A 72,089-nucleotide genomic window follows, 5' to 3' on the forward strand; every position below is an offset into this window, starting at 1 on the left:
AGACTGCGCTCAGTCGGTGCAATTCAGACCCTATTGTTTGAAGAACATAAAGGTCATAACATAGGTGGAGCTAGGCGCAATAAGGGCTTAACACAACAGTCGGATGCCAGTGATACAGCACCTATGAGGATGATACAGCGAGCGTATCCAGTTGTAGCTCTGAGCCCCACCCTTGCCATCTCCAATTTATATAGATGAATCATTTTCTGCATTTAGTGATGATGCATCTGATACAAGTAGCATAGATGAACAGTGTTAGTGACTTCCATGGTGGTATTGTCCATAGATATTTTCAAGAATACCTGAATCTCTTCCTGACTGAACACTCTTTGAGGCTCGCTGAATCTCTTCCTGTGTGGGACCTTACAAAGCGATCTTTTCAAGACTACCTTACAAATTGAGCTTTTCCTATAATCGTTTCAATACTACCTTATGCTTTACAAGCTTGGCTACATACCACCTACAAGTACTAAAGCCAAGGGTGAACGCGAGTGCGTTATTTGCAAGCACACAGAACGATGAAACAGGAAACGAAAATGTATCTGTAGCTGGTGCAAGGAGAGCAAAGTCGCGCTGTGTACCATGGACTACTTCGTTGACTATTATGCACCTCCAAAGTACTGAGTGTGTAATACAGTGTGTTACTGTGTAAATAGTATGTGAAACTGTACATATTGTAATTTTAGTGAATTTTTACCACACAATATTGTGACAATAAACATTTATTGTGGACACCTTACTGACACATGTATCACAGTTCCATGGAAAATTATGAACATTCTACTATATACATATTGTAAAGGTCACAAATATGCATCATATACGTTAAAAGAAGCAAATAAAACCGCATTGGAAATACATAGAAAAAATATTTGAAAATATATTTGTGGCAACACGCGGTGCTTGAATGGCCTGCGCGACCGTGTCTGGGAGCTTCACACACGGGCGACCAGGCCCTGATGACGTCACAGCGCACCTTGTCCACGCCCTCACAGCCAAAGTGGAATTTGATAATTATTTTTACATAGACATGTTCAGGGAAGGAAATTTATCTTTTTACAAAGAAAAATTATATTTTGAGGAACATTTGATGTCATGCACACTGGGGGAATTTCACAATAAACACAGTGCATCACACTGGTTACATGGGGGACACTCGTTTTGTATGACGTCCGTTTCACATGACGAACATGGAACGGATTAAATTCGTTACTCGAGGTACCACTGTATTTCACAAAACTTGACATACATCTCATTCACTTCCTTGCCTAGCAACAAGTCTGTCCAATTATACTCACTTAAATTTTTTCTAAGGTTGCCATAATGTCCTCTCCTGAAGTCAGGTTTTTCAATTGCATTGACCATCATATTTTCTTCCAGATTATAACGCATTGCATACTTTATTCCCAAAAAGACATGGTCACTTTTACATACTGTGCTGTATGTTGAGTACTATAAAACAGGTTATGAAACTTTTGTACACTAAAATTACTGCAACCTTAATCATAACACATTAACACTATGTACTTAAATTTAACCCTTGTTCTAACTGTACACTCCACACAGGATGTTCTTAGATGTTTGCATCAGGTTTGCTGGCGCTTGCTGCTGCTGTGTTTGCCTCAGCTGCTTCTGAGCTGGTGCTGGCTGCTGTTGTACAGGTGCTAGCTACTGTTGTAATCGTGCTGGGTATAGCTTTGCTCGTGCTGGGTACAGCTGTGCTCGTGCTGGATACAGCTGTGCTCGTGCTGGGTACGGCTGTGCTCGTGCTGGGTACAGCTGTGCTCGTGCTGGATACAGCTGTGCTCGTGCTGGGTACGGCTGTGCTCGTGCTGGGTACTGCTGTGCTCGTGCTGGGTACGGCTGTGCTCGTGCTGGGTACAGCTATGCTTGTGTTGGGTACGGCTGTGCTTGTGTTGGGTACGGCTGTGCTTGTACTGGGTACAGCTATGCTCGAGCTGGGTACAGCTATGCTCGTGATGGGTACAGCTGTGCTTGTACTAGGTATGGCTGTGCTTGTGCTGGGTACAGCTATGCTCGTGATGGGTACAGCTGTGCTTGTACTAGGTATGGCTGTGCTCGTGCTGGGTACAGCTATGCTCGTGATGGGTACAGCTGTGCTTGTACTAGGTATGGCTGTGCTCGTGCTGGGTACAGCTATGCTCGTGATGGGTACAGCTGTGCTTGTACTAGGTATGGCTGTGCTCATGCTGGGTACAGCTGTGCTCGTACTAGGTATGGCTGTGCTTGTGCTGGGTACAGCTATGCTCGTGCTGGGTACAGGGGTACAGCTGTGCTCGTAATAGGTATGGCTGTGCTCATGCTGGGTATGGCTGTGCTGGTTGATTTTCTGCCTCTAGTTCTTGCAAAATATTGATTCATTTTCAGCACTAATAAGGCACTATTAGCAAGCCACTGAGACATCTTGTTGTATAACAATACAGCTGTAGTACAAAAATGGTAAATTCCACAATTATTCTTCCACCGGGGGACAAACACATCCCTCGCAGACCAAGCTAATGGCACTGGGTGCCTACTGAATGAACGCAGACTAGGTCTATACACCCTACAGTAGGCTGGTGTTCAAGCCAGATCCAGTAACATAAATTTCTCTCAAATATTGTATTTACATCAAATTATATGCTTTTGGGTTACATATTTAGTTTAGTGATTATTACAATAATAAGCGCTAAAAAAAATACTTATTTCAGAACTGATTTTTTAATTTTATTATTTCGAAGCCATGAGTCACTGAAATGTGGCGACGAAATCGAACAAAATACGCATGGTGGTGTGCACACGGATTAGACCCGTCCACTCGCGCTAGAGTTGTTATGCCAATAACATGAATAATTTCTCAAATAGCAGATATCTATTACAGCACAGATATCACTGTAATAGCAGATATCAGATACAGTACATTTTTTTGTTTTATTTAGTTTAGTTTAGTTAGGATAATAAAGAGCTATTAGAGCACCAGTTTTAGAAATGATTTATTAATCTGAAACTTTCAAAGTCATGGGGCACTGAACTATGACGACACAGATGAAAGCGAGTGAAACTTCACTGTAAAGTGAATAACAATAACTGCCAATAACATGAATAATTTCTCAAATAGCAGATATCTATTACACTACAGATATCACTGTAATAGCAGATATCAGATACAGTACATTTTTTTGTTTTATTTAGTTTAGTTTAATTAGGATAATAAAGAGCTATTAGAGCACCAGTTTTAGAAATGATTTATTAATCTGAAACTTTCAAAGTCATGGGGCACTGAACTATGACGACACAGATGAAAGCGAGTGAAACTTCACTGTAAAGTGAGGTTTACAGTACAGTATTCCCTTATCTGTCCACCCTCACTCATATTGTTTCATCACAGAAAATGTATATATGAAGATTTCAACATATTAGCTAGCTATTCACGCTTCAGCCTTTAAAGTATGTACTGTAATCTACAAAGATACGTGCGCCACAAATCAGTGAATGAAAATCATGGAAACACAGACGTTCACTTGTGTGGACCACTCTGGCTGGTGTTTGGTTAATATGCTTCACTTGTTGTGTGGACCATTCTGGCTGGTGTTTGGTTCATATGGTTCCCTTGTTGTGTGGTCCACTTGTGTGATCCAACTTGTAATATGAAGGAATTATTAACTATAACCTGTGATAGAATGGGAAAGTTTTTCACCAGTCTGTAAACTCTGTCCCAACATCGTAAGCTTGTAGACCACTTGTCCACGTGTGTGATCAACTTGTCATATGAAGGAATTATTAATTGTAATCTGAGAAATAATGGTAAAGTTTTCCACCAATCAGTGAACTCTGACCCAACATCTTAAGCAAATCCACACATCCTGCCGCTTCGGTGAACCAGAGTAAACCGAACAGGGTGAATAAATCCAGCCTGAGAAGTGTGCGACTTAGCTAGAAATACGGCAAATTCGGGTACATTGAATTGAGGTTGTACTGTACTTGTCTTCTTTGTGCATCGGACAGGTGTTTGCATCTTTATTCCTGATTGCCAGTAAATAGGAGGTGTTATCATTATTATCAGTATCAGTTGCCGCCCATCAAGAACACATTTACTTTTTAAAAATTCGTCAAAAAACTATTTCTTGACATATTCGGATGAAATTTTCACGACGCTGATGCCAAATAACGGGAGATTTGTTTAAAAAATTTCACTATACAGTATTTCATATACGGAGAAATCTCTACCGTCACCGGGCCCCTTAAGTTTGTTGGCTAGTATTACATTTCTAAGATTAGAGTTGAATTCAGCAACATCAGTGTTAGGCATTCTGTAACTGCTCCCATAGTCAAGTCAGCCTCAGTACCCTTGACTCTGAAATGGGCAAAGATATACTCGCCACAGGTGTCTATAGTTTGAATTACTTTTAAGGAAGTAAATTTTTGGTGGTAGTACTGTAGTACCACCTCTCTGGATTGGCCAACAGTTATGAATTGCCAAGTAGTTTGGTATGTTAAAGAGTATGTTGTATCCTCTTTCAACTACGTTTCATTAACCCTTAAACAGCTAAGGGCTATTGGCCTGCAACACCACCAGGCACCACAAAAAAAAATCCAAATTGTTTTTCGTTTTATAAAGGTGTTCATTTATGTTCCCTGATCACTGCCTGATCACTGCAAAAATAATAATAAAATTATAGGTGACATACAGTGCATCCTCACTCTAAAGAACCCCGCTCTAGCAAATTCCCGGAAGATCCAAACAAATTGAATTCGTTACTAAATGTTCAGTAGAACATATAAAATGTTTGATTAAGTGAGGAATATTAGTCCAAGTGGTTACCGAGACCAAGCGTCGGAGGAGGTCTTCATCAACTATGATTCAAAGTGTAAACAGTTATACAGTGTTTTATTATGCTTACCCATTGTTTCCAGGGAGAAATGGTTGAAAGATGATAAAATTGTCAGGAGTCATTGGTAAGAGTTGTTGTCAGGGGGCAAGTGGTATGAGTAGTTAGGGTTTATTGTTAGGGGGCAGGTGGTGTAAGTTATTCTCATGGAAGGGAGGTTGTCAGTGGGGGAAGTTGTCAGGGAAGGAGGAGTAATAGTGGTGTCAGGGGAGGCAGGTTGTGTCAGTGGTGGAAGTTGTCAGGGAAGACGGAGTAATAGTGGTATCAGGGGAGGCAGGTTGTGTCAGTGGAGAGCTCTGGCCAGAGTTATCATGTAAATGGCAACACATGGCTGGCGCCTTCATGCTCCACCTAGATAGTTCACTCACTGTCTGCTTTTCATCAAATTAGCTGAGAAAATGTTACCATTTCAGTTGTTTGTAACACACAGTTCTATCATATTCCAGAGTCAAAATGAAGAATTCATAATAGCTAGCCTCTACGCAGTCAACATTATTTGAGACGGGTCAAGGTCTGGGTCTGAGGCCTGGTCTGAGGTCTGGCCTGAGGCCTGGTCTGAGGTCTATCCTGAGGCCTGGTCTGAGGTCTATCCTGAGGCCTTGTCTGAGGTAAGATAAGTTCCAGCTCATGCGCTACGGAAAAAATGAAAATATAAAAACGGAAACCACGCACAAAACTCAGGCAAATCATAACATAGAACGAAAAGGCAATGTAAAGGATCTGGGTGTACTCATGTCAGAAGACCTTACCTTTAAAGAACACAATAACACAATAAAGTAGCCGTCACAACTGCAAGAAAAAAACAGCGTTGAATGTAATGAAACGCCATTTTCTGGATGAGACCTGGAGGCTCCCCGGAGCTTTACCAGGCTCATATGCTAATGTCAGACTTTGGCATCAGTCATGTGTATGGAGTTCTAAGGCCTACCGGGGACCACGGCCAGAACCTAGCCCCCTCAGAGAGGCAAGGGGAGCAATGGCCTATAGAAACCCCCGTGTGGTTGGAAGCATTCTATATCTGCCATCGACCGGGTCAAGCATCCAGAAAGGTAAGCATTCCAAAACAAACTCCTATTCTGGTGAAAATTGCTACCTAAAGCCGAACTAGTGGATAGAACTCCTCAACAGAAAACAAGCAAACTAGTATGACATCACACATCACCGCGCCGCTGTCTGCGCAGCTCCCCCCTCCCCGGGAGGGGGAAGGGGGAGCCCCAGACCTCCCACGCCGGCTATCCACCCATCAGTTCTGAGGTTGGATGTCAAAACACACGAAAAAACGCCGACCGGAGGGAGGGAGGGTTGCCGGGGAGCCTCCGGGTCTCACCCAGAAAATGGCGTTTCATTACATTCAACGCTGGTTTTCTGGGGGGAGCCCTGTCGGCTCCCTGGAGCTAACTACCCACAGAGGAAGGTCAAAGGGACGGAACCGGGAGGCGGATACCACGCACCCCCCACGGAAGCGAGACAACCGGCAGCAAATGCCAACCCAAGGCGCCACAGTCCCGAAAAGTCCCGGGAACAACACGAGAACAACGAGCGGCAAGGACCTCGTATGAGCACCAAAGATCCATGCCCGAAAGACCTCAAGGACACGTCGCCCAGACAGCACCGAGAGCGTTGAAGCCATAAACGCCACGGGCATGAGGGAAGAACACAGGCAGCTTAGCTGCAAGAACACGGCTGACAACCCGGGACACCGTCACCCGCGAACCGGGAAGAACAGAACCGGATCAACACAAAACGCGCTCCGGACACAGACACCGTGGCACTCAAACAACAGCGGAGGGCCGCCACTGAACACAAAACACGACACACCCCCGGCCCGGCTAACGAAGCACCAACAAACCCTGGACCCCTCCAGAACGCAGCAGCCCCACCCCGCACCAGAAAAGATGGAGACTGCTGCCACCGAACAACCAAAACGCTAAAACCGAAGGAGCAAGAAAACTCAGCGACCCGACCCCCAAAGGCAAATGCCATAGGGAAAAAGAGCTGACGAAAAAACAAACCGGAACCGAAGGGGCACTACCAACTGAGGAGAAGACAGAGCACGCTGACCAGAGACCAGGGTGGTGCAAGCGGTGCACGAACAGGCCGGAGGTGAAACGACGCACGAGACAGCTTACTAACGGTGCAGAAGCAACACCAAGACCGAAAGCAAGCCGAAGCGGCTCCGCTAGCGCTGCATGAAAAGAGGCGACAGTATGTGGCAAGATGATGGCCCCAACCCCCCACCAGAAAACCAAGCCGACGCTAACAAGAGTAACCACCTAAGAAGGGACAGGAAAAGGAAGGACCACCAAAATACCCCATACTGCCGCCAAGAGAAGTACGCAGGTGGGACACCTACCACGAAGCCACCCGACCACCAACCGAAGGCTAGACCGTGAGGCAGAATGTAAGCAGCCCCGACAAGGCCCCTCCGAGCCCAGGAAAAGGCGGAGTCACGGGAAGATCTCGGGCGCGACCACCGAAACCCAGGCGGCACAAGGAGATGGAACGTCTGCCGAACAGAAAACTCCCCAAAGCAAGCAAGCCCGCCAGGAGTTCAGAAACGATGGGTCCGACGTGAGACATCGCAAGACCCCGAAAAACCAACCGACAGGGCAAGCTAGGAAACCAAGGAAGGCGGAAGGGTTGCCGCCAGAAACAGTACCCGAACCAAAGGGTACGAGCAACTGCAACAGACCGAGACAAAAAAGCACACCACAGGACACAGGCTGAAAAACGCCCAAGAAGCCAAGGAACACACGCAGAACACCCCTGCGGCAGAGGAGGAAACAAGGGAACGCACAAGGAAATGAAGCGGTGGAAACCGACCACGCCCCCTAACATAGCAGCAAGTGCAGGCAAAACCGACCAAAGGAGATGCCAGGAAAACGACTGGGGAGAGGCAGGATGAAAGAGCAGAAGCACCAAAACCCCAGGAAAACAACCAGGGGTGGACAAACAGGCAGGGACAGAAAAACCCCACGCACATGAGAGGGCCAAACCAGGGACCCAAAGACCACGAAAAACCACAAGCAAACCCCCATGCGCAAACCCTAGGCACAAAACAACAGCAAAGTGCCACACCACAACCGGACACAGGAACAAGGACACACCACCACGAAACACGGTACCAATGCACACGTGCAATAGTAGCAACAGGAACCACCGCAACACGCAACCTGAAAATAGCAGCTCGCTTCTGCAAAGGCAGAGAACGGAGCAGGCAGACCCCAGACAGGGCCAACGGAGACACGACAGAACCCAGCAGGCTCAGAAACCCGCACACCAGGCGACCGACGATGGAGAAACCCCACTCGATACCTGCTGGATGGGGAACTGGGAGCTCATTTACACCCCAAGCCCGGCCTGAGGCCAGGCCAGACCAGCCATAGGGTGGCCCACCAGGTAGCTGCTTGGAGCGACCCGCACGCCCACATACCTCCAACAACCAGGATGGGCCAGAACTTCTATTTGAAAACAGGCTAGTGTGCCCCGGAAGTCCACGGACGTACCAGCAATAAGGCGTATGCTCGCAAGTAGGTCGTGTAACAACCGCAGACCTCTGATGGTTATACAGTGTTCCACAATTGTGCCTATAGCACCACTGCACTCCACTGGTACTATCCCGCAAGTTCTACCAGATAGGCGGGACCCAAGAGCCAGAGCTCAAACCCTGCAAGCACAGCCAGGAGCCTTACCAGGTGAGTACAGAACCAACACCACAACCCCCACACCTCATAACACGAAAAAAGGTGGGTCCTCTGAATGACTCTAGCATGGGTTGGACATGCACATGAGTGGGACAGGAAGGGTTGAAAAAGGGACAGTAACTGGTGTGTGAACGGTCTCAGTAGTACAAAAATATACCTAAATAAAGACAGGTATATAAACAACACCGCATCCAGCGCCCGGCCAAAAGACACCAGACTGCAGAAACTCACCTGGCGAACGGTGGCACGAACTTGACACGACTCAACCGTGCCCAGAAGAACCTGGGAGCCGCGCCAGGTGAAGACGCCAGAGCCAGACCCAGCCGGACCCGCAGGAGAGCAGGGTAGAGGCGAAGGAGGCGGCCCACACCCATAACAGGGAAAACCTCGGCGTCCTCCCCACAACTAGAAACCAGGACACCCCCGGAGCGAAGGGGCACATACCACAGCAAGGGAGAAGAGCGAGAGGCGAAGCACTTTAGCAAAAAAGGTGCAAAACACCAGCACTGAAACACACCGCCCAGACCAAAACAAACTCCACGGCGCATGCGTATGACATGCTGGCCAAACCGCACAACCCTCTCTGCGGGAAGGTGCCAACCAGGACTACTGCCCTAGAAAAGTAGCCAAAAGAGGAAGCAGGAACAATAAAACCGGCCAACGAAGCGAAGACAGAGCCCAAAAAGGTACCCAACCGGGCCACAAGCAGCCCAACAAGGCTACAAGTAGCCCAACAGGGCTACAAGTAGTCCAACCGGCCCAAAAGTAGCCCAACCAGGCCAAAAGTAGCGCAAACTGGGCCACTGGCCACAAGCAGCCCAACTGGGCTAAAGTAGCCCAAGACGGCGACAAGGAGGAGGAGTCGACAGACGTTCCAATAACGTGGGAAGTAGCGAAAACCGTCCCGAACCCTCGAGAACACAGAAGCCAACACTAGTCCCGAAGGCACACAAAGGTGCAGGCGCACCCGAGACCAGAAGTCATGTAGAACCCCAAGAACGGGGAAACATGACGAAAACACCGTCCCAAAAAAGGGTGGGAGGAAACATCCACCCACAGGACGGAACCAACCGACTCAAAGGCTAAGGAACCGAGCCCGGGGAGGGGCCAACGCCCAACAGCACGTACGGCGAGTGGGGAGGAAAAACCCCACTCCGCGTAACCACAAGCCCCGCCTAGAGGGGGATAAAAAACCCCACAGGGTCCTACGGGGCCAAGGCCCCCCAAGTCAGCCCCTCCCCAGCCCCGGGATCCTACACGACAGGCCCCGGGGCCGAACCGTCCCCCCAAAGCCCCGGCCGTACCAGAAAACACTAAGGAAGGGAGCCCACTGGCAGACTCATACAACACGGCTGGAGGAACAGGCTCAAATGCCCCCGTCAATACCCCGGAAGGGGAATTCCCCGAGACTGCCCGAGTCTCAACACCATCAAACCCCGCCCCGAACCTACAGACGGAAAGGAACCGGATGCAGGCAGGATGGGGGATCCAGGGGAAAGACAAAAGGGCTTGGACGGAACTGAAGCAACCAACACCCCCCCCCCACCAAGTCCCAACACAAACTAAAACGGGGCAGCCCCGGGGCTCCCGGGGAGGAAACCACGAGAGCGTTGCCACCACCAAGGCTCAAAGTGCAACGTCCCTGCTGCCTGCACCCGCTTAATCAGCACAACTGGGTAACCAAGCCACAACGAGCAACCAAACTCGCAGGACTCTGGGTCGAAGGTGTCACCGACCCCACAGGCAGCAGACAGAGGCAAAACAGAGAGTCACCCAGAGACAAAGGGTGAGAGCAACCCTCAAACTCGCTGGAAGTGAGGGGGGGACTCTGGGGTCACATCCATCGGACCCACGCGCCCCCAGGGATTTTCCAGGGTCCCGAGCGTTTACTATAAGAGGACTCGCGCCCAGGTAATCCCAGGCAGGGTACTGCTAACCGGCACCCAAAGCTACGAAACAACTTTCTAAGAGCTGAACCCCCGGGACATGTACACTCACGGGGACCTAGCAGGGGGTACCACCAGAAAATATTCAGAACACAAGGGGCAAGAACGAAGGCAGACCCCCCCCCCACCAGGTAGATAAACAAAAAGAAAAAGAAAACCCCGCAAGAGGACAGCGTACCCAAGCGGAACAGAGCCGGCCGCCATGATTGGTAAAGACAAGCTACACAGTACCCTGCGCCCCACCAGTGCAAAACTGCCCCTTACTCTAAGGCGAACAAGGAAGACAGAACACCCGAGCACACAAAGAGCGGCCAAAAACCAAGCAGTAAACGGCCTAGCAAAGGCAGGACCTAAGGAACTTGTGGAAGGTGGCCCCAAGCCCCAAGGGCAGGACTTACAGGGCACCTAGGGAAGGGAACCCTGGGCGCATGCAGCCCGAGTACTGGAGAATCACTCCCGGCTCACGCACCACCTAGAAAACGGACACCACACTCTAGGTACAGTGCTGAAACAACCACTGGAGCCAGAGCACATAACCGGTGCCTATAGCATCAGCCGAAGAACTGATGGGTGGATAGTCGGCGTGGGAGGTCTGGGGCTCCCCCTTCCCACTCCCGGGGAGGGGGGAGCTGCGCAGACAGCGGAGCGGCGACGTGTGACGTCACACTAGTTTGCTTGTTTTTCTGTTGCGAAGTTTTATCCACTAGTTCGGCTTTTGGTAGCAATTTTAACCAGAATAGGGGTTTGTTTTGAGGCGCTTACCTTTCTGGGTGCCTGTTCCGGTCGATGGCAGACATAGAATGCTTCCAACCACATGGGGGTTTCTATAGGCCATTGCTCCCCTTGCCTCTCTGAGGGGGCCAGGTTCTGACTGTGGTCCCCGGTAGGCCTTAGAACTCCATACACATGACTGATGCCAAAGTCTGACATTAGCATATCAGCCTGGTAAAGCTCCGGGGAGCCGACGGGGCTCCCCCCAGAAATGACAGGTTGGATAACAAGAACTTTTTACACTAGAGATGCTATACCGATGATGATACATTTCAAAACGCTTGTGCTCTCTAGAGTGGAGTACTGCTGCACAATGACAGCCCCTTTCAAAGCTGGAAAAATTGCTGACCTGGAGAGCATGCAGAGATCCTTTACTGCTAGAATCCACTCAGTAAAACATCTAAATTACTAGGAACGACTAAAGAGCCTAAATCTGTACTCCCATGAGCGCAGGCGGGAGAGATACATAATAATCTACACGTGGAAAATAATTGAGGGGCTGGTCCCAAACCTGCACACAGAAATAACATCACATGAGACCAGAAGACATGGCAGGATGTGCAGAATACCCTGTTGAAAAGCAGAGGTGCAACAGGTACTCTGAGAGAGAACTCTATCAACATCAGAGGCCCGAGACTGTTCAACACGCTTCCACTACACATAAGGGGCATAACTGGCAGACCTCCTCACAGTGTTCAAGAGAGAACTGGATAAGCACCTCCAAAGGATACCTGATCAACCAGGCTGTGACTCATATGTCAGGCTGCGAGCAGCAGCGTCTAAATGCCTGGTTGATCAGTCCAGCAACCAGGAGGCCTGGTCGACGACCGGGCCGCGGGGACGCTAAGCCCCGGAAGCACCTCAAGGTAACCTCAAGGAGGTCTGACCTGAGGCCTAATCTGAGGCCTAATCTGAGGTCTGGTCTGAGGTCTGGCTTGAGGTCTGACTTGAGGCCTGACTTGAGGCCTGATCTTTGGCCTGGGCTGAGATCTGGCCTGAGATCTGGCCTGAGAACTGGCCTGAGGCCTGGCCTGAGGCCTGGCCTGAGGCCTGGCCTGAGGCCTGGCCTGAGGTCTGGCCTGAGGCCTGGTCTGAGGTCTGGCCCAAAGCCTCGTCTGAGGTTTGGCCTGGTCTGGTCTGCCCCGAGGCCTGGCCTGGGGCATGGCCAGAGGTCTGGTCTGAGGTCTGGCCTGAGGCCTGGTCTGAGGTCTGGCCTGAGGCCTGGCCTGAGGCCTGGTCTGAGGTCTGGCCTGCTTGATGGGGTTCTGGGAGTTCTTCTACTCCCCATGGGGACTACTATGGGGAGCCGGTCGGCCGAGTGGACAGCACACTGGACTTGTGATCCTGTCATCCTGGGTTCGATCCCAGGCGCCGGCGAGAAACAATGGGCAGAGTTTCTTTCACCCTATGCCCCTGTTACCTAGCAGTAAAACAGGTAGGTCAGCTGTCACGGGCTGCTTCCTGGAGGTGGAGGCCTGGTCGAGGACTGGGCCGCAGGAACACTAAAAAAAAAAAAGCCCCGAAATCATCTCAAAATAACCTCAAGATAATACGACATGGTTGCTACCTTGAATATGAGCCTGGCCATGACTGTGGGGAATGCTGGGAATTTTTTTCAATCTGGCAAACACCTCAGGAATCCATCTTGTACCTAAGTCAACACCGCGTTGGACAGGTGTTTGGGAGCCAGAGGCGCGTGTGCCACCCATTGTTGCTCACTTAGTACTAACCCAGCCAGCAGCCCTACGACATTCTGGGAATTTTTTTCCAAGATGGCTGCCTCTCACAGTAGGTCCTAAGAGTCCATTTTGTACCCAACCTACCGCGAGCGTGCTTCGACCGTATACGAAGAAATAAAAAATACTTTTGTCAGTTGGCGCAGTAAATGGCGAATGGCATTTGTCGTTTGGCACAGTGCAGTGGTTAAGGTGTTATGCACACCCCTGATTGAGCAAAATTATGCGCTATTTGCATTTCAGAGGGTTAATACACTCAACATAACTGGGTAATAACACCGTGATTAACCCTTAAACTGCACAACACGTCATATGATGTGTTGAGTAACTTGCTATATATTGGGCAAATGATGTGATGGAATACCGCACAAGATTTGAATGGCCATCGGGGTAGGGGGGGCCCCCATATGCTGCTGAGGGGCTATAGTAAACCAGCTGCCATTTTGTAAAAAAAAAAAACCAGCTCACGCTACCAATGCATGGGAGGCCCCAATTACCCAGCGGTCACCATGGCGAACGCATGGCCAAATGCCTCCTGAGCACGCACCACGCAATCACTTACTCAAGAGCAAATAACTAGTGAATTATTTTCTGATGGTGAGGAAAGTGATTTTTGATGACTCTGACATTGATAAGGACTACAGACAATTGACCGATGATAGTAGCACAGACAGTGAATATGAGATACAGTACAGTCTCCTCCCATGGCGAGGCCTACATGCTCACTCGTGCCTCCTCGCCCAGTGTCTACTCCAATTCACCCACGACCACACAGTTCTTGTGCTTATTTAGAGTACGAGGATATTTTGGGTGATGAGTCAGAGAAAGGTGACTCATTTTCTGGTTTTAGTGAAGTGGATTCAGAGCATAGTGTTACCGTGCCTGTTGCTAGTACCAGTGGTGATACCGGGCGAGAATTTGTCGCGTCAGCAGCGTCTCGCCCAGCCAAACGCCGCCGCATGGCACCACATGAGGAACCAAGACCCTCATGTTCACGTGATTTCACCTCACGTTCACATAGCGCCCATACTTTGCGTAGACGGACTTTAGCTCCTGGTCCACGGTGTGCAATGCTTCCTCGCTGTCATGCCGCTGTTGCGTCTCGCAGGACAGCAGGTGTACTTGTGTGGAGTGATGGTGATGATTTTATTCCTCTAATTCCTGCCTTTGACAATAAAGACGTTGGGATTACAGACCTTTTCCCTGATAATGGTGAGGACATGTGTGAAATGGAATCCTTTACAGCATTTTATAATGAGACGCTCATGGAATATATTGTACACCAAATGAACCTTCATGCGACTCATCTCATTGGAAAAGAGATAACAGAATATTCACGATTGCAGCGTTGGAAAAACACTACTATAGGTGAAATGTATGTATTTTTGGCAATATGTATGTTGATGAAACATTGTGTCAAACACGCTATCACAGATTATTGGAGCAAAGACCTGACTATTCCAACACCTTTCTTCGGGAAATATATGTCCCGAGACAGGTTTCAGATGCTCCTCAGGTGTCTTCATTTTGCAAGTAATGAGGACCGGACAGAGGATGATAGACTTTGGAGAGTCAGGCACTATATGAATGAAGTAATTGGAAAGTTCAGAGATTTCTACGTACCAGCACAGACGTTGGTGATTGACGATTCCCTTGTGCTTTTCAGAGGACGTGTTGCATTCAAGCAGTATATTCCCTCCAAACGCAACAGATTTGGATTGAAATTCTTTGTTCTTTGTGACTGTGAAACAGGATACATGTTACACACGATTCTGTATTCTGCTAGTGATGTAGACATTCCCGGTAACGACCAACATGGTTTCTCAGGTAATGTGGTAAAGTCACTGATGGTACCATGGATGAACAAGGGCCACATTTTATACACGGATAACTGCTATACAAGTCCCTTGCAATCTAGGTTCTTGATTTAAAATAGAACTGGATTGTTTGGTACAGTAAAGCCAAGAAGAAGGGAAATGCCAGTGTTTGACAATAAACTTGAAGTTTATGACTGCCAGCTAAGAAAAAGTGATCAAATACGCTCAGTTACGTGGAAAGACAAAAGAGAAGTGAACTTGCTGACAACCGTTCGTGATGGTACAATGATGAACCAACCTGTCCTCTTAAAAAGAACGTCAACATTTGCCGTTTGACTCTACGGCTGTTTTTGGACGTTATTTTGTGTAAAACTACGTCTATTATCGCTTCCATGGACTATCTCTTGTTATACAATGAAATACCACACTCTTATTATTCTATAACTCACTGACTATGCTCTGATATTTGTTCTTCAAGTAAAAATATATATATTTTTGCCTTAATTAGGCCATAATCCAGAAAATTCCAGCCTATCGATCTTTATATTTAGGAAAACATCTAATAAATTTGGAAATGAATTTTTCGTTCGCCGACAATTGCCTGTTACTATTTAACCCTCTATGCTTTAATGTCGCTGGTCATTGTGACTTTCCCAGGATTTATATAGGTTTCGTAGTAGCATTTAGTCAGACTACAGTAATTTAACTAATGGGAAACCTCTATAGTTGTCGTAAATTAATAATAATCATTTATCAAATAATAAATTAGCAAACATATGCAACATTTTATGTTACGACTTTTCGGGTAGGCCGTTCTGTTTGTTTACAACCCCAATGGTTCAAAATACACAATACTTTTAATATATAAGTGACTAAGTATGCTCTAATATATGGTCCTCAATGAAAATTATCGTTTTTTTTGTTAATTTGTCCATAATGAATAAGATTCCTTACTGTTGATCTTTATATTAAGAAAAACATCTAAACAAATTGGTATTGTGTTTTCGTTCAGATAAAGTTTCCAGATACTATTTCCTAGTTATCAATTAATGTAGGTAGTTACTTTAATTCGCGGCTACCAGGGGCTTTCTCCCATTATACAATATAAATGTACTCACTAACTATTCTCTGGTATCTGTTCTTCAAGTAAAATTACCTATTTTTTTGTTTAATTAGTCCATAATTCATAAAATTCCTCCAGGTCGATCTTTATATTTAGGAAACCATCTAATCAATTTGGAATTTAATTTTTCGTTCACCTACAGTTACCAGCTACTATTTCATTGTTATATTTTATGTCGCTGGTCATTACAATTTTTCAAGAATTTAAACAGCTAAACAGCAAGTAGCATCTTGTTAGAGTACAGGAATTTACCTATGGAGAACCTCGATAGCTGCCGAAAATTATTAATGATTATATATGTAATTTAAAATAATGAATTATATACCATTTCTTATGTTACGTCTTTGGCGGGTAGGCGGTTCTGCGGGTTTACAACCGAATTGTTTAAAAATCACACTATTTTAAATGTATGAGTCACTAGTATGCTCTGATATATGTTCTGCAATGAAAATAAAGATTGTTTTGTTGTTAATTACTCCATAAATGTGTAATGTGTTAATTCAGTCTAAAATCTTTTTCCAACGTTTATATGCGATATACGTAGCTGGAAACTACCTAATATTTAAAAATAATAGTTACAACATTCTATTAATATGTAATGTTGAAATAAATATTACACAAAGTCTGTATATCTGTTTTTAGATGTCTTATAAATCTTTTTTTAAAATAGTATTAATGATTTTTATGAATCTTGAGTAAAAATTATGTTAATTATTATTAATCTAATTGTTATTATTTTAAGTAAAAGAATTGCAAGTATTCGCATAACCACGGGATCTCTGTTTGTGTATGAATGCACGGATTTGTTTTTGTTATGAGAGGGACGCCTTAGAAAGCATGGTGTAGACCACCTGTGGCTCGCATCCGATCCCACGATCGTCGTCGCCCCTAAATCAACACAACAGGTATTTAGTATTTACGATTATAATAAGTAATATTTCTTTTATAATAATATTGCAGCAGGTGGTGTAGTGGTAGGACACTCGCCTAGCGTTCCGCGAGCGCTATGTCATGGGTTCGTATCCTGGCCGGGGAGGATTTACTGGGCGCAATTCCTTAACTGTAGCCTCTGTTTAACGCAACAGTAAAATGTGTACTTGGATGAAAAAATGATTCTTCGCGGCGGGGATCGTATTCCAGGGACCTGCCCGAAACGCTACTCGTACTAGTGGCTGTACAAGAATGTAACAACTCTTTGTATATATCTCAGGTTAGGGGCTAGGCATTTACACTCTTAGGTCAGCAAACTAGCTAGAAGGTTAGACTATTAGACTCCACTGGTCAATCGGGGCCCTGCATGACTCAGCTTATCCTAACCTAGCCCAGCTTAAACCATCTTAGCATAGTTCATTCTAGCTGTGCATAGTGCTTGCACAGCCTTGCTTATCCTAGTTTACCTCTTCCTAGCCTACCGTAGCCAAGCCTATCCCAGTATACCCTTACCTAGTCTTGCCTAGCCTAACCCTGCCTTGCTTTTAAACATGACCAGTCCTTCCTACCCTAGCCAAGCCCTGACCAGCTTAGCCAAGCCAATCCCTGCCTAGATTTAGCATAGCCTTGCCTTTTTATTAATATATAGAGGGTACCACCTCTGGTTGAGTTTGTAGGAACCCTCCACTTATAGGGTTGAGGGTTCCATATATATATATATATATATATATATATATATATATATATATATATATATATATATATATATATATATATATATATATAATATATATGTCGTACCTAGTAGCCAGAACGCACTTCTCGGCCTACTATGCAAGGCCTGATTTGCCTAATAAGCCAAGTTTTCCTGAATTATTATATTTTCTCAATTTTTTTTCTTATGAAATGATAAAGCTACCCATTTCATTATGCATGAGGTCAATATTTTTTTATTGGAGTTAAAATTAACGTAGATATATGACCAAACCTAACCAACCCTACCTAACCTAACCTAACCTAACCTATCTTTTTAGGTTAGGTTAGGTAGCTGAAAAAGTTAGGTTACGTTTGGTTAGGTAGGTTAGGTAGTCGAAAAACAATTAATTCATGAAAACTTGGCTTATTAGGCAAATCGGGCCTTGCATAGTAGGCAGAGAAGTGCGTTCTGGCTATTAGGTATATATATATATATATATATATATATATATATATATATATATATATATATATATATATATATATATATATATATATGAGTGTTAGACCATGGAGGAATGATTTTTTTTAATTTAATTTATATAAAAAATTATTCCTTCTGAAGATGTATTAATATATGAAAGTACTTAAGGAAATTCCTGTTTCAATTCTTCCTCCGTGGTCTGACACTGTCACATTTTTCATCAAGTGTTAATTTTTGTGATTTACACACACATTATTTATATTATATATATATATATATATATATATATATATATATATATATATATATATATATATATATATATATATATATATAATAATAATAATTTTTATTTAGGCAAAGGTACATACATAAAGAGATTTTACAAAGTTTGTTGGCTTTATAGATAAGACCTAGTACATACAATGCCTAAAGCCACTATTACGCAAAGCGTTTCGGGCAGGAAAAAACACTACTGACTAAAGCTTAAAACTAATGGGTAAAAAGAAAAAAATGCGTTGAGTACAAATAAAAATAGAGGTAAAAGAGGGGGGAACATTGTTGAAAAAACAGCACAAATACAATTACAAATTATTACAGAAAATTACATTAAAACAGCGTTGATTTGTAAAACAAAAAAAGACAAAAAACATACATGGGTTGACAATAGAGAGGTAAGGTAGGTTACAGGGAATTTATTAGGTATAGCTTCGTTTTTAACTTAAACTGGTTGAGAGAGGTACTGTCTTTAACATGGTTGGGAAGGTCATTCCACATCCTGGGCCCCTTGATTTGTAGAGCATTTCTGGTTTGATTAAGTCGTACTCTAGGAATATCAAAACTGTATTTATTTCTGGTGTGGTGCTCATGGGTTCTGTTACAACCTTCTATGAAGCTTTTGAGATCAGGATTGGCATTACAATTTAGCGTTTTGTATATGTATAATACACATGAGTGAATGTGCAGTGACTTAATGCCTAACATATTCAGAGATTTGAGTAGGGGTACCGAGTGATGTCTGGGGCCAGAGTTGGATATTGTCCTAATAGCAGCTTTGTGTTGAGTAATTAGAGGACGTAAGTGATTTTGAGTAGTAGAGCCCCAAGCACAAATACCATAGTTGAGATATGGATAGATAAGGGAGTAATAGAGAGTCACCAGGGCAGGGCGTGGTACATAATATCTGATCTTAGAAAGAATGCCCACAGTTTTTGAAACTTTTTTTGATATGTTTAGAATGTGTCCCTGAAAATTCAGCTTGTGGTCAATGAGAATGCCAAGGAATTTGCCATCTAATTTGTTACAAATTTGGGTATTGTTTATTTTGAGATTTATTTGATTAGAGGATTTATTGCCAAACAGAATATAGAAAGTTTTGTCAATGTTAAGGGTGAGTTTGTTGGCAGTTAGCCACAGATGGACTTTATTTAGCTCAGTATTTACTGTGGCATTTAGAGCAAGGGGATCAGGACTGGAGTAAATGAAGGTTGTGTCGTCAGCAAATAGGATTGGTTTGAGGTGTTGGGAGGCATTTGGAAGGTCATTAATGTAGATGAGAAAGAGGAGAGGGCCAAGTATGCTGCCCTGGGGAACACCAATGTTGATGGGTAGGGTGGGCGAAATTGTATTATTCACAGAAACACATTGGAGCCTGTCAGTAAGGTAGGATTTGAGGTATTGTAGGGAGTGTCCTCTGACACCATAATGATGTAATTTAAGAAGAAGGTTTTGGTGGTTGACAGTATCGAAAGCTTTACGCAGGTCCACAAATAACCCAACAGGGAACTCATTTTTATCAAGAGCTGTATGAATCGAGTTAAGCATACTAATAAGTGCATCGTTAGTGCTTTTTTTGGGCCTGAAGCCATATTGGCAAGGGCTAAGTATATTGAGTTTGGCTAGATATGAGTAAAGCTGCTTATAGATTAGTTTTTCAACAATTTTTGACAAGTTTGGCAGGATTGATATAGGTCTGTAGTTGTTAACATCTGTGAGATCACCACATTTGTGGACAGGCGTTACTCTCGCTTTTTTTAGAATATCTGGAAAGGTTTGGAGTTCAAGTGACTTGTTGAAGAGCAAAGCAATAGCAGGGGCTAAAGATCTGGAGGCTTTTTTGTAGATTAAAGTTGGTATCTCCTCAAGGGCACCAGACTTGGTTTTAAGGGAAAGGATTATCTCATTGACGTCAATGGAATTAATAGGCTTTAGGTACAGAGACTGGGGATAGTTCCCTGTAAGATAGTCCTTAATGTCAGTACTGGAAGATGGAATATCATTAGCATGGGATGAACCAATGGAAGAGAAGAACCTATTGAACTCAATAGCAGAATCAGTGGCTGAAAGCTGACCATCGTTATTAGACAGGAGAGTCGGTTTGTTATTTAAAGACTTTTTTGATCCCAATATTTGTGAAATTGTTCTCCATGTTTGTTTAATGTTGCTCTTTATTTGGGTAAATTTATCTTCGTAGTATTTAGTTTTGGCTCGTCTAATTATCTTAGATAGCAATAATGAGTAATTCTTTGAGAATTCTTTGGAGACAATCCCTAACCTATACTTTTTCTCAAGGTCATGTTTTTTATTAATAGATTTAAGTATTCCCTTTGTAAGCCAGGGATTGTTAAGCCTTTTGGTTGTGACTTGTTTTGTAAGCATAGGACAGTGGGTATTATAAAGGCTAAGAGTTTTTTGAAGAAAAGATTGAACTGCTAGGTTGATGTCCTCTATGTTACCTAACTCGGACTCCCAGTTGACATTATCAGTAGCAGTTATAAAATTGTCTATAGCAGTTTCATTGTGTAGTCTAAAACGTATCTCTCTTGACTCAAGAGGTGGTTTGCTAATGTTAGTTAAGAGAAATGTGGGGTAATGGTCTGTAGTGCTATCGGTGATTATACCTGAAGTAAGCGGAGAGGTTATATTTGTCCAGATGTGATCAAGAGTCGTGGCAGTGCTATCAGTGATTCTAGTAGGTCTAGTGATTAAGGGTATGAGGAAGCAGGAATTCATACAGTTGAGGAAGCTAACAGCAGTAGGGTGTTCTGGCTCGCAGAGGTCAATATTAAAGTCCCCTGCAATAATTAGGTGGTTTTTGTTCAGTCTGTTATCAAGTATTAGATTTCTAAGGTTTGAGTTGAATTCGGACACATCAGTGTTAGGAATTCTATAAACTGCACCCACAGACAGGATAGACTCGGCACCCTTGACTCTGAAGCTGGCGAAGATATACTCCCCATAGCAGTCTCTAGTTCTAATTTCTTTTAAGCATGTTAGTTCTTGGTGGTAGTAAAGAGCAGTGCCACCACCTCTCTGAAGTTGACGACAGTTGTGGATTGCTGAGTAGTTAGGCATGTTAAAGAGTTGAGTAGTATCATCTTTCACCCATGTTTCAGTAAGTATAATAAAAGAGAAATTGTTGTCAATAGCTTCAATCAAGGCACTAACATCATCGAAGTGTTTGCCTAGGGATCTAACGTTCAAACTGATTACAGAGATATTGTGACTATGAGTTAATACATTGTTTACATCATGTGCTGCAAAATATCTGCAATTTAGATCATTAAAGTGATTATTGTCATAGATAGTGGATAAGAGGTTAAGTTCTGGGTCTATACTTGACTGCATAAAAAAAAGCTGATTGCCGGAAAAACAAGAAAAACAAAAAGAAATAAATGTACACAATACTGTACCAAACAAACACAAAAGGGGCTTACAGGGGTACAATGGAGTATGGCTAGGCTAGGCAACCTAGGTAATGAATGAGATTAAAGAAAAAAACATATAAACATGTACTATACAAAACACAAGATATAGATATACAAAACAAAAATATAAACAAGACTAAGCAATACCAAAAAAATTGAGCAAAAATGAAAAATGAGGTAGATTGCTTACAGGTACTCTCAGGTACACTGTAAGTAACAATAGACAGAAAATATATATCAATATAGAAAAGAATGTCACAATACAATAAGAAAACAATTACATGAACAGATGAAAAACAAATCTGCTGTAAAATAGGAAGTAATTATAGCAAAACACAATATAATAATATAACAATACAATAAGAGCTTACAAAGTATTGAGTCTGCTAAATTAGAGAATAATTATGGCAAGACACAACAATAAATGTAAGCAAACAAGGAATTGAAACAATTAGAGGTAGAATTAAGGTCACTAGATAGCCATGGAGGATACACAAGTTTGGCGGAGAGAACAAAAAATCAGTAGAGACTGTCAAGATGAATATATAAAAAAATTTGACAAATGATAATTGTAAAGTAAAATAATCTTAAAGATAATAAATTTTATTAAGCTTAGTTTTAACTTATAATTAGTATGAACTTAATTAAAAGAACAAAAATGAGATCAATAATTGATTTCAATAAATGACATAGATCAATACAAATAAATTTAAAATATAAATGGAATAGGGTAAGATTAGATTTAAGAGTAAAATTTTACAATGAAACTGAGGTAGATGCTTGCATAAGTGCATGGAGACTTGATGGATTATTTAGGAAATTATAGGAATAGGAGAACATCAGGTAAATGGTAAGGCAGAGACAGCACCTTAGACAAAGTTAGATTAAGTTAGGTTAGGCTCAGGCACTGAAAGAGTTAATTTAAGTACAGGTACTGGCATTGGTCGGGTTCAGGTTTTCAGATATACCACAATCACTTAGGAAGGCCAGGAGTTGTTGGTCACATTTTATTTCATATCTTTTTCCTGTAGCTTCTTTCTTCGCAAAAATCGTACCATTCCTTGTGTAGCACTGCTTGATAAGACCAGGGTTTTGTTTGCGAACTTGGCGCAGCCTGTAGAGGAGGGATCCACGCTGCTTAGTAAGACACTCATTTATATAGAGGTTGGTTTTTTGCTTAGCAGCTGTTTGCATGAGGTCAAACTTCGCAGAGGGATTTGCAAGTTTGATGAGCATTCTCCTACAGTTACGGGGATTGTTTTTATCTATCCTAATAGCCGATTTGATTTGAACATTGAGACTGATCTTTGAATTAATTAGGGTGTTGGCTATGTTACAGCAATCCTCACCTTGTTGTTCAACAGGTAGATCAGTAGAGCTAATTATCAGGGAGTCATGAAGTTGTTGTTGCTCTTGGTCATCTTTGGAAGCCGCCTGGTGAGTCTGAAGGAGATTGATCTGTTTTTCCAGCTTTTTAAGGAGGTCACTTTGAGCTGTGAGGGTTTCTTCAGCCTGAATCTTACGTATTTGATCCATTGCATCATTTGCAACAGTTTGTATGTTGAGAATTTCTTGGTTGTTGTTCATCGACGATTTAAGGAGGCAGTCTATGGTATGTTGTTGTCGGGTGACTGTGTCTTGGAGGGCCAAAATAGCTTCTGATTGCATTTTCACAAGGTTGTGCAGTTTCTGGAGCCATGGATTACTTCGGAGAGGTTTGAAGTTTAAACAGGGAGCCATAGATTGAGTGAATTCTAAAGCTAGAGATCCGAGGTGAGTTGAAGGGGGGGAGTGAGGAGGGGGAGCAGATGCTGTGTTTACAAACATCGGCGAGGGTTGCGGCGTTGCCAGTGTTTCATTCAGAGCTCTAGGAGTAATGGAACCAGAGCGAGAGGCACCCCTACCTTGCTTGTTGTTATGTTTGGGCATGTTTTCGACGAATAGATTCTTGGTAGCGTTTCTAAGGGTAGATACTTGGTGAATTATAGTAGGGATGACTAGCGTATTGGGAACACTTGGCAGATGGGTCGTAGAAAGGCAGGCGAAAATTGGTTAATTTTGGTTGATTTCTGTTGAGGTTCACTGTGAGTTATGTCATATTAAGTCTCCATGCACTTAACTCGTGCTAGGCAGCAGTTAGGCCATGCAACGTTGAGTGGAGACGAAATTAAACACGAAATTTCAGCAGCTGTGACGGAGCCGGTACCACCGCCAGCGTTTCCCGCCGTTATTGGCGGGAAATTATATTATATATATATTATATATATATATTTATATATATATATATATATATATATATATATATATATATATATATATATATATATATATATATTATATATTATATATATATATATATATATATATATATATATATATATATATATATATATAATATAAATAATGTGTGTGTAAACATGCCACGTGTGTGTAAATCACAAAAATTAACACTTGATGAAAAATGTGACAGTGTCAGACCACGGAGGAAGAATTGAAACAGGAATTTCCTTAGGTACTTTCATATATTAATACATCTTCAGAAGGAATAATTTTTTATATAAATTAAATTAAAAAAAATCATTCCTCCATGGTCTAACACTCATATATATATATATATATATATATATATATATATATATATATATATATATATATATATATAATATTATATGTGTGTGTGTACTCACCTAGTTGTGCTTGCGGTGGTTGAGCTCTGGCTCTTTGTCCCGTATGTATGTATTCATATATATATATATATATATATATATATATATATATATATATATATATATATATATATATATATATATATATATATAATATTTTATATATCCTGCCTGAAATGCTGCGTGTACTAGTGGCTTTACAAGATAGTTCTTATAAAGATAGCATTTTGTGGTTATTCTCTATATCTGGTTCACCTAACAGTAAATAAGTACCTGGGAGTTAGACAGCTGCTATGGGCTGCTTCCTAGGGATGTGTGTGTGTGTTTGTATTCATGTTGAATTTTACAAAGTAGGAAGAGATGTTTGTAAAAAAAAAAATCAAATATTTTTGAAAGTATAAGTAGATTTGATATTTTTCTTTAATTGTTTGTCTGCTGTCTCGCCTCCTTTATAAAATGGCATCATTCTTGCTTTTTTAAGGATATCAGGAAAAGTAAGGCACTCCAGAGATTTGTTGACTCCTTCCTAGTGTTGCCTAGCCCAGCCCAGCCTAGACAAGGCAGGCTGGGCATCCTAGCCTCACGCAGCTTAGCCCCAACCTACATGTAGCATCCCAGTCCATCCTAAGTGATCATTACCTTACTGGCTGTGTTTTCTCTTCAGCCCTGAATGTAATGTGGTGGAACATAAGCAGATACATATCAGGTCTTAGAGAATCTGTACTTCATACATTTCTTAATAATGTCTCACAAATATTTAAATAATTAAAAAAAAATTGTATAATAACTTCATATTATTCTTGCAATTTATTTTTGCATTTTTTTTTATACAAAATTTACATTTTAAAAGATTACCTCTATTTTTAGATTGATGACTTGAAGACTACAGTGCCATCCACAGCAAATCATGGTCTTAAAATATCTCCTAGCAATGACGAGACCAATTTTCACAGAGATCAAATTTTTGCTAAGCAGTAGTCACAGGTAAATATATATTATATATATAATATTATATATATAATATTATATATATAAAATTAACTTCTTCATTGCTCAAAGCACCTTTAGACATTCTGAGAGTTGTGCTATTTTATTAATTAATTAATTAGGCTATATTTTAATGTTTTGTAATGTTTTCATTACTTTTTTTGTTTTGAAATATAAATTGTTGAGTTTTGAAACATTTTGACATTAACTATACCTGAATATTTATAAACAAAAAAATACCAGAACTATGTCCTTGACAATTGCACTAAGAAGTCTTTGCCAAAATCAGGTGCTCAGTGCAGTAGTTAAAAACTTAAAAGTTGTACCACCTCTGGTGCAAGATTAGGGACCTATAGCCTCAGAGAAGAAAATAGAGAGTACTCAGAGAAGGCCTTGAATAATAGGCAGGCTGTTTGTGTGTTTCGACGGTAAGCTTGCTGACACCAAATGTAGTTACCTAAGTGTAGTTACAGGATTAGAGCTACGCTCGTGGTGTCCCGTCTACCCAGCACTCTTTGTCACATAATGCTTTGAAACTACTGACGGTCTTGGCCGCCACCACCTTCTCACTTAACTTGTTCCAACCGTGTACCACTCTGTATGCGAAAGGAAATTTTTTTATATTTCTTTGGCATCTTTGTTTAGTTAGTTTAAATCTATGACCTTTTGTTCTTGAAGTTCCAGGTCTCGGGAAATCTTTCCTATCGATTTTATCAATTCCTGTTACTATTTTGTACATAGTGATTTTATCACCTCTTTTTGTTGTCTTCTAGTTTTGGCATATATAATGCCTCTGACCTCTCCACATAGCTCTTGCCCTTTAGTTCTGGGAGCCACTTAGTAGCATGTCTTTGCACCTTTTCCAGTTTGTTGATGTGCTTCTTAAGATATGGGCACCACACAACTGCTGCATATTCTAGCCTTGGCCGAAAAAAACTCGTGAACAATTTCTTTAGTATTTCGCCATCCTGTATTTAAACAAAATTCTGAAGTTAGAAAGCGTGGCATAGGCTCCTCACACAACGTTCTTTATGTGGGCCTCAAGTGATAGTTTTCTATCTAGAATCAACCCTAGACCTCTTTCTTTTATCAGAATTATATAAAGATTTCTCACATAATTTGTAGGTTGTGTGGGATCTATGTTCTATTCCACATTCCATAACATGGCATTTATTCACATTAAATTTCATTTGCCAAGTGGTGCTCCATATATTTATTTTGTCCAGGTTTTCTTGAAGGGCATGACAATCATCTAAATTTCTTATCCATCCCATTATCTTAGCATCATCAGCAAACATGTTTATATAATTCTGTATTCCAACTGGTAGATCATTTATGTAGACAATGAACATTTCTGGTGCATGTACTGTGGTACTCCACTTGTGACACTTCTCCAGTCCGATTGCCTCTGATTACTGACCTCATTTTTCTATCAGTCAGAAAATTTTTCATCCATGTTAGAAGCTTACCTGTCACCCATCCAAAATTTTCTAGTTTCCAGAACAACCTCTTATGTGGAACTCTGTCGAAAGCCTTTTTTATGTCTAGATAGATGCAGTCAACCCAACTACCTTTTTCCTTTAAAATCTCTGTGGCTCAGTCATAGAAACTGAGTAAATTCGATACACAGGATCTTCCAGATCGAAAACAATACTGTCTGTGTGATATTATATAATTTCTCTCCAGGTGTTCTACCCATTTAGTTTTTATTATTTTTTTTTTTTCAATCTTTTCACTGTTACACTTGTCAATGATTCAGGTCTATAACTGAGAGGGGTGGGGTCTTCCCTGTTGCCACTTTTGTAGATTGGAACTATGTTAGCCTTTTTCCACATGTTTGCTATGACTCCTGTACACAGGGATGCCTGAAAGATCAGGTGAAGTGAAAGGCTGAGCTCAGGTGCACATTCTCTCAGAACCCATGGTAAAACTCCATCTGGACCAACTGCTTTGTTCTTACTTAGCTCCTTTAGCATATTTTCCACTTCATCTCTAGACACCTCTATACGCTCTATGATGTTCTCAGAAATTCTTATTGTGTCTGGTTCTCTTAAGATTTCATTTTGTATAAACACACTTTGGAACTTTTGGTTTAATGTTTCACACATTGCATTATCATTTTCTGTGAATCTGTTTCCTATTTTCAACCTCTGGATATTATCCTTTACCTGCAATTTGTTGTTTATGAATTTGTAGAATAGGCCCAGTTCTGTTTTACATTTATCCATTATCCCTTTTTAAAAATTTCTTTCTGCCTCTTCCCTTACTGCTGTATAGTTGTTTCTCGCATCTTTGTATCGCTGGTATGATTGGGGGTTTGGCTTCTTTCTATGTTGATACCTGCTTGATGGGGTTCTGCTCTTCTACTCCCCAAGCCCGGCCCGAGGCCAGGCTCGACTTGTGAGAGTTTGGTCCACCAGGCTGTTGCTTGGAGCGGCCCGCAGGGCCACATACCCACCACAGCCCGGCTGATCCGGAACTTCTCTTAGAAAACAGTCCAGTTTTCTCCTGAAGATGTCCACGGTTGTTCCGGCAATATTTCTTATAGTCGCTGGGAGGACGTTGAACAACCGCGGACCTCTGATGTTTATACAGTGCTCTCTGATTGTGCCTGTGGCACCTCTGCTCTTCACTGGTTCAATCTTGCATTTTTTTCCATATCGTTCACTCCAGTACGTTGTTATTTTACTGTGTAGATTTGGGACCTGGCCCTCCAGTATCTTCCATGTGTATATTATTTGGTATCGCTCTCGTCTCCTTTCTAGAGAGTACATTTGGAGAGCTTTGAGACGATCCCAATAATTTAGGTGTTTTATCTCGTCTATGCGTGCCGTATATGTTCTCTGTATTCCCTCTATTTCAGCAATCTCTCCTGCTCTGAAGGGGGAAGTGAATACTGAGCAGTACTCGAGACGGGACAACATAAGTGACTTGAAGAGTACAACCATTGTGATGGGATCCCTGGATTTGAAAGTTCTCGTAATCCATCCGATGATTTTTCTGGCTGACGCAATATTTGCTTGGTTATGCTCCCTAAACAATAGATCGTCGGACATCATTATTCCCAAATCCTTGACATGCTGTTTTTCTACTATGGGAAGATTCGATTGTGTTTTGTACCCTGTATTATGTTTCAGATCCTCATTTTTGCCATACCTGAAATTTATCACTGTTAAACATCATGTTATTTTCTGCTGCCCAATCGAAAACTTTGTTGACATCTGCTTGTAGTTTTTCAATGTCTTTCATTCCATTTTTGTGTCTTTTGGTCTGTGGCCCTCTCTCAATTTCTGTTGAACCAATCCTGTTTTCTGGCCCTGCATCTCTGTTTTGGTATGAATGTTTGTGTGCCTTCATTGTATATTTTGCAAAATTTGGCATACATTTAATTTACTTCCCTGTCTAGCAACAAGTCTGCCTAATTACTTATTAAAAAAAATTTGAAGTTCCCCATAGTGACCTCTCTCTCTTGAAATCAAGTTTATCAACTGTTTCAATGTCCCCATTTTCTGTGTGTGTGTGTTAGGAGGCTAAGCTTGCTGATACCATGTGTGTGTGTGTTTGGAGGCTAAGCTTGCTGATACCATGTGTGTGTGTGTGTGTTTGGAGGCTAAGCTTGCTGATACCATGTGTGTGTGTGTTTGGAGGCTAAGCTTGCTGATACCATGTGTGTGTGTGTTTGGAGGCTAAGCTTGCTGATACCATGTGTGTGTGTGTGTGTTTGGAGGCTAAGTTTGCTGATACCATGTGTGTGTGTGTGTGTTTGGAGGCTAAGCTTGCTGATACCATGTGTGTGTGTGTTTGGAGGCTAAGCTTGCTGATACCATGTGTGTGTGTGTTTGGAGGCTAAGCTTGCTGATACCATGTGTGTGTGTGTGTGTTTGGAGGCTAAGCTTGCTGATACCATGTGTGTGTGTGTTTGGAGGCTAAGCTTGCTGATACCATGTGTGTGTGTGTGTGTTTGGAGGCTAAGCTTGCTGATACCATGTGTGTGTGTGTGTTTGGAGGCTAAGCTTGCTGATACCATGTGTGTGTGTGCGTGTGTGTTTGGAGGCTAAGCTTGCTGATACCATGTGTGTGTGTGTGTGTTTGGAGGCTAAGTTTGCTGATACCATGTGTGTGTGTGTGTGTTTGGAGGCTAAGCTTGCTGATACCATGTGTGTGTGTGTGTGTGTGTGTTTGGAGGCTAAGCTTGCTGATACCATGTGTGTGTGTGTGTTTGGAGGCTAAGCTTGCTGATACCATGTGTGTGTGTGTGTTTGGAGGCTAAGCTTGCTGATACCATGTGTGTGTGTGTGTTTGGAGGCTAAGCTTGCTGATACCATGTGTGTGTGTGTGTTTGGAGGCTAAGCTTGCTGATACCATGTGTGTGTGTGTGTTTGGAGGCTAAGCTTGCTGATACCGTTTGTGTGTGTGTGTGTGTGTTTAGAGGCTAAGCTTGCTGATACCATGTGTGTATTTGGAGGCTAAGCTTGCTGATACTATGTGTGTGTGTGTTTGGAGGCTAAGCTTGCTGATACCATGTGTGTGTGTGTGTTTGGAGGCTAAGTTTGCTGATACCATGTGTGTGTGTGTGTTTGGAGGCTAAGTTTGCTAACACCGTGTGTGTACTCACCTGTTTAAATTATAATAGGGGTGTGTACCACCTCTGGTGCAATTGTAGGGACCCACAGCCTTGAAGAAAATAAAGAGTATTCAGAGAAGACCTTGTGGATTCTCACTGAACACTAATCTTTTCTTCTCCTATCACCCCTCTTATTTTGTTTTATGCTGTATTCTATTATATATCATATAAATACATAGCCAAATGGCAATATTTATTATGTCTATACAAAAAGAAGACATCCACTTTATTTTTTTTCTCTCCTTTGTTTCTATGTGGATTTTGTTGTGACTAATGATTCTCCTCCTTCCCATCAACAGGTCTTCCTCACTGGGCTTGCTCGGCTTTTGTGTTACTGTGAGGGTGCCATCATCGTTTACCCTTCAAGACTGACTCATGCTGGCATTGCATTTGTGGACTTCCCTTCACAGTAAACAGTCCTTCTCCATATGGTGATTGTCCAGGGCAAGCAGGGTGTGACTGCCATCTTGGAGAAGCAGGGTCTTTTAATATGAAGAATCTTCCGTCTTCTCTACTTACGCCAGCTTGTGCCGGCCTTGCATTCTTGTTACTTCATGGCCCTTGGGCCTTTTTTATTTATTTTACATAATAAATTTTTTGATTAATACCCGTGTTTTACAAGAGATCCTTAACATTTTAAGCACCAATTGTATTGACTAATGTACGTCTTGTAACCTTTAAGACATAAATAGACAAGACATAGATAAATGAGTGAATAATACTGAGTGACTAGGTTAGGGCGAGGAACATAGTACAGTGTCTGGCTTTGGAAGAATGCCTACTGTTTTAGAAACCTTATTGCCATGATCATAATCGTATGGGTTAAAAAGCATTTGTTGTCACTCCTACACTGTGGCTTGTTGAGCTTGAAACCTTTGCTCCTTGTTCGTGTTACATCTGACCTTTTGAAGAAATTGTATGAATCAATATCCTCCAAATTGTTCAGTATTTTAAAGGTTTCGCTCTATTACTCTCTCATTTGCATATATCTAAGCATATAGATTAGATATAGATTTAGATTAGATTTTTTATTCAGGTAAAGGTACATACATTGCAGATGAGTTACAAAGGGAAAGACATTGACTAGAGTTCACTAGCTCTATTGGAAGAGAAACGTCTGCAAGACAAGTGTGGGCAAAAATTAAGGTAGCAGCGGCTCACAACGACCCCCAACGGCTTCATTTTGTATCTTCTCCAACTTGCCCATCCTACCTTTACCAAAACAACAAATGACAGGTGCAGCATAATCAATAAGAAATCTTACAGTACTCAAGTACATCATTCGTAGCACTTGGACTCCCACTCCTTTCCACAGCATGCCAAGGCCTTCAGAGGTTGTAATCTCTTCCGACATTGACTCAACAGTCTGTTCATCTCAGTTTCCAAACTCTCATAGGTATATCCAACATATATGCCTAAATATTTATATATATTAACTCTCTATATTTTTACCGTTTATTTCCAATATAATGGGCCTCCGACTTCTACATTCAAACTTTAGTTTTGTCTTCATTAACCACTAGTCCCATGTGGTGACACTGGTTTCCGAAATTGTCCAACACTGTTTGAATCTTTGAAATATCTTTGCCCTGAAACAAAATATCATCAGCATATATGATTGGAGTTACCCAATTTGAGTATTTCTCAGATGCTATCTTATTCATTAGTACATAAAACAGGGTGAGACTCAACACTCCTCCCTGAGGTGTGCAGAGTTCTTGACCTTGATACCTTGAACCATACAACCTTGATACCACACCTGAGCCTTCCTTTCCTGAAGATAATCCCCTATCCAGCGCAATAATCTCCCTTCAACACCAAGACCAGCTAATTCATATAAAATAACCTCTTTGTTGGCTTTATCAAAAGCTCCTTATAAATCAATAAAAATTCTATAATAATCATTACCATTAGCTAGACATTTAATAATACAGTCAGAGGTACTTTTTCCTCTGAGGAACCCGAAAAATTATTAGACAGCTGATCACCTATTATATACAAAAGTTTATTTAAAATGATCCTCTCCATCATTTTACAAAAACACGAGGTTAAAGACACAGGTCTGTACTCTCCATTGGCTTTAGGGATAAGGATGATCATAGTTCTTTTTCATTTACTGGGAATTCTGCCCTCTTTATAACTAATATTAAAGAGGTCTAACAGCGGGCTTTTCGTCATAATGGCAAGTTCATTAAGTATTTCATAAGTTACTCCATCCTCCCCAGGGGGCGGTAGATTTCCCAACTTTAATCGCCGTTATTAGTTCTTCTCTGGTAATACCTGTGCAAGTGACATCACCACTGTTACCTGCTGTAAGTATAAAATCCTTTCTTAGATCTTTCCAAGAATCAAACGACTCTCTCGTTACAGCGGGTAATTAAATGAACTAAGTTTGGCAGCTTCCGCCCATTTATTTACGAGACCTTTTGCAATTCCTTACTGGTCAGGATGTGCAACAAAATTATGCTTTTTACCCCTTATTTCATTTATGTCTTGCCAGATTTCCTTCAAGTTTGTTACTCCTAACTTTCTCTGCAAACTCCTGCCAATACTTGCTCCAAATTTCCTCTCTCTTCTCCGCACACTTTTATGGGGGGATGCTTTTCTATACCAGATGTTTTCCGGTTCAATGTTGCATTAAATACATCTACCTCCTTAATTAAATCTTAATAAAATGCTTCTGCCGAAACTGGCTTATAAGTATCATACCAAGACTTAATATGACCAACAAGACCCCTTAATTCTCCCTTATTAAACTTTAAGCTTTTCCTCTGAAGGCAGGCATGCTTTTTATCTAGTTTAAGCTGTATTTGTAATGCAAAATCTCTTAGCATTTCATCCACAGTAAGACAATTCTCCTCTATGCCCTCAGCATTTATCAAACAAGCATAATCTAATCTCCCTCCCCTCAGATGAGTAGGAGAGGGCTCGCCCAGCAGTTGAACATCTTCATGTTCAACATGTTCATCTTCATGTTCAGATTGTTACCATCCCTATCCCCAGTTTCCTGGAGTGCTGCTATGTTAATATTCTCTCTAAGAGTATAATAGTGTACATCCACCGCTCTAGTTTTTAATCCATTAACGTTCCAAGATAATATTATCAATCTACTTTCATCCATGAACATCCATGATCAACTTGAAGTGATAGTGAGTCTTCTTCCGTGTTAATTTCCCTACCTATTTTTGTATCATCTGCAAATTTGCAAATGTTGCTACTCAACATAAGAACACAAGAACAAAGGCAACTGCAGAAGGCCCACCGGCCCATACGAGGCAGCTCCTACCTACAACCACCCAATTAATTTGCCAGTTCCTTTACGACTTGGGACTTAAATCCATTTACACTTTGGGCTTCTGAGTCTTTTAGTTTGTCAATGCTCTTCCTGATTGTGTCGCGTGTAATTGGTATTTCTCTTAATTCATTCTCCTTACCTCCGACAAACATTTGTGTTGGTGATGGGATGTCATTCAAGCTTTCTAGTGTGAACACTGATGTTAGGTATTCATTGAGAGTGTTTGCCGCCCTTTTATGATACAACTTAAAATTGTTAGTCTCATCTTTTATGGGTCCTACGGAGTCAGTTCTTTGTTTGGGTTTTACTTCGTATATACTTGCCCGAAACGCTATGCGTATTAGTGGCTTTAGGTATTGTATTTTAAATTTTAAAATTTTGCCCCGAGGTGCGAGTTTATTGGGAGTACTTAGCTGTATCATTAGCAAGGTAATTAACTATAGTTTGCTGTCCTCCGTCCTTTAACAAATCCATTGACCCCTCCCCTAACCTGCCTATTTTGTGCAATAGTCGGTTTAGGATGATCCTTTCAAACATCTTCCAAGTGCATTACATGAGACTGATAGGTCTATAATTGCCAGGGTCATTGGGTTTCGGTATTGGGACCATTATTGCATGTTTCCATTGTGTGGGCAACACTCCACATAGGAATGACTTGTTAAACAGGTGGAGTAGTGGATTGCCAGACACTTCACACAGTGCATTGAGTATGTCGTAGGTGACGCCATCTTCACCAGGTGCTGTACTTTTACCCATTTCATAGCCCCCTTTACTTCCTTGGCTGTAATTGGTTCCCCATACTCGTCATCACTAGATTGTGCTCTTGTTATCCTAATCCTTCTGTCATTATGTCGGAGGAGCTGTTCCCTGCTTACTTCTGCAGGGAGGGAGGAGGATGATGCTGCATCACTCCACTTGTGTATTAGTTCTTCAGCCTTACCCTGGGGGTCGTTGTGAGCCGCAGGCCGGGCTCTGCTCCCCTTAGCTACCTTAATTTTTGCCCACACTTGTCTTGCAGACGTTTCTCTTCCAATAGAGCTAGTGAACTCTAGTCATTGTCTTTCCCTTTGTAACTCATCTGCAATGTATGTACCTTTACCTGACTAAAAAATCTAATCTAAATCTATATCTAATCTATATGCAAATGAGAGAGTAATAGAGCGAAACCTTTAAAATACTGAACAATTTGGAGGATATTGATTCATACAATTTCTTCAAAAGGTCAGATGTAACACGAACAAGGAGCAAAGGTTTCAAGCTCAACAAGCCACAGTGTAGGAGTGACAACAAATGCTTTTTAACCAATACGATTATGATCATGGCAATAAGGTTTCTAAAACAGTAGGCATTCTTCCAAAGCCAGACACTGTACTATGTTCCTCGCCCTAACCTAGTCACTCAGTATTATTCACTCATTTATCTATGTCTTGTCTATTTATGTCTTAAAGGTTACAAGACGTACATTAGTCAATACAATTGGTGCTTAAAATGTTAAGGATCTCTTGTGAAACACGGGTATTAATCAAAAAATTTATTATGTAAAATAAATAAAAAAGGCCCAAGGGCCATGAAGTAACAAGAATGCAAGGCCGGCACAAGCTGGCGTAAGTAGAGAAGACGGAAGATTCTTCATATTAAAAGACCCTGCTTCTCCAAGATGGCAGTCACACCCTGCTTGCCCTGGACAATCACCATATGGAGAAGGACTGTTTACTGTGAAGGGAAGTCCACAAATGCAATGCCAGCATGAGTCAGTCTTGAAGGGTAAACGATGATGGCACCCTCACAGTAACACAAAAGCCGAGCAAGCCCAGTGAGGAAGACCTGTTGATGGGAAGGAGGAGAATCATTAGTCACAACAAAATCCACATAGAAACAAAGGAGAGAAAAAAATAAAGTGGATGTCTTCTTTTTGTATAGACATAATAAATATTGCCATTTGGCTATGTATTTATATGATATATAATAGAATACAGCATAAAACAAAATAAGAGGGGTGGTAGGAGAAGAAAAGATTAGTGTTCAGTGAGAATCCACAAGGTCTTCTCTGAATACTCTTTATTTTCTTCAAGGCTGTGGGTCCCTACAATTGCACCAGAGGTGGTACACACCCCTATTATTATTTAAACAGGTGAGTACACACACGGTGTTAGCAAACTTAGCCTCCAAACACACACACACACATGGTATCAGCAAGCTTAGCCTCCAGACACACACACACATGGTATCAGCAAGCTTAGCCTCCAAACACACACACACACACATGGTATCAGCAAGCTTAGCCTCCAAACACACACACACATGGTATCAGCAAGCTTAGCCTCCAAATACACACATGGTATCAGCAAGCTTAGCCTCTAAACACACACACACAAATGGTATCAGCAAGCTTAGCCTCCAAATACACACACACACATGGTATCAGCAAGCTTAGCCTCTAAACACACACACACACACACACACATGGTATCAGCAAGCTTAGCCTCCAAACACACACACACACACATGGTATCAGCAAGCTTAGCCTCCAAACACACACACACACACACATGGTATCAGCAAGCTTAGCCTCCAAACACACACACACACACACAAATGGTATCAGCAAGCTTAGCCTCCAAACACACACACACACATGGTATCAGCAAGCATAGCCTCCAAACACACACACACACACATGGTATCAGCAAACTTAGCCTCCAAACACACACACACACATGGTATCAGCAAGCTTAGCCTCCAAACACACACACACAAGCGTGAAGTCACTAGTGGAGTCCCACAGGGCTCTGTACTCGGTCCTATCTTGTTTCTGATATATGTAAATGATCTCCCGGAGGGTATCGATTCATTTCTCTCAATGTTTGCGGACGATGCTAAAATTATGAGAAGGATTAAAACAGAAGAGGACTGTTTGAGGCTTCAAGAAGACCTAGACAAGCTGAAGGAATGGTCGAACAAATGGTTGTTAGAGTTTAACCCAACCAAATGTAATGTAATGAAGATAGGTGTAGGGAGCAGGAGGCCAGATACAAGGTATCATCTGGGAGAGGAAATTCTTCAGGAGTCAGAGAAGGAAAAAGACTTGGGGGTTGATATCACGCCAGACCTGTCTCCTGCAGCACATATCAAGCGGATAACATCAGCGGCATATGCCAGGCTGGCCAACATACGAACGGCATTCAGAAACTTGTGTAAAGAATCATTCAGAACTTTGTATACCACATATGTCAGGCCAATCCTGGAGTATGCAGCCCCAGCATGGAGTCCATATCTAGTCAAGGATAAGACTAAACTGGAAAAGGTTCAAAGGTTTGCCACCAGACTAGTACCCGAGCTGAGAGGTATGAGCTACGAGGAGAGACTACGGGAATTAAACCTCACTTCGCTGGAAGACAGAAGAGTTAGTGGGGACATAATCACCACATTCAAGATTCTGAAGGGGATTGATAGGGTAGATAAAGACAGTCTATTTAACACAAGGGGAACACGCACAAGGGGACACAGGTGGAAACTGAGTGCCCAAATGAGCCACAGAGATATTAGAAAGAACTTTTTTAGTGTCAGAGTGGTTGACAAATGGAATGCATTAGGAAGTGATGTGGTGGAGGCTGACTCCATACACAGTTTCAAGTGTAGATATGACAGAGCCCGATAGGCTCATGAATCTGTACACCTGTTGATTGACGGTTGAGAGGCGGGACCAAAGAGCCAGAGCTCAACCCCCGCAAACACAACTAGGTGAGTACAACTAGGTGACTAGGTGAGTACACACACATGGTATCAGCAAGCTTAGCCTCCAAACACACACACACATGGTATCAGCAAGCTTAGCCTCCAAACACACACACACAGAAAATGGGGACATTGAAACAGTTGATAAACTTGATTTCAAGAGAGAGAGGTCACTATGGGGAACTTCAAATTTTTTTTAATAAGTAATTAGGCAGACTTGTTGCTAGACAGGGAAGTAAATTAAATGTATGCCAAATTTTGCAAAATATACAATGAAGGCACACAAACATTCATACCAAAACAGAGATGCAGGGCCAGAAAACAGGATTGGTTCAACAGAAATTGAGAGAGGGCCACAGACCAAAAGACACAAAAATGGAATGAAAGACATTGAAAAACTACAAGCAGATGTCAACAAAGTTTTCGATTGGGCAGCAGAAAATAACATGATGTTTAACAGTGATAAATTTCAGGTATGGCAAAAATGAGGATCTGAAACATAATACAGGGTACAAAACACAATCGAATCTTCCCAAAGTAGAAAAACAGCATGTCAAGGATTTGGGAATAATGATGTCCGACGATCTAATGTTTAGGGAGCATAACCAAGCAAATATTGCGTCAGCCAGAAAAATGATCGGATGGATTATGAGAACTTTCAAATCCAGGGATCCCATCACAATGGTTGTACTCTTCAAGTCACTTATGTTGTCCCGTCTCGAGTACTGCTCAGTATACACTTTCCCCTTCAGAGCACGGTTGCACGGTTGTTCCTGCCGGAACAACCGTGGACATCTTCAGGAGAAAACTGGACTGTTTTCTAAGAGAAGTTCCGGATCAGCCGGGATGTTGTGGGTATGTGGCCCTGCGGGCCGCTCCAAGCAACAGCCTGGTGGACCAAACTCTCACAAATCGAGCCTGGCCTCGGGCCGGGCTTGGGGAGTAGAAGAGCAGAACCCCATCAAGCAGGTATCAAAATAGAAAGAAGCCAAACCCCCAATCATACCAGCGATACAAAGATGCGAGAAACAACTATACAGCAGTAAGGGAAGAGGCAGAAAGAAATTTTTAAAAAGGGATAATGGATAAATGTAAAACAGAACTGGGCCTATTCTACAAATTCATAAACAACAAATTGCAGGTAAAGGATAATATCCAGAGGTTGAAAATAGGAAACAGATTCACAGAAAATGATAATGCAATGTGTGAAACATTAAACCAAAAGTTCCAAAGTGTGTTTATACAAAATGAAATCTTAAGAGAACCAGACACAATAAGAATTTCTGAGAACATCATAGAGCGTATAGAGGTGTCTAGAGATGAAGTGGAAAATATGCTAAAGGAGCTAAGTAAGAACAAAGCAGTTGGTCCAGATGGAGTTTCACCATGGGTTCTGAGAGAATGTGCATCTGAGCTCAGCCTTCCACTTCACCTGATCTTTCAGGCATCCCTGTGTACAGGAGTCATAGCAAACATGTGGAAAAAGGCTAACATAGTTCCAATCTACAAAAGTGGCAACAGGGAAGACCCACCCCTCTCAGTTATAGACCTGAATCATTGACAAGTGTAACAGTGAAAGGATTGAAAACAAAAAAAAAATAATAAAAACTAAATGGGTAGAACACCTGGAGAGAAATTATATAATATCACACAGACAGTATTGTTTTCGATCTGGAAGATCCTGTGTATCGAATTTACTCAGTTTCTATGACTGAGCCACAGAGATTTTAAAGGAAAAAGGTAGTTGGGTTGACTGCATCTATCTAGACATAAAAAAGGCTTTCGACAGAGTTCCACATAAGAGGTTGTTCTGGAAACTAGAAAATTTTGGATGGGTGACAGGTAAGCTTCTAACATGGATGAAAAATTTTCTGACTGATAGAAAAATGAGGTCAGTAATCAGAGGCAATCGGACTGGAGAAGTGTCACAAGTGGAGTACCACAGTACATGCACCAGAAATGTTCATTGTCTACATAAATGATCTACCAGTTGGAATACAGAATTATATAAACATGTTTGCTGATGATGCTAAGATAATGGGATGGATAAGAAATTTAGATGATTGTCATGCCCTTCAAGAAAACCTGGACAAAATAAATATATGGAGCACCACTTGGCAAATGAAATTTAATGTGAATAAATGCCATGTTATGGAATGTGGAATAGAACATAGATCCCACACAACCTACAAATTATGTGAGAAATCTTTATATAATTCTGATAAAAGAAAGAGGTGTATGGGATAAAAGGTTGATTCTAGATAGAAAACTATCACTTGAGGCCCACATAAAGAACGTTGTGTGAGGAGCCTATGCCACGCTTTCTAACTTCAGAATTTTGTTTAAATACAGGATGGCGAAATACTAAAGAAATTGTTCACGAGTTTTGTTCGGCCAAGGCTAGAATATGCAGCGGTTGTTTGGTGTCCATATCTTAAGAAGCACATCAACAAACTGGAAAAGGTGCAAAGACATGCTACTAAGTGGCTCCCAGAACTAAAGGGCAAGAGCTATGTGGAGAGGTCAGAGGCATTAAATATGCCAAAACTAGAAGACAACAAAAAGAGGTGATAAAATCACTATGTACAAAATAGTAACAGGAATTGATAAAATCGATAGGGAAGATTTCCCGAGACCTGGAACTTCAAGAACAAAAGGTCATAGATTTAAACTAACTAAACAAAGATGCCAAAGAAATATAAAAAAATTTCCTTTCGCATACAGAGTGGTACACGGTTGGAACAAGTTAAGTGAGAAGGTGGTGGCGGCCAAGACCGTCAGTAGTTTCAAAGCATTATGTGACAAAGAGTGCTGGGTAGACGGGACACCACGAGCGTAGCTCTAATCCTGTAACTACACTTAGGTAACTACATTTGGTGTCAGCAAGCTTACCGTCGAAACACACAAACAGCCTGCCTATTATTCAAGGCCTTCTCTGAGTACTCTCTATTTTCTTCTCTGAGGCTATGGGTCCCTAATCTTGCACCAGAGGTGGTACAACTTTTAAGTTTTTAACTACTGCACTGAGCACCTGATTTTGGCAAAGACTTCTTAGTGCAATTGTCAAGGACATAGTTCTGGTATTTTTTTGTTTATAAATATTCAGGTATAGTTAATGTCAAAATGTTTCAAAACTCAACAATTTATATTTCAAAACAAAAAAAGTAATGAAAACATTACAAAACATTAAAATATAGCCTAATTAATTAATTAATAAAATAGCACAACTCTCAGAATGTCTAAAGGTGCTTTGAGCAATGAAGTAGTTAATTTTATATATATAATATTATATATATAATATATATTTACCTGTGACTACTGCTTAGCAAAAATTTGATCTCTGTGAAAATTGGTCTCGTCATTGCTAGGAGATATTTTAAGACCATGATTTGCTGTGGATGGCACTGTAGTCTTCAAGTCATCAATCTAAAAATAGAGGTAATCTTTTAAAATGTAAATTTTGTATAAAAAAAAATGCAAAAATAAATTGCAAGAATAATATGAAGTTATTATACAATTTTTTTTTAATTATTTAATTATTTGTGAGACATTATTAAGAAATGTATGAAGTACAGATTCTCTAAGACCTGATATGTATCTGCTTATGTTCCACCACATTACATTCAGGGCTGAAGAGAAAACACAGCCAGTAAGGTAATGATCACTTAGGATGGACTGGGATGCTACATGTAGGTGGGGGCTAAGCTGCGTGAGGCTAGGATGCCCAGCCTGCCTTGTCTAGGCTGGGCTGGGCTAGGCAACACAAGGAAGGAGTCAACAAATCTCTGGAGTGCCTTACTTTTCCTGATATCCTTAAAAAAGCAAGAATGATGCCATTTTATAAAGGAGGCGAGACAGCAGACATAAACAATTAGAGAAAAATATCAAATCTACTTATACTTTCAAAAATATTTGATTTTTTTTTTTACAAACATTTCTTCCTACTTTGTAAAATTCAACATGAATACAAACACACACACACATCCCTAGGAAGCAGCCCATAGCAGCTGTCTAACTCCCAGGTACTTATTTACTATTAGGTGAACCAGATATAGAGAATAACCACAAAATTTTGTAAAGCCACTAGTACACGCAGCATTTCAGGCAAGATATATAATATTAATATTATATATATATATATATATATATATATATATATATATATATATATATATATATATATATATAACTGAAAACTCACACCCCAGAAGTGACTCGAACCCATATGCTATGCCCAAGATTACCATCCGAGTGCCAGCGGGGAAGTGGGTCAAATAGCCTCGGCTATCACTTCCTTATGTCTGGTCGTGATGGTCAAGCGGATTAAGGCGTCCCTGTACATACCAGTTGCGTTGCTCCTGGCAGTACGGGTTCGAGTCACTTCTGGGGTGTGAGTTTTCAGTTGCATATTGTCCTGGGGACCATTCAGGCTTGTTCGCATATATATATATATATATATATATATATATATATATATATATATATACACATGTCGTACCTAGTAGCCAGAACGCACTTTTCAGCCTACTATGCAAGGCCCGATTTGCCTAATAAGGCATGTTTTCATGAATTAATTGTTTTTCGACTACCTAACCTACCTAACCTAACCTAACATAACTTTTTCGGCTACCTAACCTAACCTAGCCTATAAAGATAGGTTAGGTTAGGTTAGGTAGGGTTGGTTAAATTTGGTCATATATCTACGTTAATTTTAACTCCAATAAAAAAAAATTGACCTCATACATAATGAAATGGGTAGCTTTATCATTTCATAAGAAAAAAATTACAGAAAATATATTAATTCAGAAGAACTTGGCTTATTAGGCAAATCGGGCCTTGCATAGCAGGCTGAGAAGTGCGTTCTGGCTACTAGGTACGACATATATATATATATATATATATATATATATATATATGCGAACAAGCCTGAATGGTCCCCAGGACAATATGCAACTGAAAACTCACACCCCAGAAGTGACTCGAACCCATACTCCCAGGAGCCACGCAACTGGTATGTACAAGACGCCTTAATCCACTTGACCATCACGACCGGACAAAATGAGGTGATAGCCGAGGCTATTTGAACCACCCCACCGCCGGCACTCGGATAGTAATCTTGGGCATAGCATTTTACCAAATCACCTCATTCTTTGGGGCACACGTGAGGAACACAAATGCGAACAAGCCTGAATGGTCCCCAGGACAATATAAGAATTAATTGTTTTAATTAATATATTGATATATTTAATTATATATTTAATATCTATATATTTAATTAAAATATTGTCCTGGGGACCATTCAGGCTTGTTCGCATTTGTGTTCCTCACGTGTGCCCCAAAGAATGAGGTGATTTGGTAAAATGCTATGCCCAAGATTACTATCCGAGTGCCGGCGGTGGGGTGGTTCAAATAGCCTCGGCTATCACCTCATTTTGTCCGGTCGTGATGGTCAAGTGGATTAAGGCGTCTTGTACATACCAGTTGCGTGGCTCCTGGGAGTATGGGTTCGAGTCACTTCTGGGGTGTGAGTTTTCAGTTATATATATATATATATATATATATATATATATATATATATATATATATATATATATATATATATATATATATATATATATATATATATATGGAACCCTCAACCCTATAAGTGGAGGGTTCCTACAAACTCAACCAGAGGTGGTACCCTCTATATATTAATAAAAAGGCAAGGCTATGCTAAATCTAGGCAGGGATTGGCTTGGCTAAGCTGGTCAGGGCTTGGCTAGGGTTAGAAGGACTGGTCATGTTTAAAAGCAAGGCAGGGTTAGGCTAGGCAAGACTAGGTAAGGGTATACTGGGATAGGCTTGGCTACGGTAGGCTAGGAAGAGGTAAACTAGGATAAGCAAGGCTGTGCAAGCACTATGCACAGCTAGAATGAACTATGCTAAGATGGTTTAAGCTGGGCTAGGTTAGGATAAGCTGAATTATGCAGGGCCCCGATTGATCAGTGGAGTCTAATAGTCTAACCTTCTAGCTAGTTTGCTGACCTAAGAGTGTAAATGCCTAGCCCCTAACCTGAGATATATACAAGAGTTGTTACATTCTTGTACAGCCACTAGTACGAGTAGCGTTTCGGGCAGGTCCCTGGAATACGATCCCCGCCGCGAAGAATCGTTTTTTCATCCAAGTACACATTTTACTGTTGCGTTAAACAGAGGCTACAGTTAAGGAATTGCGACCAGTAAATCCTCCCCGGCCAGGATACGAACCCATGACATAGCGCTCGCGGAACGCCAGGCGAGTGTCCTACCACTACACCACCTGCTGCAATATTATTATAAAAGAAATATTACTTATTATAATCGTAAATACTAAATACCTGTTGTGTTGATTTAGGGGCGACGACGATCGTGGGATCGGATGCGAGCCACAGGTGGCCTACACCATGCTTTCTAAGGCGTCCCTCTCATAACAAAAACAAATCCGTGCATTCATACACAAACAGAGATCCCGTGGTTATGCGAATACTTGCAATTCTTTTACTTAAAATAATAACAATTAGATTAATAATAATTAACATAATTTTTACTCAAGATTCATAAAAATCATTAATACTATTTTAAAAGAAGATTTATAAGACATCTAAAAACAGATATACAGACTTTGTGTGATATTTATTTCAACATTATATATTAATAGAATGTTGTAACTATTATTTTTAAATATTAGGTAGTTTCCAGCTACGTATATCGCATATAAACGTTGCAAAAAGATTTTAGACTGAATTAACACATTACACATTTATGGAGTAATTAACAACAAAACAATCTTTATTTTCATTGCAGAACATATATCAGAGCATACTAGTGACTCATACATTTAAAATAGTGTGATTTTTAAACAATTCGGTTGTAAACCCGCAGAACGGCCTACCCGCCAAAGACGTAACATAAGAAATGGTATATAATTCATTATTTTAAATTACATATATAATCATTAATAATTTTCGGCAGCTATCGAGGTTCTCCATAGGTAAATTCCTGTACTCTAACAAGATGCTACTTGCTGTTTAGCTGTTTAAATTCTTGGAAAATTGTAATGACCAGCGACATAAAATATAACAATGAAATAATAGCAGGTAACTGTAGGTGAACGAAAAATTAAATTCCAAATTGATTAGATGTTTTTCTAAATATAAAGATCGGCCTGAAGGAATTTCGTGAATTATGGACTAATTCAACAAAAAAATAGGTAATTTTACTTGAAGAACAGATACCAGAGAATAGTTAGTGAGTACATTTATATTGTATAATGGGAGAAAGCCCCTGGTAGCCGCGAATTAAAATAACCACCTACATTAATTGATAACTAGGAAATAGTATCTGGAAACTTTATCTGAACGAAAACACAATACCAATTTGTTTAGATGTTTTTCTTCATATAAAGATCAACAGTAAGGAATCTTATTCATTATGGACAAATTAACAAAAAAAAACGATAATTTTCATTGAGGACCATATATTAAAGCATACATAGTCACTTATATATTAAAAGTATTGTGTATTTTGAACCATTGGGGTTGTAAACAAACAGAACGGCCTACCCGAAAAGTCGTAACATAAAATGTTGCATATGTTTGCTAATTTATTATTTGATAAATTATTATTATTAATTTACGACAACTATAGAGGTTTCCCATTAGTTAAATTACTGTAGTCTGACTAAATGCTACTACAAAACATATATAAATCCTGGGAAAGTCACAATGACCAGCGACATTAAAGCATAGAGGGTTAAATAGTAACAGGCAACTGTCGGCGAACGAAAAATTCATTTCCAAATTTATTAGATGTTTTCCTAAATATAAAGATCGATAGGCTGGAATTTTCTGGATTATGGCCTAATTAAGGCAAAAATATATATATTTTTACTTGAAGAACAAATATCAGAGCATAGTCAGTGAGTTATAGAATAATAAGAGTGTGGTATTTCATTGTATAACAAGAGATAGTCCATGGAAGCGAAAATAGACGTAGTTTTACACAAAATAACGTCCAAAAACAGCCGTAGAGTCAAACGGCAAATGTGACGTTCTTTTTAAGAGGACAGGTTGTTGTCTCTGGGTCAAAGCACCCTATCATCTGCAATCCGACTGAAGGAGGAAAAGAGGGCCATAGTTCCTCTAGCACGGACTTTGTTGCTGAGTTGGGACCTCAGCAGCAGTTTTCGTCACCAGTTGGCACTCGCACCCCTACACGTCGGTCAGAGATGATGATATTTACTTAGGTAGAGAATTAGCTTTCTTTTTACAGAGCACAAAGTTCGCTAATTCTGTAAGTATCATATTCATTTAGTAGGAAACCCTTGCTTATGTCCTATAGAGACTCGGCAAGGTATGCCTACATTCTTGGACTACCTAATTCACTTTTGGAGCAATTAAATGTTTCATTTGTTTTAGAAACTCAGTTTCACTTATTTAGTAGGATTTTCTTGCCCATATTCTCTTACATTGAGTACCGGGTACAAGATTTCCTGCGACTTTGATTGACTAATCATTTACCATCCTATAATTAACTTTAATTGTTAAAGATTAAAATTCCACAGGAGAGTTACCAGTTGCCACGTTATCCTGTTTCTGACATTTACCATATCACAACTATATTCGTGTAAATTTATTTGCTATCTTTCACCATGTTTCGTCTCCAAGCTTTCCGTAACGATCCAGCTGGTGAAATAGGGACATTATGTCGTGCCAAGAGGACTGAATTACAAACTCTTGTACACGAGTATCAACTAGATGTTCCCCATGGAGCCAACAAAAATGAAATCCATACCCTAATCATAGATTACCTCTTAGATGAAAGGAAAATTGACTCTGACAACCACGAAACTTACTCTATTGCAGATAAACCTGATTTGCCAACTATGAAACTCAAACTAGAAATTGCCAAGATCGATTGAGCAACAAAGGGAAGCCCTCGACCAACAAAAAGAAGCCCTACAACTGAAAGAACGAGAAGCCGCCTTGAGGAAAGAAGAACAAGAACGAGAGGCAGCCTTAAGGAAAGAAGAACAAGAACGAGAGGCAGCCTTGAGGAAAGAAGAACAAGAGAGGTGGCCCTAAAAGAACGAGAGATGGCTCTCAAGGAACGTGAGATTGCAATACTCCGAGAGCATGAGCAAGTACAGCTTGAAGCAAAACATCGTCACCTGGAGATGCAACGCGAGCATGACAAACAAGCGGATATGGCTATAGAATGTCGACAACGAGAACTCACGTTGGAGACTTCACATCTCACTCAACGCCAGCAAGCTACCGCCAGTCTTCCAGTAAGTTTTAATATCTCCCATGCAAGTAAGTTAATGCCACCATTCGTTGAGACAGAGATCGACGTCTTTTTTACCACCTTTGAGACCCTAGCTAATCAACTTAGCTGGCCTGCTGACCAATGGTCTACCCTTCTCAGAGTGCATCTTACAGATAGAGCTGCAGTTACTCTCAGTACCTTAGCGTCTGAGAATGACTACCACACCCTGAAGCAAGCACTGTTGGACGCCTACCTTCTCTCCACCGAAAGCTACCGACGAAAATTCCGTGACCATCTTAAGGCAAGTACCACCACCTTTCTAGAATTTGCCAATACAAAGAAAAGATATTTTATGAAATGGCTGGAAGCAGCACATGTCTCTACATTTGCAGAACTCATCAACCCCATGCTAGTTGAGGAATTCTTGAGACTTGTTCCCCCTTCCGTCCGTTTATATCTAGCAGATAAAGAAGAAACCGACTACATCAAATGTGCGAAGTCGGCTGATACCTACAGCCTCATCCACCGGCTGACACCATCACCACCTCCCAGTAAGAAGTCTTGGTACAACGATAAAGTGAGTACAGAGGAAGCGAGCTCACAATTGTATTGTAAGTATTGCAAACTCTATGGACATACCATAGATAGATGTGTGAAGGCTCAATACAAGAGCAATGAAGCTACTAAACCCAAACAGACTCCTCCTAAGTCCGGAAAGCCTGTAATGAATGTTGGTGTTAATGTTAATGATCTTTCTCTCTTCAGTAAACACCTGTATCCTGGAAGTGTCTCTACCAACGGTACAGATTCGGGGGGAAATTCAAATTGAAGATCTTGAGGGACACAGCGGCTCTACAGTCCATTATGTTGAAATCGGCTGTGTCTAACGTCACCTACACCGGGGAAACCGTCCTTATCACTGACCTCACTGCTACCACTCCATATCCACTCACCAGAGTCCACCTGGATTGTCCCTAAGTGACCGGTGAAGTCCAAGCCGCCATCAGGAAAAAGCCTTTTCCCATGCCTGGAGTGCAACTTCTCCTTGGCAACGACTTGGCAGAAGATCTGCAACCGCCCAACCTGATCATCACGGACAAACCCCAGGTGTGTACTTCTGTAATGGATAATCCCATCTTTGAATATGTTCCAGCAGAGGTTCAAGAAAGTGATAAAGTTTCTCCTCCGGTTTTGGTGACCACCCGTGCACAAGCTGCACGACCGCAACCAGCTGAGTCTACTGCTACCGCTGTCCCCTCAAGACCCTCAGATTCTACCTCCAAATCTTACCAAGTTGGAGTTCCGTAAGTTACAGAGGGAAGATCAGTCATTAACACCATTATTCTTCCAGGCTGAGACTCAACCTGACAGTATCCCTGGGTTCTTCCTAGAGAATGAATTGCTCTACCGCAGATACAGACCCAGCAAGCTGAAGGAGGATGACGATTGGACCAATGTCGAACAACTAGTGACTCCCACCAGCATACGGCCCGATATTCTACACCTGGCCCACGGAGCTCTTTCTCACTATGGCTTCAACAAAACCTACCACGGAATCAGACAAGACTACTACTGGCCAGATATGGTAAAAGACGTAAAGAAATACGTACGAGAGTGTCATATATGTCAGATGGCAGGTAAACCTAACATCTCTATTCCCCAGGCTCCTCTGAAACCCATCCAGGTGCCTGCGGAACCTTTCCACAGACTCATCATAGACTGTGTTGGTCCTTTACCCCGGACCCGTTCTGGCAACGCCTATATACTAACTATCATGTGTCCTACCACCAGATTTCCCATAGCAGTTCCAGTAAAGAACATAACGGCTGCTACAGTGGTGAAACACCTATTGAAGATCTTCACCCAGTATGGATTTCCAAGAGAGGTTCAAAGCGACTGTGGCACCAACTTCACCAGTGATCTCTTCAAGAAGACTCTGGAGGAGTTCAACATCAGACAGGTACTGTCCAGCCCATATCATCCTGCTTCACAGGGTTCTCTGGAACGTAGTCATCAGACTATTAAAGCACTCCTAAAGAAATTCTGAAATGAAACTTTGAAGGACTGGTATAGACAACTTGATCTCATAATGTGCATGTTTCGAAGTCTCCCCAATGAGTCACTAGGAGTATCTCCTTATGAGATGCTCTGCAGACGTAAGTGCCGTACTCCTCTCAAAGAATTCAAGGACTCTCTACGTAATGCCACCTTCAGTGACCATCAGAATGTGCCTCGGTTTCTTCAAAACCTAAAACACATTCTAGAGAGAGTCCGTAGATTTGCTAATGACAACCTAGTGAAAGCCCAGGAGAGGATGAAGACTCATTTTGACCAGAGTAGCAAATTAAGGATATTTAAACCAGGAGACTTCGTATTGGCATACCTTCCTATCCCAGGTTCTCCATTGAAAAACAAGTTTTCAGAACCCTACAGTATCAAGGAGTGCAGGAACAACAACAACTACATTCTTGAGATTCCAGATAGGCGGCGGACGACCCAGCTGTGCCACGTCAACCTCCTGAAGCAGTATCAAGGTATTCCCCCTACTGTGCTGATATCTGTCCCTACATCTAAAGGTCCATACCTCCACAGTGAAACCTTCCCTGCTTCTCCCGAAAGCATTAACACTAAATTGGTGCTTTCCAAATCGGAAATCCTACCTGATCTTCATCCCAATTTACAGGACTATAATAGTGCTCCTTTGCCATGTTCTAATCCTATTCTCACCTCGCCAGATATCACGAAGCCTTTCATCCTCCATGTCGACGCCAGTGGTATCGGCATCGGGGGTGACCTAATGCAACAACGAGGCGAGGAGAATCTACCTGTTAGCGACTACAGCTACAAGGAACCACCGCACAATCGACAGGGAGCTACTCATCGTCCTGCACTTTCAGCACTTCGAACCATACCTGAAAAGTGCTCGGTCTACCACCATCTACGCGGACCACAACACCCTACACTTCCTGCAGCAAGCCCAATTCAACAATCGACGGCTTCTACAATGGGCTTGATATCTGCAGACTTTCAACCTGGAGATCTCTACATCAAGGGGTCTGACATCATCATAGCAGACGCCCTCTCCAGAGTCAATGAGGTAGAGGCTGCTCCTCCAACCACTCTACCTCCTGAAGACGTAACTTCACCGGAACCGCAGGCTTCGGGGGGGGGAGTTGTGACGATAATCTCTTTCAAGAGAGATTGAGTCTGCTCTTCCCTACTTTAAGTTACGCCAAAGACACAAGTATAAGATGCTACATTCAAAATACGTCACCAGTAGCACAAAACATTTTGACCAGGAGGCAAAACGTATCCAAGATCCCCCCACTCTACACACCCTCCTCACGCCGGCTCGTCATCAAACCAGCTAACTACCCTTCACCAGCTTACCTGCTTCTGATTGGCGACTCGCCAGCCGCGCACCTGCACACAGCACCTCAGCGCCCTCTACACGAATCTACGTCTGAGCCTGACCAGCAATCCACTTTAGAATATTCCTTGTGCTCTTAAGGTTGATACCTCTCTGTGGCATACTCGCTCATTAGCTCGTATACGAAGGGAGGTTTCAGCCATAGCCGATATTCTCAGCACCATTTTAACATTGTAATTTTTGTATTTCACATTGTCTTTACATTTTCTTCATTATTTAACTGTAATTTAACTTCCCGAAATTTGTCTTTATTTTCATTTATGTTTAAAGTAAATATATTAAAGTTTCATTGTTCATATTTTGTGTTTTACGTGTTCCTCCCTCTAACTAATCACAGACAACAGGCATGCAGTCAATATTTTTGTTTAAAGTTTGACCAGGCTTTGACACCTGCCATTGGAGGACTGCGAACACTCCAACATTTTCCCATCACAATATATATATATATATATATATATATATATATATATATATATATATATATATATATATATATATATATATATATACATATATATATATATGTCGTACCTAGTAGCCAGAACTCACTTTTCAGCCTACAATGCAAGGCCCGATTTGCCTAATAAGCCTAATAATGCATAATGTACCTAGATATGCATATATATATATATATATATATATATATATGTCGTACCTAGTAGCCAGAACGCACTTCTCGGCCTACTATGCAAGGCCCGATTTGCCTAATAAGCCAAATCTTCCTGAATTAATATATATTCTCTAATTTTTTTCTTATGAAATGATAAAGCTACCCATTTCATTATGTACGAGGTCAATTTCTTTTTATTGGAGTTAAAATTAACGTAGATATATGACCGAACCTAACCAACCCTACCTAACCTAACCTAACCTATCTTTATAGGTTAGGTTAGGTTAAGTAGCTGAAAAAGTTAGGTTAGGTTAGGTTAGGTAGGTTAGGTAGTCGAAAAAACATTAATTCATGAAAACTTGGCTTATTACGCAAATCGGGCCTTGCATAGTAGGCTGAGAAGTGCGTTCTGGCTACTAGGTACGACATATATATATATATATATATATATATATATATATATATATATATATATATATATATATATATATATATATATTTCGTACATTTCGTTTCACTGTTGGAGGTAAATCAAAAATCAATTCTCCAAAATTCATTTTTATTTCTAGTCTGACGCGACACGAGCGCGTTTCGTAAAACTTATTACATTTTCAAAGACTTTAGTTCACAAATACACAACTGAATAGAACTTATGCATCTCCGATTTTATATCTACATTTGAGTGAGGTGGAAGGGGTGATGTGGCATTAACACAAGACAGAACAAGATGTGGTATTAATAGGGTATTAATTTCATCAACACAAGACAGAACAAGAGTATTAATAGGGTATTAATTTCATCAACACAAGACAGAACACGAAACAATGGATATTGAATAGAAGTGTTTGTAGAAAGCCTATTGGTCCATATTTCTTGATGCTTCTATATTGGAGCGGAGTCTTGAGGTGGGTAGAATATAGTTGTGCAATAATTGGCTGTTGATTGCTGGTGTTGACTTCTTGATGTGTAGTGCCTCGCAAACGTCAAGCCGCCTGCTATCGCTGTATCTATCGATGATTTCTGTGTTGTTTACTAGGATTTCTCTGGCGATGGTTTGGTTGTGGGAAGAGATTATATGTTCCTTAATGGAGCCCTGTTGCATAAGCAACAGGGCTCCATAAGCAACAGGGCTCCATAAGCAACAGGGCTCTCATGTATATATATGTATATATATGTATATATATATATATATATATATATATATATATATATATATATATGCTTTTCATTCTTTCTTTCTAGAGATAATGTTTTTTTTTTTTTGCAGATTCTACACTGCAATGCATAGACTTGGTATCCAGCAGCGCTGAGAGCGACAGTGCGACAGACACAGACACAGACAGCACACCAGAGCGGACATTACCCATATCTGGCTCGCTCCCCTCCATTCATAGGGAGGGGAGGGGTCGTTCTCGCGCTCACTCAATCCCCCCTTCCTTCCCAGCCCATACCCAAATCTATCAACAGCAGAGGTTCGGCCATCAGCGACAGCTGCAGCAGCAGCAGCAACAGCAGCAGCAGCAGTGGTGAGAACACTACCGTTAAAAGCAGCATCACAGTCCATGAGAATATCCTTGTCTCAGAAGACAGCTCAGCAGACCTTGACCTTGACTCGTCAGTGTCTGACAATTCTGACTGGTTAGCACCGTCTGGCATAATAGCTGTCCGCGCAGTCTTGCCCATTCATCTCGGAGGGGGACTATCACCACCCCCCACCCCTCCTAGTCCTCTCCCATCACCCCCACCAGCGCTCTCTCCCTCTCCCCCACCTGCCCTAGAAATTCCACCTCAGCTGCTGGATCGAATTGATAACTATAATGGCAGTTATGTTCGGCTTTCATTCTCCATACCAGAGCATGTTAACACCTCCCTATGACTCTATCTGAGAACACACAGTGAATTTTTCATTAATGAGATACGCGCCCTTTTCTCCCTACAACACCCATCCCTACTAATTTACCCAGACATCACTCTAATTGTGCGGAATTTAAATGTACAACAAGACGGTGAGGAGGAGAATCTATTGGATCCTATTAATAATGACGGCTTTCCCATACGGGGTGAGGGGCGAACAGTAACTCAAGAGGAAGTAGATACACTTATTGATTTTTGGGCTGACGAATTGACAGGGAAAATATCTCAATACCTTGAAGAGAGGGAGGGGTCCAATGTCTTGGTTGAGCGGCTCACAGGGTTTTACATTAACTGTGGTCAGATCGAACATCCGATAAGATTAGGCTCTCATGTAGACTATCCTGAAGGCTTGCGCGGAAAGCAGCTGGTTTTCAATCCAGAGAGAGAGGCTGATATTTGCCTTATGCAGTGTGTTGCAGCTTATAAATGTTTAGCTAAGGGGATGCGACTAGATAATATTCGTAAACGGTGTGGAGAAGCGAGATGGTGTCTCAGTCACAATAATTGGCCAGCAGATGTCAATTCTGTAGTAACGTGTGAGGATATTCACAAGGTAGAGAAAATGAATAAAGTCAGTATATTCATCTATTCACTAGAAAGAGATGAAAATGCTAGACGACAACGACACTACATTACACTAGCTAGGAAGGGAAGAGGAGGATATACAGATGTCATACCATTGCTGATGTTGGAAGCTCAACACTTAGTTTTAATTAAGGATTTTAACCAATATGTACGTAATATGCGAGGTCATGGAGATCTAATCCCAAGTCGTCACAGCTTCTGTCATTGTTGTATGATATCACTCCCAGCAGATCGCATGCAGAGTCATGAAAGCACATGTAAAGTACATCAGACTCTCAAATTTTACCCGCCAGAGAGGAAGATTACTTTCCGTAACTACGGACGGGGATATGGTCCTAGTCACATGTGCTTTTATGACTTTGAGTGCATGTTAGACCGCTCGAACCTTAAGGGAATGATAGAATCACGTCACAACGCAGTAGCGTATGCGTACATCATCATTGACAGGCAGATGAATATTGTTGAGAATGACACTTATTTGGGTAAAGATGCGGTCAATCACTTTGCAACCACGCTAAAAGCGTCATGGGCTAGAATCAAGAAGGGGTTAGTATCCTATGAACTTCACATGTCTCAGCAACAGGCAATATTTGAGACAAAAACAGCCTGTGAACTCTGTGATGAACCTTTTAACGGGGAAGATGTAATCAAAGTCCGTCATCACGACCACACAGTATGATTCCACAATTATCAAGCAGCTTACTGTGGTAGATGTAATTTGCAGTGTATAAATTCATACAAGTTCCTATACACTTTTTCACACAACGCTTCCTATGATTTAGGAGTAATCCTAAACGAGATGAAAGATAGACCAGGAAGTGAAATAGATATATTAGCCAAGGATGGATTTAAATTTATGAAAGTTGATGTGAACAACTTAAGATTTTTGGATAGTTTAGCCCTTCTCAACGGCTCGCTAGGAAGAATAGCCAAGGATCATATTGATAGTGGGAAACCTACCACATTCACTTTGGCTATGTTAAAAGGTGTAAATGAAGCAGCCATCCCAAAACTTCTCAAGGGTAAACAATCATTCTGCTATGATTATTTATCCTCTATGACTGTGTTAGATGAACCACACCTTCCTTCTCGTGATAAGTTTTACAATACACTAAAAGACGAAGAGTTGTCAGAAAAAGATTATAAACAAGCCTTAGAAATTTTTGATTTGGCTAAATGTCGCAACATAGGGGAGTATCTGCTCCTTTACCTCAAAGTGGACACAGGTTTGCTAGCTTATGTGTTCACAGTCTGGCGAGATACCTTGCTTGCTCTCTACAAATTAGACATTTCCCACTACATTTCTTTACCCTCATTTGCCTGGGATGCATTCTTGCTTAAATCGAAAGTTGAACTTGATGTGTCAGACCCATTGTTATATGATTTACTTCGTCGCAATCTCCGAGGTGGGTTCACCAGTGTGACGAGACAGTGCACGAATGTGGAGAACAAGCATACAGGCTTAGATCTAGGGGAAGATAGTAGCTACATCATCTACCTCAATTTTAATAGTCTTTACGGGGCGTGTGTGACTGAACTGCTCCCTCGTGGCGGGATTCGGAAACTGACACATGATGAGCGTGACGTACTGCTGGAGCAAGGTTTGGAGAATATCCCATGTGATGGGTCCAAGGGATATTGGGTGTTGTGTGATACACTGCAGGTCCGACCGGAGGTAGCTAGGTATACAGATGAATTACCCCTAGTTCTTTCACATACTTGCATTACCGAGGATCATATTTCACCCTACAGTAAGAATATTCTTACAGAAGAAAGTCGCGGTCTGCCTAAAAACAACACTAAATTAATTGCTTCGCACCTTCCTCAAAAAGATTACCTCGTTAGTCTGGACTTGTTACAGTTACTCATACGCATTGGATTAGAAAGTTCACGACATCTACGAATTCGAGCAGGAGAGCTACATTAAAGACTTCATTGAAACCCATGTTCGTGAACGTGCCAGTACCAAATGCGCGATAAAAAAAAAGGTTTTCAAACTCCTATCAAACTCTATATATGGAAAGAGTCTCACAGATGTATCTAAATGTGGGAACAAACACTATTTGGTCACAGATCGTAGACATTTCCTGAAACATGCTCGAAACCCGTTCTTCAAGCGGAGTCTTTTGTTAAGTAAGGATCGTGTGATATGTACTATCAAACAGAAGTCTCTCCTAGTCAACACTCCTACGTATCTGGGTTATCATATACTTCAAATTGCTAGGCGTCTCTATGAGTTCTGGTATGATGTTGTCAAACCCGTGTATGGCGATAAAGCGAGTCTGTTATATACAGACACAGACTCTTTCATCATTAAACTGGACTGTCAGGATGTGTTTGAAGAGTTGAATAAGTCTCCTCTCTTCGACTGTATGGATTTTAGTAATTTTAATGACACACATACATCCTACTCTAAAGCACGAGAAGGCGAACTAGGATTGCTCAAGTCTGAAATAGGCTCTAAGATTATTAACCAGTTAATTGCTCTCAGACCGAAAACATATTCGTTCACCACGCATGATGGGGAGCACACTTGTAAGTGAAAGGGTGTGCCATACCACCTACAAGAGAAGCTCTCACACGACTCGTTTCAGCACACTCTTGAAACAAACACTTCAATCAGGTTTGTGTCGAGATCTATACGTAACGTGCAAGGAAAGATTTGTACATGTCGCAGTACATGCAGAGGATTGTCACCATTTGACGATAAACACTACATTTTAAGCCCCACACAGTCCTTAGCGTATGGTCATCCTGATATTCCCAATAACAATGATGATGAGATAGATGTAGAAGTGGGAGAGGAGGAGATGGAAGAAGGGTTTATGGAGGAGGAAGAGGAAGTAGAGCAACCACAGAGACTCTACTCAATATTCTGCCTCTGGAGCAAACGCGATGCTACAGCTCAGAAACTATTCAACCCTCACTAAATTTTATGTTGTACAATTTAGTTAGTATTAAGATCGATGATCCATATGACTAGAACTATTTATACTAAATGAATAGGATGTTTAATATTATTGTTTGTGAACTGTAAGAACTATGATTAGTTTAAAAAAAAATTGTTGCTGTACATAAAAATATGTGAATAAACACCTGTAAATGACTGTTTGTATAAATACCGCCTCATTTCCTTAGTTTTTAGCAGTCTTAACGAAGCATTAATCATGGACAGTTCCTATGATATAATCCATGAGGAACATCTAGATATTTTCAGAGAACCATCTCGTGTTATTATTGCTGGTTATTCAAACAGCGGAAAATCCTACTTGTGCAGTAAACTTGTAAGGAAGTATCACCACAAGCTCTCCTCAATAATTATATGCGGAGGAGGTTACTCTGAATTACGATCAGATCCACAAATTAAAAGGAAGCTGATCGAGCATTCAACCATTATTGATCCTGTGAAAGAGCGAGTTGATAATGACTCACATATCTTAGTAATCTATGATGACCTTTTTACAGAGTCTGCGAATTCAAAACTCGTATCAGACGTGTTTTCTAGGGGCCGACATTTCATGGTTTCCGTCATATTGATTACTCAAAATATATTTTTTCCTGGTAAATATTCGAGGAATATTAGTTTAAATGCTTCTCATTTCATATTGGTTAAATCAAGAGACCTGTCACAAATTGAAACACTCGGACGTCAAATATTTAGGAAACAGGATTCAAAGAAATTTGTAGAGTTATATAAGAAAGTTATTAGCCAACCCTACGGCTATATGCTAGTAGATCTGGGCTCGAACACTCCCTCTACTATAACATTACGCGGTAATATTGTTCACGAACCGCCCTATGAGATAGTTTACCAATGGTGAGCAAGAAAGATGTACTGGAACGAGTATATAATGACCCATCATCTAGCGGTGGGCTTGGAGGGGTACAGAGGTTGTATAAGGCCGCCAAATTAATTAACTCTAGTATAACTCTAGCCGATATAAAGGACTATCTGAAAAGCTCTGACTCCTATACGTTGCATTATTTACAACCACATAAATTCCCTCGGCGTCGGGTGTTAACCCCTAAACCACGACTATTTCAAGCTATAGACTTGGCCGAGATGAGTTTATTGGACAAATATAATGACGGAGTGAAATATTTACTCGTATGTGTAGATATTTTCTCCAGGTACGCCCAAGTAGTACCCTTACGCAGCAAGGACGGGAAAAGTACCAGTAAAGCTCTGGCTTTAATTCTAGATTCACCTCATTCTCAGGGAGTGCGCAAAAATAATTCTGATTGAGCTGGCGAATTTTATAACGCCACTATGAAAAAAATGCTGGCAGCAAAGAAAGTACAGTTATATAGTGTATTTTATCAGGAGACTAAAGCTTCAATCGCTGAGCGGTTCATACGTACTTTTAAAGGTAAACTTTACAAGTTTATGACGGCGCACAACACTTTAAAATACATGCAGAATCTACCAGATATTGTGAAAACATAATTTAACCCCACACAGAGGATTGAGGGGGAAGACACCCACGGAGGTGCACGCTCTATCCTCGCCCAGCGAACACGCCAAACAATTTGATTTAATGTATAAAAGTCCGAGCAAATCAAAGAGAACTATCATTCCTCGATTGAGTGTTGGCGATACAGTACGCATCACTCTATCTGATCGCATTTCCAAGTTTAAGAAAGGGTTTAAGCAGCAGAACACCCGAGAGATCTTTACAGTTACACGTATTGATCGGAGACAACACATCCCTTTATACTTTCTAAAAGATCTGAATGGGGAAGAAATTGATGGTGGCTTCTATAAACAAGAATTAACACCAACACATTTGCCTCAAACACTTTAATATTGAGAAGGTATTGGGACAACGCAGAGTCTCTGGCAAACTCCAGTATAAAGTTAGGTACGCAGGTTATGATCGATCATTCGATCAATGGATTGATGCTGCTGCAATATTACATTTATAATGAAGAAGCCCTTCGTTTATAAATACAAGGAATTGATCCAACTATTATCAAAACTTCAGTATTCCTCGAGAAAACAGTTGATTGAAAAATTGAAGAAACCACATATAAATTGTTTATCAGAAATTTTTAATAACTTTTAAAAAAAAAAATTGCCCGTGCCTGACAAGGTCGTTAAAAAGTTGAAAAAATATAAATTGCTTATTCGGTCACTAGCCTGTAAGAAACCTTCTGTGACAACTAAGAAACAGATATTAACCAGCAAACGAGGAGGCAGTATTTTATCCATTATTTTACCGATTGCAGCTAGTTTAATTACAAGGTTGTTCAGTAAGTAAAGTAAAATGAAAGCCTTTTATCTCGTACCGCGCAAAATAGTGGACAACCGGAAAGCTGCACACAGCCCTGCTTACCCCACTGTGAAAGCTGATGCTCAACATCTTACTGTCAAATCACCTCCTCAGTTGCATACCAACCCTTCCATAAAACATTTAATAGATTTGAAGTTGAAAGTGCGAGATCATGAATATGCAAGATCCTTGCTAAACCATTATGATCCTACCGGAATCGTTCGTTGGGATCTGAATGGAAATGTATTGGCTCCAGTATCTGGCATACATATAATTAACGACATTATACATAAAATGACTGTGCTTAAATCTATTTTTTTACCGGATAAACTCCCCATTGCTCAACTGTTTTTCACACTAACATCTACATCACGAGATTTATTCCGTAATACTACAGCAAGCAGTCAAGTGTATGAGGCTCCATCTGTTAAGAGAAAGGCAACTGCAAAGATTGATCCTCACAGTAAAAGGAAAGATTCTTGGATCGTATATTAACAGGTGGGTGTATATAAATGTGTATGTAATGTGTAACTAGCTTTACTAGGCAAAAAGCAGTCTAAGGAGATAGAGCGATGGACACTCACGTGATATACGCCACCAGCGTATCAGATACGCATTTATTCCCCAATAACATCCCCGCATCTTTCCAAAATCGATAGTTTAACCAGCTAGAATTAGATTCCAGGAGGAGTTATGAAATGTGTCTACAAAAATTACTCCTCCCCACTTCACATTACGTTATTAAGCGTAATAATCCTGAGGCATATATACGTGTAGGGGTTACGTATGAGAAAGTGGGTGAGGGGAAATACATGCATTCAAAGCATTTATTATCATCTGATGTTTTAGCTGGAACTATAAAAGAAATTAATACCACGATTAATACAGAAATAGAGGCCATATTTTCAAGTAATGCTAAACTGAGTTTTTTAGGAAAGTCATTAAAACAATTTTCAGCTAAATATGGAACACATTTTATTAAATATGATTCTTCCTCCAATCGAAACAAGTTCACTACTGTGATTAGTGATGAGAATATTAGCTCTGCAACGGGGCATAAAAACATCAGTAGAGTTACATTATCATTTGGAACCGCTTTTGGGAAAGTGTTGGGCGTAGTTCCAGAAATAGAATATGACATATTCGCAAAACGTCAGTATGCCTCGAGTGTAGTCTATTCCCACCAATGCCTAGAGGAGGAGTTGATATTCTGTGTGTTTATTACGATAAAATCTCTTCTACTAGATATGGAAACCAGTCTGTAAATATTTTGGATGTAATCTCCCTAAATGGAAGTGATAACAGCAACAATAAAAAACTATATGTGCGTCTTAACACCAACATCATAGACAGCATCAGCATCACTATTAGGGATCAAGATGGTAACCCCATACATTTTGATGAACGTGGGTGCACCATAGCAGTCTTGCATATACGTCCCGTTGCAAGAGGGATATAACACCAACGCTTTCCCCCTACTCCTCATTCGTCTGAAACAAGCGGAGAAATGCGTGTCCACTTTATTCTTCCCTCTGTTGAGGAATTATACATTCTGTTAACCCCTCCTAGAGGTGGGGGGACTGACGATATACGGATTTTCAACAGCAGTAGACGTTATACGCGTGGAGGAGGAATATTTTCCTCTTTTAAGCGGGATAGCGCGTCGAGCAGCGCCCTTTATCATGAGGACTCTGGCTCCGGCTGCGCTTAGCTTGGGGCAGAACGTACTAGACGACATTAATAATGACAAACAAACTTTCAAACAATCTCTTAAGAAACGCGGAATTGAAACATTGAAAGGCGTGGGGAAGCAAATGATAGGCGGAAGAGTGCAGAAAAAGAATAAACAAACAAAAAAATTAGTAAACATCAAACGTTTTACTAAAGCAAAATATAATGATGTGCTGTCATAAGTTCTTCTCACTCGGCTGGTGTTGTCTAAAGCGCGAACATGGCCGGATATAACGCTCTTGGCCTCCAGGTGCCATTAGAACACTATACAGCTGCTGTTAGTGAAGCCTTTCCTAAAGTATTTTCCCCTCGATTGATAGAATCAACAATTGCAAGCAGACAAACGGTGGATGTATTACCTGTGAATTCTGGGGTCAATAATAAGTTTACAGACACCTATCTGGAATTCATCATCAAGGGAGTGAATGGTCAACTGGTGGATTTATCATCTATAGCTTTGGAGTTGTCTATTGATCTAACCGAAGAAGATGGAATAACGCCTTTAGGAGACGCTAAAAACGTTTCGTTGGTGAATGGATTATCGCAAACTCTATTCAAATCCGCTATTGTGTATTTAAACGAAACAGTAGTTGAAACCAGCTCATTATTCTCATTCTGGTCATACATAAAGTTATTATCTACGATTTCTGGGTGTAAGGCTAACCACTATGATAAACTGTCACAGTTTTTTAACCGCGTCGATCCTGGTAAAATTGAAGCTGGTTATTTCACTAACGCCTCGGCTGGTGAGAAGCAACGGATGACTGATATGAAAACGAGTGGCGTGAATACTTGTTTTAAACTAATGCTGGATGCCACATCAGTTAGTGAATACGTTTTGGATAATGTGGACATCAGGGTGCGGCTCGAACTTCAACCTGATAAGTGGCTTATACTCAGCGATAATGAACACGCTAATTTTAAATACAATATCAAGTCTACACGACTATGGGTGGATCGGGTATTGCCATACCCTGAATGATTAGTAGCTGTTAATAAAGCCATGGTGCAGAACAACTCTCCTATTACGTATACTTTTAATAAAACTTTATACAAAACGTATATATTGGGCACAGGACAGCGCTCGATAACAATGGACCAACCGTGGGGGACTGTTATACCAGAACATTTATATATGATCATCCTTGATATGGAGGCGGTGTCTGGTGCATATAATCGCAACCCGCTTTATTTGGAAAACTGCGAGCTTAGTAAAGTATTAATATCACAGAATAGCACTAATATTGTCAATATTGGGTGTGACTTCCCTCATAACTGCGCCAAGTTGTATTACACTGCATTACAAGCCTTAGGCTTCGATAAAGACAATATATTATCTTATGACACATATGTGAATGGTGGAACCATACTGGCCTTTTATTTACAACCTGAGGATATCGATGACACCATCCCAATTGAAAAAAGTGGTAATCTGCGGATCGCTTTGGAATTTAAACGCGGTGTGGCTAGAAATAGTCATTCTAGTTTACGGGTCTACAACAGGTGTGATCAGCATTAACGCGGATCGTCGCGTTATTTGCGATACGCGAGGATAAAATACTAATATGAATTGTTTGGAAATAAATGAGGCTATCAGAAGTAATTTAGGTGATAAGGTAGACTATCTAGGATGTTTCCTAGCTGATGACGTAAGGAAAATACTGACAAAAATACATAAAAAAAGACCTGTGGTGTTCATAATCAACACTCTGGACTCGGGTTCTCGTAATAAAATGGGGCATTGGATAACATTCTATGTAAATAAGGATGAAGGTAGAAGCGAGATAGTTATACTAGACAGCTATGCCAATCCTGCAATAGGATCTTATTCAAGATATTTCGAAGAGTTTATGTCTTACTTCCAAGACTATACCCTATATATTATGAAGAAAAGGATTCAATCCCTGAATAGTTACTTCTGTGGGAATTACGCCGTTTATTTTGCATATCATTTTTCCAGACTAGGCTTAGAGGCGGCCTTGCTTCACTTTGATGAAGCATTTAAATATGGTCAATTTCGCAAGAATGATGAAAAAGTGTTGAAATTCAATTATGCTCAGATGAAAATGCCTGTGTGTAAGCAAACATTTTGCTTAAACGGTACTGATGCTGAGTGTGAAACGCTGTGTGACGAAGTTGGCTAGGTTATCTTGAGGTTATCTTGAGATGATTTCGGGGCTTTAGTGTCCCCGCGGCCCGGTCCTCGACCAGGCCTCCACCCCCAGGAAGCAGCCCGTAGCAGCTGTCTAACTCCCAGGTACCTATTTACTGCTAGGTAACAGGGGCATTAGGGTGAAAGAAACTTTTTGCCCATTTGTCTCCGCCTCCACCGGGGATCGAACCCGGAACCTCAGGACTACGAATCCGAAGCGCTGTCCACCCAGCTGTCAGGCGACCCTAGGATGATAGTGCGGTGAGTAATACTTTATGTTAGGATTGAATGATGAATATAATTACATCTGTATTTATGTTTACAACATTGACAACAATAACAACAAAAAAAAACTTATAACCTTTTCCCCTTTCTACAGATTGACTGATTGACTAGCCTGCCGGGAAGGTTCGATGGAGTGGATGAATGACTCCCAATCTGTCTGTCTACTACCTAAACCCTTTCTACAGATTGGCTGGTTGACTAGCGTGGTGGGAAGGTTCGATGGACTGAATGAAAGCCTTTCCCCATCTGTCTGCTAGCTAAACCACCAAGAAGAAGTCTTATTATTATTATTATTATTATCGTTGTAAATCGCTTAAGTGTTTAATAAAAGAAATAAATTTATATCTTATGTGTTTACTTTTCCCTCGTTTATTGCTCTTAAAAAAAAAAATGCTATTTGGGCAAAGAATGATGATGATGCTGTTGCCATGTTGGTCACGTTACGATATAGCTTACACATATTAACAGAAATAATACTAAAGGCTTTGCACAGAACAATAGTTGATGGTATGGGGAGAGGAGGGGATAAGGGGTGGGAGTGATTGATGGTTGGCAGGTGAGGGTCTGCTGGTAAGGACCCTGCTGGCGGGAGTATGAACCTCGCCCCTCCTTAACGAATCACAGTGGAGGGAGAGCCATGCTGGGGTGAACATCTCCAGACAACTCTGAAGACATCGAAAAACCATTAAAGCAAATGGACCACATCCGCAAGAGGCTGCTCTCTCTTACCCCCCTCAACACTTACGGCTTCCTGTAGGGGGAAGCTAATGGACGTCAATGTTATCCTCTCAGGTATGGGGGCTCCCCTCTCCCTACACAACATAACCTACATACTCCTCCTCCTCCTCCCTACATGACTGCATATCATCCACTTAGCTTCCAGCCCCTACCCAACATGACTCTCTCAAGCGATGCCTGGCCGGACGCCATGCGTCATAACATCCGGGGAAACCTTTGAGATGATGTACACATGCCCACATACTTATCCTCCCCTCTTACCTACATGACCCACAACATCCCTTACATTTTACCCCTGTGACCCACAACGTCCCCCACGACGCAACCCGTCCCATTCTACGGACTCCCACACCACTTTTGACTATGACTGAGTTCAATCCCTGAGGTTCTCCTCGGGTTTGGGACGGTTCTAGGCGTACATTTCACTACTGATGTAGATCAGGTCTTTCTATGGGCTATAGAAAATAATATAGTGTTTAACGAAGATAAGTTCCAGCTCATGCGCTACGGAAAAAAATAAAATATAAAAACGGAAACCACGTACAAAACTCAGGCAAATCATAACATAGAACGAAAAGGCAATATAAAGGATCTGGGTGTACTCATGTCGGAAGATCTTACCTTTAAAGAACACAATAAAGTAGCCGTCACAACTGAAAGAAAAATTACAGGTTGGATAATATGAACTTTTCACACTAGAGATGCTATACCGATGATGATACTTTTCAAAACGCTTGTTCTCTTTAGAGTGGAGTACTGCTGCACAATGACAGCCCCTTTCAAAGCTGGAGAAATTGCTGACCTGCAGAGCATGCAGAGATCCTTTACTGCTAGAATCCACTCAGTAAAACATCTAAACTATTGGGACCGACTAAAGAGCCTAAATCTGTACTCCCTTCAGCGCAGGCGGGAGAGATACATAATAATTTACACATGGAAAATATTAGAGGGGCTGGTCCCAAACCTGCACACAGAAATAACATCACATGAGACCAGAAGACATGGCAGGATGTGCAGAATACCTCCGTTGAAATGCAGAGGTGCAACAGGTACTCTGAGAGAGAACTCTATCAACATCAGAGGCCCGAGACTGTTCAACACACTTCCGCTACACATCAGGGGCATATCTGGCAATCCCCTCACAGTGTTCAAGAGAGAACTGGATAAGCACCTCCAAAGGATACTTGATCAACCAAGCTGTGATTCATACATCAGGCTACGAGCAGCCGCGTCCAACAGCCTGGTTGATCAGTCCAGCAACCAGGAGGCCTCGTTGACGACCGGGCCGCGGGGACGGTAAGCCCCGGAAGCACCTCAAGGTAACCTCAAGGTAAGGTTCACTCTGTCAGGATTACTATACAACGTGAGTCATTACACAAAACTTTCAGAACCATTACAGCAGTCTACCCCCAAAATAATCACACAACACTTTGAATACGATTAAGTCACCTTAATGTTTAACTCACCGAGGACTGCCTAAGTTGAATAGAGAAGGGGGGGGGGGGATGTTCTCACGTTGACAGGCAGAGTTGACACTTTGCAGAGGTGCAAAGTCTGGCCGATCGCCTATCTCGGCTGCTATCATCTGCTCTGCTCTGCTGTGCTGTCTCTCTCCTATTGCTCCCGAAAGTACAGTTCCCTGGGTATTTATTGGAAATCTAGTAGCAAACTCCCCCTACTTGTTTGAAGGACACCCCCGGCTAGCTGCCTGCAATTATGAGCTTAGCAGAAACAACGTCAAAGTAACACGACCTGACCTTGGTCACTTGGTGGTCATTAACACTCTAGAGGTGTGACTTTAAGGCCGACAGAACGACGCCTCTTAAAATCTTCTCTGTGACTCATGTATTTATTTGTATATATTAAATACAAAACACATTTACGGTGTTGCATCTCCCCTTCTCCCCGAAATAAAGTTTTTGCAACACTGCTAAAGCAAGTAAGCTGTGTACGACAACTTTATCAACATAAAAATACATCCTAGCTAAACAATTATTCACCTTCCTACTCTAAAAATGAAATATGTAGCAGACGTCCGGAATCTCTGGCTGGTGACATCACTCCTTTGTCCGATAGATAATCTTGTGACACGTTTCCTCAACACAACTGCCTTCGTCGGTTCTCCGTTGTTAGCGTACAACAACGCCGCGGCCAACCAGGAAGCTGTTCTTGCACTGTGCACAGGACTGTGGAATTCGGTTGTCCCAGCTGATCTGTAATTGGCCCTACATCAGTTACCATGAGAGACGTATATTGGGGTTCTTCATAGCAATAGGGACTACAAGTTTCGAAACCTCCATATAGTTGGCACCGTAGAAATCCCATCCTACTTTTGGCTCTCCCTGTTGCTCCAGCACACCTCCTTCAGAGAGCCACTTCTGACAGCCACATCAAGTCCTCACGACGCAGGAAGAATCAATCACCAGAGCGACAAGCTAGCCGGAGCAGTGGCCAGTTAAGGCAAATGATCCTGTCTTGCAAATACGCTCCATGCAATGATGCTGACACCAGCAAGGGACACTAGGTATCGTGTCTTAGCTTGGTCTTATCATCTCCTACTCCTCTCTCTTCTTTATTCTTTCTCCCATGGGTCTTTGACAAACGACCTGGGGTCCACTGGGGTCCGTCCATCCTGGGGTCCACCCTAGGTAGACCAATATTGGTGGGACAAACTGGAGTCGTTGTTGCATCTCTTCCATCTTTACTGGGTCGTCTGCAGAACGACCTGGGGGTCCACTGGGGTCTGTCCGTCCTGGGGTCCATCCTGGGTAGACCAATGTTGACCAACCAAGACGGCTGCATCTTGGGGGTCTCCCAGGGTGGTGGTGGTGATGGAGCCATGTCAGCCAGGTAGAGGGCCGTCGTCGCGGTGGTGGTGAGGAGCTCCCATGAGTTTGGTACAAGGCAGCCGCCTCCCTCTTCTGTATGTGCGCGTCTCTCCTCTGGATCCAACCTGGGAGGGATCATGATGGCAACAATATCCGTGTTCCAACATGTTGTGTGACCCCTACAATTTGTATAGGGTTCACCCAGTCCAGTCTTAAAGCTCTCCTGGCAACAACTCACAATTTTATTAACTAATACTGGATCTAACTTGGTGGAGCATGAAACCGTACCAGAATAAAGTTGGGACGAGAGAATAAGGTCTTCACTACTTGTCACCTAAAACAATCTTCACAATAAAATATTGATGCCCCTCGAGACATAAAACACTAGCCTGACCTAACTATACCGATCTTAATCTAAATTACTTAACTAGCCATTACTCCCACACTTAACCTACAGCCACGTACGTCACCCAGAATTGCGTTCCTCGCTTCTCCGCGGGTCAACAACTCAAAACTTGCCACCTCTGTAACCAGACTATCTAACGTCAAGCGTCCACAATGTGAAGTCTACTGACATACTAAGCCTCCCCTAGCATGCTGTACAATACCAGTACACCTCGGGATATTGCGCTCAAATGGAGTAAATCATCGATCGCAATAACCTGAGCAGAACCACCACTTAAAAACTACTTAAGAAGTACACCACACCTGTTACTTCACAACTGACCTGGAAACCAGAGGAGGCTGGGTGTCCCCCTGGGACATGCGGGTCACCTGGCACACTCAGCTGACCTACACTACCGCCAACCGCTAAGTTACCAGATCGCCAAAATTTTCCCTAACATAAATCTCATTACACACTGAAGTTCTGATGAACTTTCCATGAACTTCAAAAAACTACCAGTCACTAGAACACATCGCCAGGGAATCACTATCTCCTAACCCGAAAAAAACTCGCTAAATCGCGAGTATTAAGCATCTGTCAAGATCTCCCTGATAGCGCCTGAGCAGCAAAAGGACACGTGGGACTGAATAATGTTAAACTAACACCATCTTCATTAAACATTGTTCAACACCGCCGCCATCAATGTAACGGGAGGTGGAGGAAATAGCTCTCTGTAGTCCATTATCCCGCCCCTTGTGTTAACTATTCTAGAGTTTCCCCAGAGTCCCTACTGTAACCTCTCTTACTCAACACCTTGTAACCTAGGCATTTGATTACCACAGAGTCACGACCCCAAGGCGTTGTAACATGATCAGCTACCCGCCACTCTAGGGAACTCTAGAACATTTTACTGCCTCGAACGTATAAAAGAAGCGAAAGGAAAGAAATGAATAATGAAGTAATTAGTGAGGGTTTAGGGTGAGGAAGGTAAGAGAGGAGGGAGGATGAGGTGGGAGTGAGGAGTGTCGTCAGGTGAGAGGGAAAGTGGGAGAGAGGCGGAGGAAAAGGAGAGGGAGTAGGGAGTGGTAGAGGTAGAAGGGTAGAAAAGTAGAAGTAGAAAGTGCTGCCACTATCCATTCTAGTCAGTACATACAAGACAAGGAATGGAACTAGTCTGTATCAGAAAGTTCTCAAAGATGTTATCAAAAGGTCATTATTAGTAAGCTTCATCTGTATCATAATCTTGTTTCTTGTACCAACTCTAACCAGGTATGGATATGCAATAAGTAAACTCAGAGGCAGTGTCGCCTCAACTCACAAAGTTCTAGGGAACCAAATTAATGACAATGTAAACAATTAAGTTAACCAACATATATTTTAGCAATGATAAGTAGCATCATTCAAGCACTCGAACTGAAGGTTCACTCTGTCAGGATTACTAAACAACGTGAGTCATTACACAAAACTTTGAGAACCATTACAGCTGTCTGCCCCCAAGATAATCAACACAACACTTTGAACACGACTAAGTCACCTTAATGTTCAACTCACCAAGGACTGCCTCGGTTCTAGGAAGTTGAATAGAGATGGGGAGGGGATGGTCTCAAGTTGACAGGCAGAGTCACCCCTGTCCGGCCGACAGCCTATCTCGGCTGCTGTCTTCTGCCCTGCTCTCCTATTGCTCCCGAAAGTACAGTTTCCTGGGTATTTATTTATTTATTTGAAATCTAGTAGCAAATCTCCCCCCCCCCCACACACACAAGTAGATAGCCCCAGGCCATCTATCAGACCACACCTTAACTAGCGGCTTGTTTGAAGGACACCTCCGGCTAGCCGCCTGCAATTATGAGCTTAGCATAAACAAGGTCATCTTCGCACGACCTGACCTTGGTCATTTTGTGGTCATTAACATTCTAGAGGTGTGACTTTCAGCCCGACAGAATAGAGCAACTCAAAATCTTGTCTGTGACTCATGTGTATCTATGTATATTAAATACAAAACACCTTTATGGTTGTACAGTAGAGCAGCCTATTGACATAGCTCAAGTGCATGGGGGAATTGTGTAAAATCCTGGATCCAAGTATGTTCTGTAGAACTCCTGGTTTCAATTCTTTTGACCATGTAGTAGCTCATTCGATTAAGGCAGCATCTGGGATTCTCTTGGACGTAGGTTCGAATCCTAGTCACGGCACATTGGATTTGCTCATTTGATGCATCACGCTATTATGAATTCTGTGTGTAATGTAGTAAGGGCGAAGAGGTAGAACGGCCTATTGACATAGCTTGAGTGCATGGGGAAATTGTGTAAAACCCTGGTTTGTGTCTCGGAGAGGCTGCAGGATCCAAGTAAGTTCAGTAGAACTTCTGGTTTCAGTTCTTTTGACCATGTCGTAGCTCAGTCGATTAAGACAGCATCTGGTATGCTCTTGGATGTTGGTTCGAATACTTGTCATGACTCTTGTTGAGTTTTTCACTGATTAATACACTGTCATCACTCAACCCTCTCCTTATCTCTCCCTTTCTCTCTCAACCCTCTCCCTCTTGCTCCATCACTCACTTTCGCCCTCCCACGCTCTCTCCCTCTCACCTCTCTCGATCTCTCTCTCACTCACCCTCTTTCTCTCTCTCACCTTCTTTATTACCCCTTCTCTCTGTTCCACCCCCTCTCACACACTCTCTCTCTCTCTGTTTCCCTCTGTTTCTCTCTCTCTCTCTCTGTTTCTCTCTGTTTCTCTCTCTCTCTCTCTCTCTCTCTCTCTCTCTCTCTCTCTCTCTCTCTCTCTCTCTCTCTCTCTCTCTCTCTCTCTCTCTCTCTCTCTCTCTCTCTCTCTCTCTCTCTCTCTCTCTCTCTCCTCTCTCTCTCTCTCTCTCTCTCTCTCTCTTTCTCTCTCTCTCTCTCTTTCACGACACGATATAGTAGGATCAGGGACAAACATGGCAGCGAGAGGTAACAAGGGAACAGAGAAAAGTCAATGTTAAAAAATGAAGGAAGTGTTCTCCAAAGTTTTGGAGGAAATCAGGAGGGAGATGTAGGAAATGAATAATAAAAAAGCAACCTGCAAAGCGAGCTGACAGCCGCAAAGGAGGAGATTAAAATCCTCAAAGAGGTAAATATGAAGGCTGAGGCTCAGATAATCATCCAAAGAGAGGATGGAAGTGGTACATTAGAAGGGAATGCCATTGTGCAAGCAACATTTGCAAAAATGCTAAAAACGAACTTGGAAGCAATGTTCATAGTGAGGGAGGTAGCCATGAAAGCATCCACCTCACAGGAAACAGCAAGATCCACTAGTCAGCTGCTGGAAAGAAAAAGATCTATGGTAGCTGTGGGTATTAAGGAGCAGGAAGGCTCCAACAGGACATAATGGGATGATATGGACACAGCGAGAGTAAATGAAATACTAAAGGGGCGAGAGATGGAAGAGGCAGAACATAGCAATGAGAAGGTTTTCAGATTGGGCTGGAACAAAAAGGACAGAGACCGTGTGTTAAAGATAATGTTTGCAAATGAGCCTGCAAAGGAGAAGATTCTAACAAGGAAGAGCCACCTGCAATATATGGGAAAATTCAAATAAGTATTCCTCCAGAGGGACATGACAAGAGAAGAGAGGGCCATGGTGGCAGAAGCAGGGAAGAAGTGCTGGGCAAGAGGAGAATACCAGGAAATCACAACCGCCGACATAACATCCCCAGAGGTGAGGGGGAGGGGGGGAGACACCCACAACTAGCAAACCAGTAACACCAGAGGGAAGAGCAACTCCACCACCTTCCTCTGCATAGAAATCACCTACCCAGAACCCTCCATGCTCCCACTCAGCTCAGCAACCTAATCCCCCTACCCCCCTCAACCCATTTCCACCCAGCTACCCCTCCCCTACTCCCACCATGTCCCCTCTTCCCCCTTTCCCTCCCTGTCTTCCCTCCCCCTTCGTCACATACCCTCCCTGTCCCTGCTTTACTATATCCCCCACTTCTCACTCCAGTATCCTCTGAGACCCTGTTATCCACCTCACAAATCCTCACACCCATGGAACAGCTCTCTCTATCAGCTGAACACTCGCCAAGAAGGGGACATGAGAAGGGACAGAAGAGAATCTCATGGTAATATACACTAACATAGATGGGATTACATATATAATAAATGAACTTGGAGAATGGGTACTAGAAGAAAACCTAGACATATTAGCACTCACAGAAACGAAACTGACGGAAAACATAACATATGCAGTGTTTCCACAGGACTACTATGTTCTGAGGAAAGAGAGAGAAGGAGGAGGAGGTGGTGGTGTATCTCCTCTGGTAAGAAAAGGCTGGGATTTTGAGGAGATGGTTATTCAGGGCTGTGAAGATTTCAGTGACTACATAAGAGGTACCATACCAACTGGAGAACAAAAAATTATAGTCGTAGTCATATATAATCCAACACCAAATGACAGAAGGCCCATACAGGAATATGATAGAAACAACATGGTCACCATTAGCATAATAGAGAGAGCAGCTTCTGTTGCTAGCAGGAATGGATCTGGACTACTAATCATAAGAGACTTCAACTACGGGAAGATAGATTGGGAGAACAGAGACCTACATGGGGGACCAGATACACGGAGAACTAAGCTGCTGGACGTGGCAACAAGAAACTTTCTAAGCCAACACATCAAGGAACCAACAAGAATGAGAGGGGAAAGATGAACCAGCTATGCTCGATTTGATATTTACCCTAAATGAGTGGGATATAAGGGAAGTTAAGTTGGAAGTACCCTTGGGAATGAGTGGTCACGGTGTATTGATCTTTGAGTTTCTGGTAGAGCTAGGATTTATCTCCCCAAAAAATGATCTAGGAAACAAAATGTTGGCATACCGCAAGGGGAATTATGATGAGATAGGAAGTTTCCTAAGGGAAATACCATGGGACACAGACCTCAGAGCTAAGTATGTACAAGATATGATGGACTATGTCACCCAAAAGTGTCAAAAGGCAGTAAACAAGTTTATCCCGGCCCAAAAAGAAAAATCCGAGAAGCAAAACTAGAATCCATGGTTTATTAGGGCACATATGGGAAGCAAAGGAACTGAACAAAAGGGCGAGGTGGAATTTCCAAAATAACAGAACACCAGAATGCAGAGAGAGATTCCAGAGAACCAGGAATGAGTATGATAGTGAGAAAAGAGAAGCAGAGAAAAATAATAAAAATTATATAGCAAACAAAGCCAAGACCGAACCAAAGCTACTCCACAGTCACATCAGGAGGAAAACAACAATGAAAGAACAGGTAATGAAACTTAGTACAAGCGATGACAGGTATACAGAGAAAGACAAAGAAGTATGTGAAGAATTCAACAAGAGGTTCCAGGAGGTCTTCACAATAGAACAAGGTGAGGTCACTGCACTAAGAGAGAGTAAACCAGGCGGCCTTGGAAGGGTTCGAAATTACGAGAGATAAGGTCAAGAGAGACACATGTTGGATCTGGATATGAGAAAGTGCTGTTGGTCCAGACAGAATCTCACCATAGGTATTGAAAGAGTGTGCAGAGACACTTTGCTTGCCACTCTTCATAGTGTATAGAAGGTCACTGGAGATGGGAGACCTACCAGAAATATTAAAGATATTGGGTAATGTGGTCCCAATATACAAAAAGGGTGACAGACAAGAGGAACACTACAGGCCAGTGTCCTTAACTTGTATACCATGCAAGGTGATGAAGAAGATCGTGAGAAAAAACCTAGTAACGCATTAAGAGAGAAGGAACTTTCCATCGTT

At 41.7% G+C, this 72,089-nt stretch overlaps 1 protein-coding gene and 2 long non-coding RNA genes across 4 annotated transcripts; 1 reads left to right on the forward strand and 2 right to left on the reverse strand.

The window, feature by feature from the left end:
- Positions 1-16,778: 16,778 nt before the first annotated feature.
- LOC138365732 (uncharacterized) lies at positions 16,779-30,687 on the forward strand. 2 transcript variants are annotated; one of them, XR_011228963.1, is made up of 4 exons: positions 16,779-16,891; positions 25,337-25,453; positions 28,320-28,435; positions 30,380-30,687. It is a non-coding gene; the product is annotated as an uncharacterized lncRNA (long non-coding RNA). The 2 variants fall into 2 exon arrangements; XR_011228962.1 differs by lacking the exon at positions 28,320-28,435.
- Positions 22,805-23,785, reverse strand: LOC138365731 (uncharacterized). The gene is made up of 2 exons (XM_069326215.1): positions 23,153-23,785; positions 22,805-22,917 (listed from the first exon to the last, which is right to left on the reverse strand). Exons 1-2 carry the CDS (start codon positions 23,730-23,732, stop codon positions 22,811-22,813), a joined length of 687 nt encoding a protein of 228 aa, XP_069182316.1. The 5' UTR covers positions 23,733-23,785; the 3' UTR covers positions 22,805-22,810.
- Positions 30,688-34,891: 4,204 nt separating the features above from the next.
- LOC138365499 (uncharacterized) lies at positions 34,892-43,598 on the reverse strand. The gene is made up of 3 exons (XR_011228854.1): positions 43,470-43,598; positions 40,420-40,536; positions 34,892-35,199 (listed from the first exon to the last, which is right to left on the reverse strand). It is a non-coding gene; the product is annotated as an uncharacterized lncRNA (long non-coding RNA).
- Between the last annotated feature and the right edge of the window lie 28,491 nt (positions 43,599-72,089).

Source organism: Procambarus clarkii, chromosome 17 (assembly GCF_040958095.1).
Source record: "Procambarus clarkii isolate CNS0578487 chromosome 17, FALCON_Pclarkii_2.0, whole genome shotgun sequence".
NCBI lineage: Eukaryota > Metazoa > Arthropoda > Malacostraca > Decapoda > Cambaridae > Procambarus > Procambarus clarkii.

Bases quoted from the DNA above. Each gene is read 5' to 3' on its own strand.
- LOC138365731 (XM_069326215.1), bottom strand. From the start codon at position 23,732: ATGCCCAAACATAACAACAAGCAAGGTAGGGGTGCCTCTCGCTCTGGT. The intron at 22,918-23,152 runs GTGAGGATTGCT...CCTCCTCTACAG, and splicing joins TCTACCTGTTGAACAACAAG to GCTGCGCCAAGTTCGCAAAC.